This window comes from Haemaphysalis longicornis, unplaced genomic scaffold (genome assembly GCF_048455015.1).
Source record: "Haemaphysalis longicornis isolate Haplotype H1 unplaced genomic scaffold, Haemaphysalis longicornis Haplotype H1 scaffold_14, whole genome shotgun sequence".
Classification (NCBI taxonomy): domain Eukaryota; kingdom Metazoa; phylum Arthropoda; class Arachnida; order Ixodida; family Ixodidae; genus Haemaphysalis; species Haemaphysalis longicornis.
The window spans coordinates 52,974,079-53,046,167 of NW_027526245.1; the positions used below are offsets into that span (position 1 = coordinate 52,974,079).

The following is a 72,089-nucleotide window of genomic DNA, read 5'->3' on the forward strand; positions in this document are numbered from 1 at the left end:
TCCGTTGCAGCCAGTGGAATGGCCTGAAGGGCCTTGGCAAAAGTTGGGAATGGACATCGTCGGTCCGTTAGATGTGTCGTACCCCCGATTTCTTGTTACACTAGTCGATTACTACTCTAAGTGGCCTGAGGTTCTGGGCACAAATTCCATTTCAACTGAGGATGTCATTAAGTTGTTGGACTGGTCTTTCAGTCGGGAAGGGCTCCCTGAGGTTTTAGTGACGGATAATGGACCCCAGTTTGTCTCCAAACAAATGCAAGAGTATCTAAAGGAAAAAGGTATCCGCCACGTGTTCTCGTCGAATTATTACCCTCAGGCTAACGGCCAGATTGAACGGTTTAACAGAGTTCTCAAAGAACATTTACAGGTAGCCAGACTTGAAGGCAAGGATGCTTCGAAGAGCATTACACAATTTCTTGGGTCGTATCGGGTCACACTACATTCAGTGACAGGTCTTTCTCCAGCTTGTTTGCTGCATGGACGTCAGCCTCGTTCCAAAGTGGATATTAGCAACTTCAGGATACGTAAAAGAGCAGCAGAATCGGACAATTTCCTGCCTCATGTTCGGAATCAGGTCTTCACGAAGCAGCATAAAGCTAAACAGTACTTTGACAGAAGGAAAGGTGCGCAGCAGACCCGCATAAAGGTGGGAGATGTCGTGAAAGTAAAATTCCGTAAGCAAGGATTTCTGAAGTATGGTAAGCCGTTGACAGTGCAAGCTCAGGTTGCACCTTTCACCTTTAAGCTCAGTGATGGAAAGATCTGGAACGCTTCAAAACTCACAGTCGTTCCGAAGGGAATCGAGGTTGGCTCAGCACCGTATTCCTTTGACAATGTTGAACTCTCGTCGAGGCATAAAGAGTTTTTGTACTCTTTGTCTAACTTGGACATTTGTGACAGTCAGTCCCCTAGTCTACAGTTGTCAGAAGGGACAAGCCCCAGTGTTCAGACAGACCCTGATCTGTCGGAGGTCTCTACCAGTGCAAGGTCTGAATCCATTGTCCCTCGGGAACCATTAGAATGTCAGGAAGGAAATAGTGAACAAACAGATCCAAATAGCCATGTAGACAACACAAGGGAAAATGAGGGGGTTTCTGGATCGTCAAATAATGCAAGTTCAACGTCTACGCGTCCGCGCCGTAAGACTAAGCAGCCTCAGTGGCTTCGCGAATATGTGCAGTAAGGGGTATACGTACGGTTCATGCTTTGCGTCATGTTGAACGTGTCATGTCTGTGTTGAATCGTATATCATCATTGAAAGTGTTTTGGACGGGTTTTTTTTGGGGACTTATAGAACTGTCGTGAGCGACTGATAGCCTGTTGTGTGAGTCAAGTGAAAGGAAGATGCACACATTCTTCAAAGCACGGGAGAATGATGTGGAGTGTGCATTTAAGATGATGTATGTATTTCGCAGAGTGTGCGAACTTCTTTTGCACGGGAAGATGATGTGGTGTAGTGGCGCCCTCTAGTGGAGCGCCCGCTCACTGTGTGCGCTTGGTTGTATTAATTGTAACTAGATGTCGTTGCTGTGGACGCACGTGACGGGTCACGTGCGTATGCGTCTCGGTGTCGTCTTGTCGAACAATAAACGTTCTCTTTGGGTTTGGTCTTGGTACGAGCAGGCCGCACTCTTTCTTCTTGGGCTTGTGCGTGGGCCCGGCGCGCTGAGCCTTCGCTCCCGTCGCCGCCGAGGCCGCTCGCCGTCGCCCACGACACAACAGTCCACACCGGTGGCAAAGGCACGCAAGTACTGTTGTGTTACGGTGAGTAGGCGGTGGCTCTCGAGGCGCCGAAACTCGTCCATCATGTTCTTGTCGATGTTGTCTCTGTGGTAGAATCGGTAGTCTCCGTCAGCGTTGGTGAGGTAAAGGTTGTTGACATTGGTGCACCGGCTGAGAGCAATGTACACGCCCTCATCTTCGCGGCTTTGTCTTCTCCTTCTTCTTCTTCGGCGGTTCCTCTACGGGAAGATGACGACGGTGGTTGAACGCGAACCTATCTTGTGATGGATTCTTTGGTTGGCCAATCCCTGGGGGCATCCTGCCACAATCAGCATCAGAGGCGCTGCGGACGGGGCTGGTTGAGCTGCAAGGCGCGTGGCGCTTCCCCGCCACAGCTTTCCTACGGAAATTAAACATCGTCCTCTAAAGTTTTCAGTTCGTCGTTTCCGTTGACGTTCAGCTTCGCGTGCCTTCGTTGTATCAGTAGCTTCTTGACGTAGTTTGAATGTTGACGTAGTTTGAATGAGTCAAGGACATAAGGCGCGTTCGTAGCACTTGCTCCTGTCTCGTATTTGTAGCGTGTGGAAAGAGCACCGCGTACCTCTCGTTGCGGCCAGAGAGTCGTGGCATCGAAACCGGGCGCCGCTATTTCTTTTTTATATAGTGTAGTACCGCGCAGCTGTGAGTGTAAGGAGGAGATTTGCGCATGCGCACTGTGAATGCAGACGCCGAGGCGGGACATTGCCAGACCGTAAGACGCTTTCGCATCTAAAATGAACGCGAAGACCAACGGCTGTATTTTAGTCCCTATTTTAGTCTCTTTTGTCAAAGAGTGTAGATGAGACGTTCTATCACGAACCACTGGGAAACGATTGCCCCGGTGTTTTAATACCGTGAACACATGATAATACGACGACGACGACATGAGACGCATGACACGCCTACAACCCGAGTACCTAAGGTGCTTCATTCCTAACATGAAGGAGGACTGGCCGTTACCAACGGGTGCCATACCACAACGGGGGGTAGTTGCCTGAATACCTTAGCGCTCTGTGTAAAGCCTTGAACAGTCGGATGTACTTTTGATGTTATAAGCCGGTCGGATTTATCCCCCGGACATGCAGTATTTTAATGTACACGCTTGCTCATGTAAAAATGTACCCTACACTTTATCCAGGCGAACACACTTTTTTTGTTTTTTTTGCACGTGTACAACTCCTTTGTGATTTATTCCATGTCCTCGTAAATTTACATAGTGAGCTCGGGTCAAAGAGATCACAGAATATATTTTCCTCAATAGTATTTCCATGTACCTAGGTGAACGAGCATACGGTGGCATATGGTCCGTGAAATGCCCTTTCAAAGTCTTGCCCGTAATGCAGATTGGTCGGCAAGTGGCACGTGCGAATTGAAAATTAGTATATTTTATTCAATTTTTCATAGTTGTTGCGCGCGCGTGCATTCCGGAGGGCAGCAGCAGCGAAGTGACTCTCGTCACTGAGGCCCTGCATGAAAGGCTTGCCCTTTATTTCATTTTCTTATGGGATATTCTTTACACGTGCCAGGAAAACCGCGAATAAATAATTCCGTTCTCAAAAACCCCGTTTCAAACGACAAGAACACTGTTGGGACGAGTGCATGGAAGGTCAGGGTCGACACAGTCAAATAAAAGCCGCCTAGCACATACCTCGGCATCATCGCCTCCGAACTGCGGCAACAACGATGGCATCACTTGAATTTCAACTTGTAGCCATTGCTGCCGTTGTTTTTCCCTCAGCGCTTCTGGGGCATGCTGCACTTCTCGGCAACAACCCCGCCCTTGGCGCGTTCCAGAATGAAGGGAATGTAAGTTTTACGTTGACGGGATCCGGCTGGGGGGGTTTCTTATTGGCTATGACAAGCAGTATTGTCTTTGACTACAGATCCGCAGTATTTAATGTCGATGTTTAAAATCCCAACTTCTACTTATTCGGCCGCAGGTAAGAACGCACTGATATTTTTGCCAATTTATTTTAGGATAGTAATCAAGACCTTAGCTAAGATATCGTATTTCAGTGTGTTAGTGGTACAAAGTGTCAAGTTTCTTGAAATTTTTTGCACGCTTTGAATTGACATAAAGTATGGTTTCCCACGGAGATACTGAACGGAGACTGCGTTACCGGTACATCATATTTGCGTCTGCTTCCTTCCCTTTCCTCCTCTAGTTATTTGCTTCAATCTTTGCCCTTCATGCTTCGGCGTTATTGGTGCATTTTAAGGTCGACATCACTTAGCCGTTACAGAAATTACGCGTTCGTCAGACGCAGTAGCCCTTTCTCACCAACCCATCTGCTATTACAATTACGAGCTGGCGGGCGGCATCTCTTGTCAGTGCTGCTTTAGAATCAGCTGTCGCCATGAAGGGGATGCACTTGTCTGTCTCACCTACGTCCAGTGTACCGCTTTTTCACTGTATGTGCCGTCACAGTATCAATAATGCACGCATAAATCCCCCCTGTAGCTCAGCCGTAATGGCGTCGGTATGATGTGAGTGCCCGCATTGCCACTGGGAAGTCTGTGTTCCATTCCCACCGTCAGAAAAACGTACAAAACTTTCTCCGTAGCCGTTAATTTTTGGTTGCAGGAAGCACTATGAAAATTTGGACATCCATTAGAGCATTTATGACGTGGTTCCCGTATGTGCAGTCTGCCTTTTTTACAGCTCGCTGTAGTCGTCGAAAAAAAACGCAATTCTTTACTGTGGGTATTTTGTGCCTTTGAAGTGAGAGATGGTTAAAATCAGGCACGATTCGAGACCGTAAATTCTCTTTGGCGTTTGCAGTAAATATTTTTTGAAAAGTGAATTCACTTGCCTAACCCTCGCAACGTTTTATTATGAGGTACTAGTACCGCCGAAGAGTGTGTGGCCAGTGACTGTCAAACTGGGTATAGGAGTTCACCGATGTGGTGTCAATATCATGTAAAACCACGTAGCCATACCTTCTTTGACTCTAATTCAGGAGCTTTCGTGACTGTTTTTCATATCCTAAGCAAGTCAGGATACGTATGCCGGACCACAATCAGCAAGCGTTCTTTTTTGAAATGTTGAAGCCATTGCGATAAAAGCAGGCTGTTACAGTATTAACCATACGGGTTATCTTAGAAAATTTTACATAAGTCGTCTTAGTCATATGTCTCCCTCAAAACACCACAACAACCGAAAAATTGTCCGATCGAACAAAAAATGTCGGTCAACGTAAAGCGAAGCTTTACAATTGTGCTTGTAGGGTCGTAATGTGACGCGCATCAACCATCACTTTGACCTTCGTGGTTTGCTCGGAGAACGTGCTCTCGATGTCCGGTACGTTGGTAGACGCCACCAGCTCCAAGCGCAGATAACGTTAGACATGCATGGACGAGAGATTTCACGCCATCAGTCGCGTTCTAAGCCCTCATCCGCGCTGCGCGACGGGCAGTGTTATCTGTTGTAAAATAAAAGCCAGTGCCGCCACCTGTGAGAAAGCAGCAGCACCACCATCAGTCGCAGCCAGCAGCCACGCGAAAAACTAAGAGGACCTAGAAAAAAGGTTTGCTTTAAAAATATTGACGTCGGTGATGATTGCTCAGAAGAGTCTAACGAGAAACTGAAGCTACTTCCTGAGGCGACAAGGCAGCTACTCTGTGTCTCGCAAGAAGGCAGGCACACAGTTGAGAGGCAGGCAACCCCACAACCACCCCTTTCTCCACAGCTGACATCTCTGCCGCCTGGTCGTAGCGGGCATTACTATCGGCTTGCGAAGCTTTCTCCGTGATAGATGATGGCTGGCAGACAACAGACAAGGTTGACGTTTTTACCATGGCTAGGTTGGCCAATATTCAGGGTGATCTAAGTTTTGTCGCACAGGCTTTTTTTTTTTAATAAGGCGCTTAGATTTACGTACAGACCACCTCAACGGTCAGGTTATGCGCGCAGGGAGGCACATAATTAGGAGGTATTGATTTCGGGTGGCTTAATTAACTAAAATTGCTAATTCAACTTTTTAGTGGCTACATTAACCAGGCATGTTTATATTGTAGTTAGACGCAATCGCGTTTCTACGCCGTTTCATTTTGCAGACTTGTCCTAGCGCATGCGTACTCTGAGATATCAAACAGCGAAGTTTAATTTCCCTTGGCATGATTAAGCATGCAAGATGATGATGATGATGGTTGGAGTTTTTTGGCGCAAGGCCACCTGGGGCAAAGAGCGCCAAACAAAAGTATCTAAAATAAAATAGTGGCTACTAAAGCCAAAACAACAAGAAAATCAATTAACGGCAATGGTGATGGCTGGTGTATAGGGCCAGAGTTGATTATGCGTGATAGGAAATGAGGTTTAAAAAATTCACATCTGACAAGTACTCAAACACACGTTTAACGGAAAACATGGCATCGTCAACCAGAAACAGAGATGGATGTAGGGGGATATGTTGTCTGTAGAGTTCTCTGAAGTGTTTGTGTCGTGTTGTGTGAAGTGCCTTGCATATTATTAGTATGTGTACTACGTATAGGGCCTCTCCGCACCTGCTGCACTGGGGCCTAGGAGATCCCGTCAGCAGATACGAGTGAGTTGCATGCGTGTGCCCTATCCGTAGCCTACCCAAAGCAACTTCCGTGTGTCTGTTGTGTGAGTCAGATGTGTACCGTCCCAAGTGTGGCTTTATTACATGTAGTTTGTTGTCTGTCTGTTCGTCCCAGTGTGTTTGCCATGTTCTGCGCAGGTGTTGTCTTATGTGTGGTTTGAGGTCTGTGTAGGGTATCGTTGTAATGTCTACAGTGCTCCTGAGTGCAGCAGCAGTGGCCCTCTCGTCTGCCAACTCATTCCCAGCGATCCCTGCGTGTCCTGGGACCCAGCAGAGGACCAGCTCATGCTTTTGTGCATACACGGACATGCTAGTGTTGAATAGAAGATTAACTATGTGGTTTTTGGGGGGCTTGTGCGATGACAGTGCGCGAACAACACTCAAAGAATCTGTATAAATGATGAAAATAGGAATTTGAGTTTCAAGAATGTGTCGTACAATCAGTAAAATTCCATACGCTTCTGCTGAAAAAATTGTTGTGTGCACGCTCATGGTTCTGGCTGCATTGAAATTTGAACCATGAGCAGCGCACGATACCATAGTGGAGGTTTTAGAAGCGTCACTATAAAATTCTGCACATGTGTATTTAAACTGCAAAGACAGAAAGTGCTGCAGTATTGCAGCTCGTGGTACATGATTTTTGTCAAGGCTCATAAAAGAAAGGTCGCACGACACAGGGCGAACTTGCCAAGGCGGTAACTGTTAGCAAAGGATGACCTGTACACATCTGAAAACGAAGCGCTCAGATCCGAGGCTCGCTGTCTCACTCTAAATGAAAAGGGCAGAGGAACGGATGGGCGATTTACAAAAAGCACAGATGTGGATGTGTAGTTAAAGACAGGATAAAAAGGATGATTATTGAGTGATGAAATTTTAAAAGCATAAAGGAAGTCCATATACGTTCGTTGGTTCTCAAGGCTCCACTTATCACACTCGACATACAGACTCTCCACAGGGCTAGTGCGAAAAGCACCCGAGGCGAGACGAAGCCCCAAGTGTAGCACTGGGTCAAGCATCCGTAACGCCGTTTTGCTCGCCGACCCATACACCACACTGCCATATTCCAAACGCGACCCAACCAAAGCAGTATACAAGCGCAGCAGGAGTTCTTTATCGGAACCATAGGATTGGTGGGAGAGAACCTTAAGGATATTCATTGTTTTAAGACATTTTTGTTTTAGTTGTTTCATATGAGGGATAAAGGAAAGTTTTTCATCAAGAATTATACCGAGGAACTTGTGTTCTTTTTTGACCGGAATCGAGACACCATTCAGTTTGATGTCTGGATCTGGCCTGATCCCACGCCTTTTGGAAAACACAACACAAGTGCTCTTGACTGGGTTCAGCTTAAAACCGTTCTGATCTGCCCAGCCTGCTAGATTGTTTACACCAAGCTGGACTTGGCGTTCGCAGATTGACATATTGCATGATTTAAAAGATATTTGCACATCATCTACATATATTGTACAGAAAATGGTTCGTGGCAACGCCTTTCGAAGTGAGTTCATCTTGACAATGAACAATGTGCAGGTCAAAACGCCGCCTTGAGGCACGCCGTTTTCCTGCAGGAAAACATTTGAAAGGGCAGTGCCAACTCTCACACGAAAGGTTCGCTCCGCCAGGTAGCTATGAAGTGTATTAAACATATTTCCGGAGACACCGAAGGCTTTTAGGTGGCAAAGTATCCCGTATCGCCAAGCGGTATCGTAGGCTTTCTCAAGATCAAAAAACACCGTAGCACAAAACTGCTTATGGACAAACGCATCCTTGATATACGACTCAAGGGCGACGAGTTGGTCGTTTGTGGATCGCCCCACCCTGAAGCCGGCCTGGCAGCTCTCGAGAAGACCATTGAACTCTAAGAAGTACACAAGTCTCCTGTTGATCATCTTCTCGAGAAGCTTGCCCAGGCAGCTTGTGAGGGCGATGGGTCGATAACTGGCGGGAGAAGAAGGGTCCTTACCCTCCTTCAGGAACGCCACTACAATAGCCTCCCTCCAAGATTTTGGGATGTGCCCCGAAAGCCATATGTTGTTGTATAGGTGTAGGAGTGTTTCAGAGTGTCCGGGTGTAGGTTTTGTATCATGGTGTATGTAATCTTATCTGCGCCGGGAGCTGAAGGTTTACACGTGCTCAGTGCAGCCCTCAACTCATTGAGTGTAAATTCAGAATTGTAACCACATTTTGACCTGTTATTGCAATGTAGGGACTTCTTTTCACAGGTATTTTTATTTTTCAGGAAAGTGTTTGTGTAGTGTGCAGAGCTGGAAACGTGTTGGAAGTGTTGTGCAAGAGTGTTAGCCTGGTCTTCGAGTGTGTCCCCTGTTGTACTGACCAGGGGCAGGCTATGTGTATGTTGTCCTTTAAGTTTGCGTATTCTTGTCCATACCTTATGTGCATCTGTGTATGAGTTAATGGATGTAAGGAAGGTGCGCCAACTCTCTCGTTTTGCCTCACGGCGCACAGGTTTTCCGAACGCCTTGGCCCGTTTGAACAAAATGAGGTTACCCGACGTGGAGTACCGACGAAGGATACCCCACGCCTTGTTCTGGGCCTCTCGCGCCCGCCTACAGTCCTCATTCCACCACGGCCTCCGCTGGTTGCGCGGGGCTCCAGAGGCGTGGGGAATGGACTTTTCGGCGGCGTCGAGGATGTGCGCCGTGAGGAGTTGGGTAGCTTCTTCAACGTGTAGGTGTCCTATGGATGAGTGGTGTAGTTTGGATGTCTGTGTAAATGTATTCCAGTTAGCTCGTGCTTCATTGAACCTATTATGGGAAGATGGACTGCTTGGGCCTTTACCTATGTATGTGAGTGAGGTGGGGAAGTGGTCACTGCCATATGGGTCAGTTCCCACTCCCCACTCGACAACAGGAAAGAGAACTGCGGAGCCAATAGCCAAGTCAAGACATGAGTATGTGTTGTGACCTATGTTATGGTATGTAGGCTGTTTATTGTTGAAAAGGCATGCTCCAGAAGATGTAAGGAATTTTTCTATCAGGCGACCTCGGGCATCCGTTCTGGAAGAGCCCCAAAGAGAGTTGTGAGCATTAAGGTCGCCTGTAAGGATGTATGGTTCGGGCAGCTGGTCAACCAGCGCCTCGAAGTCGGAGCTCGTAAGTGAAACATCAGGAGGAATGTATATGGAGCATACCGTTATCAACCTATTAAATATTATTAAGCGTATTGCTACAGCCTCAAGGATAGTGTTCAAGGTGACAGGGTGGCATGCTAAGGATTTCCGGACGATTATGGCCACACCGCCAGAAGAGTGTGTGCAGCCATCCCTGTCTTTCCTGTATACCCGGTAACTATTCAAGAAATTTTTGTGTTTAGAATTAAAATGTGTTTCCTGAACACACATTACACTTGGCTGATTGGTATGCAGAATCTCATACACGTCGTCAAGATTATTCAGAAGGCCTCTGTAGTTCCATTGAACAATATTTTCTCTTCCCTTAATTTAGTGTGAGAGCTACTGGAGTGTGTATGTTTATGTGTCGTCTTTCGGGGGTGTGACTCTTGGATTGGGCTTTTTGGGCGGCTATCTGAAGGCTTGGCCGTCGGAGGCCGCTCCTTGCGCTGCGTTGCAGGCAAGAACGGCACGACGTCCATCTCGTCGTCCGATGTCCTGGGTGTGCCCATCGAACCGGGCCCCCCGGACTTGGCCCCCCTTCGGGGGCCCTTCGTTTGAGCCGCCACCGCCGGTGGTGTCGGAGGCACCAGAAGTGGCACGGGCAGTGCGGTGGCGGTGGGAGCCGGTGCGGGGCTCGTGGTGTCCATGGCACACTCCAACGCACTGGACGATGGGGAGGCACGGACGGCAGCGGCACCGGTCCCGACGGAAGAGGTTCCCACCACAACCGCTGCTGCCTCAGCAAGCGGCGTGGTGGCGGGTTGGGCGGCCAGAGGCAACCCAGGGGGGGGGCGGGGGCGGGACCAAGTCCGACTCGCGGTACTGGGTCCCCGCCGAAACCAGACGCCGCTCCGCCCCCCGGCGAGCCGCGTCGGCGTACCTCCCCAGGGGGAAAGAGGCGAACCTCTTCCGCGCCTCTGGGAAGGTGATGTTTTCTGTCACTTTTAGATGGATTATTTTCTTTTCCACTTGGAATTTCTCACACTTCCTGGAGTAGGCCGCATGAGGGCCCCTGCAGTTTGCACATGTGAGGTTGTCAGAATTGCAATTGTCAGTGGGGTGGTCCTGCTCTGCACATTTCGCACAGGTTGTTTTGCCGCGGCAAGAGGTTGTGCTGTGCCCGAACCGCTGGCACTTAAAGCAGCGGCGCGGGTTCGGTATGTACGGTCGAATAGAGCATCGGATGTAGCCTGCATTTATATATTGCGGAAGTGTCGAACGGTCGAACGTCAGGATAATGTGTTTGGTTGGAATTATCTTATTGTCCCTGCGCATCGTGATGCGCCGCACAGCTGTGACGCCCTGGTCCTTTAAACCTTCAAGAAGGTCGGAATCTGTTTCTGTAAGCAGATCCGACTCTGAAATCACAACCTGGGAGCTGTTCAGGCTCCGGTGGGGCGTGATCTTGATGTCCAGATCATGGATGCGAGTTTGGGCAAGAAGTGTGCGGGATTGTTTTTCATTGTTGAGTTCGACAAGGATTTCTCCTGTCCTGAGCGTTTTGGCTTCATACTTTTCACCTAATGTGCTTTGCAGAAATTTCGAGACAAGGAATACCGACAGTGAAGCGACGGGTCTTGTTGGGTCAGCTGACTCGATCACAAGAAAACGAGAATAGTTATTCATGTTTGTTGAAAGGACAGTTGTTGACAGAGGTGGGAATGAAACTTCGGTGCGGCCCCTTTTCGGGGGCCGATCACATCTGGGGGGGGTTTAGAAAATGCCATATATCATAGTATAGAAGCAGGGAGACAGGGGTACTTTCTTCCACAACCTTACCCTGATAGCTGAGGAGGTCCCGGAGCTCCCTGCCTGGTAAACAGACAGGGAGCCCATCCGCCGGAGCTTGACCTGGGCTCCGACGGCCACCGTTAGAGGTTTCTACCCTTCACCTTAAAAACACATCACCACGGTTGGATCCAGCTTATGTTTGGGGGCTCGGGGTCCGCGGTATCGCCAGTACCGTCACCAAGATTGCTCAAGGTGCCCCGTGCGGGGAAGCATGCAAGACAGTGACGACTGGCGCAAAGCGTCTCCCTTCTGTGACGTGCCTACTTTGCAAGGTGATTAGTTCGACAACGGGGTGGAGGCATAGGCAAAAGTTATAAATGGCACCCATTCAGTCTTGGCTGGCGTTATCGCAATCTGCAGTACTCGGAACCGTCATCAAAACACAGAATAAAAGCAAGGAGCTATGGGCCGGTCCTGACAAATAGCATGCGTAAACATGCGAACGACAATTAAACTCCGCAGCTCGATATCTCGGAGTACGGACGGGCAAGAAATTTTCTGCCATATGAAACGCCGTAGAAACACGATTGCATCTACCTTTTCAAACAAAACATGCCTGGTTACTGTAGCCACTAAAAAGTTAATTACTTATGTTAGTTAATCAAGCCACCTACATCAATATTTACCTCCTAATTATGTGTATCCCCTGGGCGAACAAGCTCATTGTAGAGGTGGTCTTCACGAATATCTAAGCGTCTAATTTTAAAAAAACCTGTCAACTTGACTTTGATCACTCTATATAATGTTACTTATTCGCAGAACACCTCAAAAACCTTAAGTGTTCGGCAGGAGCAACTGGGGATACATCAGAAGTCTTTCCACTTTGCTCGTGGTGTTTCGCTTGTCTAATTTTCAACAAGACAGAGTTTCTGGAGGAGCTCCCCTAGGACACTTCCTGTGATAGCGAGCAAGCGAGATACTGTTATCTTTCTAACTTTGCTTTTTGACCTGACACTTTGTAAGACTTTCGGCTCAAAATTCAGAACCAACAGGTCAATTCTACAGAAAAGACTGGCTGTTGGCGAGGCGGTTGCCTCGCCGCTCATTAGCTGAAAGATTATAAATAAAGTTGCTGCTCTGAGAGAGCAACAGCCATGGGCTGCTATTTAGCCAAATTCATTGAACGTCTTCATAAACTATGTTTGTCTCTTTGTGCAATCTTTCTGCACTGCATTTTTTATAGGATTTTGTGCTTTAGAAGTAAAATGCCCGAATCGGAAGTTTTTGTGTTATTGCGATTCGGACTGCGCTTTCCATATTGATTTGCGCTGCTTTTGGAGGCCATACCCACACCCGTTGCCTTAGTAGAATGTAGATTATGAAGCTTAAACCAGACCCCTGCCAACATGGTCTAATGGCTCCCTTTTTCGCAGTGCTTTCCACTAAAGGAAACCTGGTACGTTACCCAGAGGAACTACCTTTTTGATCCATACTTCGGTGGCCTGCCCGCATGCATCACCATTAGTGCCGCAGGGCCTTTTGCCAACAACACCGGGAAGTTTAAGGTGCAAGCGGGAATTCTCCCTGTGTGAGTATTATTTCAAGGGGCTGGGTGACCCTATCCTACTCGAATCACGTCATGGACCCAAATAGAAATTTGTGGGGATAGATGGGGCACTCGTATTCCTTTCTCGTATATTTATATTAGTTACGGAAACCTAATGCGTGACTGTTCAAGATAAATTATTTAGGTAGTATAGAAGTACACAAAGTTTCACAGCAGCACTTTAAAAGACTTAACGACAAGTAAGCAATGCTAGTATTTACCCTACCGCGTTCTAGCGCTATTCCTCCAAACAGGAGAAATGAGATGCAATCCCCAGCACAAGAAACGTACCACGCAACGCTGCCGCCTAACATTTCGACAAGTCTTAACGAACACTGACACAAAAATTTTGCATCTTGTTTTTTTGTTGCGATAATTAGCGATTGACCTACTTATCACATGTGGAACCCTCATGTGCTTCTGCGTTTCCACGGTTGTTTAATTAGAGACGTTTTCAATGCGGCCAGTCACAGTTTCGGTTTCAGCGGGTGCAGCGAAACGTGAGTTTTGTGTAAACAAAGCTGCCCACGTGAATGTCAGACGGATATCACACAGCAGAGCTGCCGTAGCAGTCTCGAATCCGCGTCGCCGGCGGTTTCAGCAAATGCCCCCAGATACTGATGTCGTGAGGCGCTTAATTAAAAAGTGACAGTGGACGTGAGGCAAGCTCTGTGAGTGCAAATTGCTGCCGCGGCTAGAGAACGATGCGCGACGATCGAGACATTGGTTGGGGAGACGCGCGCTGAGAGCAGCCGACCGGTCTGCCTACACGTCCGCCTACACATGTGTTCGGTTCAACACTGCGGCGGATAGTCGATTGGAGCTCTCGTAAGCAGTGCGGATGACAATTTTTAATGCAACCCACCATTGCATCATTAACTCCTTTCTCATATGAGCTACCATGTTTGGGACTTTGGCCCAAATTCGTGCAGTGGCAAGAACGTTTCACTGGAGCTACCTGCGCGGGCCTTCGCCAATTCGCGGCCGTGGCTGCCCCCTGCGCAGCGACCGTGCGGCTCGCTGAGTGCGCTTTTCTTGTCCCCAGCGTGTTTTCGCCCCCGCGTAATAAAAACCAATAAAAATAAACTACCTTTCATCGCTCTAGAAGTCAGGTCGCGGCCAGCTGCCCGATAAGCCAACGAAACACCGGCGCCTCCGCCGCCAGTGATTGAATCGTTCGTTGCTGGAGAGCAGAAGCTCCGACCTTCGATTGAAGCGACGAGCCGGCGAAAAACGCCAGCAGTGCGGACCGGCCAACACAAACTCCTGACGTATTTGGATGCTGTTTTCCGGATGCGGATTCCCGGGATTTACTCCAAATCCCGGGAATCCAGATAGCGTGAGGTCCTCTGCTGGCTGCTTGGTTGCGTTTCGCACACTTTAAAATCGATTTTCAATATACTCTAGGCTCTATTTGCCACAGATATTTTGCAGATGATGTATGTGTGTTCATACTAATCAATCTCCCAAGTTATCTCGCCTTGAAAATTTTGTATCAGTACCTCTTTAGCATATCGAGCTTTACCAATGCCGAACGCCACTTGCCTTGCTCAATGTCGCTAATGGGTGTTAAGACCTACAAGGAACAAAACGTCACAGTTGGAAACTGACGAATCTGCAATCGTTTTGGGATTCCAAAGTATGTTTTCTGTAGCTTTGCCCACACAACAAAACTCTTATTTAAATTTTTGTTTTGCCGCCTGCGTTTTCAATGGTCGGGGTTGCTGCAAGGCACTAAATTTAAGGTCATGGTGTGGTCATGGTTCTGTAGGCTTAAGCGTTCATGCGACTCTATTTTTTGCTGTTTCTCAACAATCTATCAAAATACTCATTCAGATGACATGTTGGGAAACAAAAAGTTTACATCACACTACTTGCTGAAAATAATCTTCTTCCTCAGGTCTTCATGCAGTTAATCTGTTACGCTACTTCCAGATACGTCACAGCAACTCTCACGTCATCCCCTGGGTACACCGTGAAGAACGTGATTAATGTGAGGCCTGATCTCCGTAAGTCCCACACTGCGTTGAGTGCACCTTGCCCTGATGCTTGCTACACTAGAATCCCGTAAATACCAACTCTTTAAGAGCAATGATTTATAAATCAGAGTGAACTGCAATAATCCTAGTCTTTTCTACAAGCAAGCATATTCGATAGTTTCCCTCCACCGTTTTGAAGTTGTCTTACACGACACTGGCTGATTGGAGTACGCGACGTTGTATTGCGTGACCATGTGTGTCGAGCCTACTCCATGTTTCACAAAACGAATACTTTCTACCGTACCAAAAACAAGCCAGGTGCAGATACGTTCAAAAACAACGCAACGGTGGACAGCTGCTGTTGGATACGTATAGTAGCGCCATCTGGAAGGGCTGACGGCAAGCAAGGCGGCAAGGCCGAATGATGCACTGAAAGTTCCTTTGAATACCTGTACTTTTACTTCATTGCTGACGTTACGAAAACATACGATCTGGCAGGAAAATGGAAATTTTAACCTACATTTGTTATTTTTTAGTGAACACGGCATCATTTGCGGTCGGGCAAGCGCTGGGGACACTATAAAGTACGAAATCTTTCGAATAAAACAAGCTTCTATTTTATCTGCATGGCCCCTTTAAAGTCCGCCAATGAAGTTCCCGCCTTACTCCCCCCCTGTTCTGTGCCACAACCTTCCCACAAGCGTGTTATTAACTATAATACACTGGAGATCTCTCCAAGTGATACAGCTGTTTAATGGGCGCGATTGGCTCTTGGCACCTCCGCACAAAAACGCATGAATGACTTTCGGAGCGCACACTAATGCGAACAATACCGACGCTCGCAAGTATTATTACTTACTATTTCTGAAACGTTCAGGGAATAGCGGCATTAAGCGTTTCACGTCTTATTGTTGCAATGCAACTGTGTGAGAAAAAAACCCCTAAATTTGAGATATCTTTATTTTCTGCCGTCAAATTCTTTACTCGAACGCCAGTGTTTCAACTCAACCTTATTATACTTCTGTGAGATCCGTGAGCAATGCGCCCAATACTGAATATTTTGTCCACTCGCGATTGCACGCATGTTGGACTGAGATGGCTTTTGTGGCTTCAAAACAAACCCACAGTAAATGGCACTTTCATTTTGGCACCAATACATTTTAAAGGGACACTGCAACGCTTTTACTAGGCGCTTTCACTCTTTCCATCGCGTCTGGAACCACTGTGAAAGCTATACTTACCGGCAGCACGGAGCGGCACTGCGTGATTTGCTCGTCGTACCAGATACGCCTTCCATTTATGCTTTGTTTTTGTGGCTTTTGTAAACTTTCTGTCGACAAAGCGTTCATTGCTGCAACTGAAGGAAATGAGGCCAATAGCAGCTTAATGGCCTTAGTGACGTAATTCGAGCCGTCGAAGAACGTCAACACAGGAAAAAAGAGAAAAATCGCTGAACCCAGTTTACAGGTTATCTGATGGGAATAGAGCAGCAATTTTTGGCTAAGGTACTTTGGGACCCCCTAATCTAAGTACTTGGTGTGTTGGGTGACTGTGTTCTGCAATCATTTAAGATTTGAAAAAATCTTAAAAAAGCGCTGCAGGGTTTCTTTAATGCCCTGTTTAACCCTTCTCCTGAGTGTGATTTCCATCAATGTACATCATGATAGAAAAATAGGCTTCCGTCTTGTGTAGTAGTATTTTATTACAATGACAGTTTCGAGCACGGCGTTTCTACGTCTCTACAATGACCAGACTAACAAATTCATTCTTGCCTGCAGTTCCACTAGTCAACTTAAACGTGACCAGCGTCTACGCGGACTGCAGCGCATGCAAAGTGATGCGCCACAGTTACATCAACCAAGGTGACGTATATGTTCGCTTTTGATACAGGTTCATGTGCGTGATCACTACAGAAATTGCTTTTCCCCTGTTGTAGATTCGGGGTTCCTGGCTCAATAAATCCAAAGAATATCATATAAAATGAAAGAACTGCCTGCTTGGGCCCTTCGCTGAAGCTGCAGCTTGCTGTAAACAATAAAATACAGCCCCCATATCAGCAGGACGATTGTTAACGCGGGTAGCTTTATCCGATGCAACCTGTCTCAAAGTGAGCGTTAAGAATCAAACTGCTTCGACAACGTCAGAATGACCCAATCGGATAGACGTCGGCTTCATAACGAAGCCTGGATTGACTGAGTCTGTTGAGTCTGTTTGGTGCAAACCTTATATCAACTGGAGTTCTGTTGTCGTAGGCGCTTCCTTTCTGTAAGAGCTCTCGCATTGCTGTGTTTATTACCTTGACGTGTTTGTGAAAGAGAATATATATCTAACTGCAAGAACTCGGTATTTTTATTTGATTTTATTACTCTTGAACCGCACTTGTTCTTTTTGGCTGATTTCGGCTGAGACGAACTAAGTACAGTATATTTGTTTGTTGGTCCCGGTAGTGACTCTCAAGACATCACTAGTTTCTCTTAGAGATTTCATACGTACAAGCTCAAATCCACGTGACAAGTGTTTCCAGTGTAGTTTCCAGTGTAAAACGATTGGCGGAATTCCTGACCGTAAGGTAGTGCTACTTTCTCTCTAATTTTCAGTCACTAAACCTCGTTTGGCTATGTCGGCTTTCCCCTATTTTAATCGAGCGGAATATGGGTTAGTTACCAACACAGAAGCTGGCGCCTGCGAATCCATGTCAGACCTTAATGCCATTGTTACTACAATGACTAATGCGTTTAAAAACACGAGAAAACTTTGCATATGACTTTTTGTTTCCACAAAAAGAAAAAGAAACACCTAGTCGCGTATGCAGTCGAAAGACGGTAGTCGTCTGCCTCATCTGCCACGTACAACCTTCTTCGCCCTCTGCTTCCACCCCTCACTCTCCGCCCCTCACTTCTCATTCCGCGTACGAAAAATTGAACAAAGCTTTTTTTCCAATGCAATTCAATTCTCTAGATTTTCGCACTGCTCGCGCGCCACCTCTTAGGACAGCGAGCATCTTTTTTTGGTTCAACCTAGAATAACTCCAGCGGAAGCTCTGTTCTTTTTGTGCTTTGTTTTCTCTGGCAAGTGCTGTAGCTTTCCGGCGTTATTTCTAACACGTTATCTCCTTCACTTACTTTACAAACCACCGACTTGTGTACTCTAAAGTAAAAGAAGCCGAGCACTACTTGTTAGCTGCTAATATATTGTTACGGTGCAAAGGGTTTAATTAAAGCCGTGAATAGGAATAAGAGCGTTGAAGGAGGCGGCCACCGATCCTGCGGTCAGTACGAGTGCGGTTCGTCCTCTACTTCCTCTTCTGCTCCACCCCTTGACGCATACCCCGCTTGGGGATTGGTCGCGACTAGTCTAGCGCTGTACAGTTTCGAGCGTGACATTTCCCCCTTCGCAGACGAAGCCCGTCGGGCGAGGCACGAGGAAGTCACAGGCGAGGGTGGAATGTCTTCAACCGGGCGACGTGGGCGAGTTCAGTCTTGCAGCTTCTCCGTCCAGGTGTCGTTACGCGCGAGATAACGTAGGTGACATCACTCAACCGACCGACGACAACGTATGGTCCCGTGTAATGCGACAAGAACTTGCTGTACAGTCCCCGTTTGCGTACAGGCGTCAACAACAATACCATGTCGCCTTTAGCGTACGAAACCGCACGGTGCCGACTGTCGTAAAGGCGTTTTGAGCGGCCCTGGGAGGCCAGGGTACGTAAACGAGCGAGGCGACGAGCTTCTTCAGCGAGACAGAGGGTGCGCGAAACGGATGGGTCGTGACCTAAAGAGAAGGGCAATATTGTATCCAGGGTGTTAGGAGGTGTACGGGCGTAGAGCAAATAGAACGGGCTGTAGCCAGTGGTCTCATGTTGGGCCGTGTTATAAGCGTATGTGATGAATGGCAAAATCTCATCCCAGTTTTTGTGGCGAGAGTCAACATACATCGCAATCATGTTGGTGAGAGTCCTGTTGGTACGCTCGGTCAAGCCGTTTGTCTGGGGGTGATAGGGTGTCGAGTGACGAAAGTGAGTTGAACAAAGACGCAGCAAGTCTTCCACAACATCAGCGACGAACTGGCGTCCACGGTCGCTGATAATCACGCGGGGAGCACCATGCCTAAGGATGACGAACCGGAGCAGGAATGTCGAAACGATGTCTGCCTTCGCGGCTGCGACAGCCGCAGTTTCTGCGTAACGCGTCAGGTGGTCGACGCAGACAATGATGTAGCGATTACCAGTCGAAGAGCGTGGAAACGGTCCGATTAAATCAATGCCGACTTGGTCAAAGGGGAAACAAGAAGGTGTTATAGGTTGGAGTAGCCCAGATGGAATGCTCGTAGGGCGCTTGTAGTGCTGACATCGGAGGCAACTCGAGACATATTGTTGAACTTCACGGCGCATTTTCGGCCAGAAGAATCTTTCTTGGGTACGGTGTAATGTTCTTACGTAACCCATGTGACCGGCTGTAACATCGTCATGCATGGTGCGTAGAACTATAGCACGCAAAGGTTTTGGCACGACAAGAAGAAAACGCGCTCCCGTAGGCATGTAGTTAATCTTGTAGAGTAGCCCATCATGCAATGAGTAGCGCCGGGGAGTCGTAGGATCAGCAGCAGCAGCGAAGAGGTGCTGGATGCTTGGGTCTTTCTGCTGTTCTGAACGGAATGTAGCAACATCGGGGAATTATGTGTCTACAGCTGCCAAACAGTCGTCGAAATGGTCTTCTTCCCGATCAGTGCACGCATTTGGCAGCCGGGAAAGACAATCAGCGTCTGCGTGCCGACGACCACTCTTGTAGGCAATAACAAAGTCGTACTCTTGGAGCTTTAAGGCCCACCTTGCTAGTCGGCCGTTAGGGTCACGGAGGCCGGTCAACCAGCACAGCGCGTGGTGGTCGGTGATGACTGTAAAGGGACGGCCGTACACGTACGAACGAAATTTGCTGATCGCGAAGATCACAGCCAGGCATTCTTGCTCGGTGACTGTGTAATTGCGCTCAGCTTTGCTGAGGCAACGACTGGCGTAAGCGATCACATGCTCAGCACTGTTATGCCGCTGGATGAGCACTGCACCAAGTCCAACACCACTAGCGTCCGCATGTATTTCGGTGGGAGCGCCAGGGTCAAAGTGGCGAAGGATAGGGCCCGACGTGAGGAGATATTTAAGCTGGGAGAACGAAGCTTCACACTCGGCGGTCCAGGTAAAGGCAGTATCTTTGTGCAAGAGGCTAGTGAGGGGAGACGCCAAATCTGCAAAGCGGGGCACAAAACGACGGAAGTATGAACAAAGCCCCAAGAAGCTACGGAGCTCTCGCACTGATTGGAGTGGTTTAAATCTCTCAACAGCGGCGATCTTTTGAGGGTCCGGTCTCACGCCATCCTTATCAACAAGGTGTCCTAAAACCAGGGTTTGACGCTCACCAAAATGACATTTCTTGGAGTTCAACACCAATCCGGCGCCTTTTAAGCAGCTGAGGACTGTCTCGAGTCGTGCGTTGTGCTCGTGAAAAGTTCGTCCGAAGACTACTATGTCGTCGAGGTAGCACAAACATATGTCCCATTTCAGGCCGCGCAGAATTGTGTCCATGAACCGTTCAAATGTCGCTGGCGCATTGCAGAGACCGAATGGCATCACGTTAAATTCAAAAAGACCGTCCGGAGTGACGAAGGCTGTTTTTTCTCGGTGGTCTGGGTCCATGGGGATCTGCCAATAGCCGGATTTTAAATCTATTGACGAAAAATAAGATGCAGAGTGCAGGCAATCTATGACATCATCAATTCTGGGCAGCGGATAGACGTCTTTTTTGGTGATGGCATTCAAACGTCGGTAGTCCACACAAAACCTCCAGGTACCATCTTTCTTTTGTACGAGGATCACAGGCGCTGCCCAGGGGCTGGCCGACTCACGTATGACACCTTTTTGTAACATCTCTGTGACTTGCTCAGAGATTACCTTTCGTTCAGATGGTGCCACCCTGTAAGGTTTCTGTCGAACGGGGTGCGCCGACCCGGTATCTATAGTGTGACGAGTGCGGGAGGCTGGAAGTGCCGCCTGAGAGACATCCGCAGCGAAGTCGAAGACAGAGGCATGTCGAGAAAGGATGTCGACCAACGCGTTTCGCTCATCCGAGGAGAGCGACTTATTAACCATGCTGAGAAGCTTCGAGTTCGGGAAAATAATGTCAGCAGGAGCAGCCTCATCACCAGCACACAAAGCGGCGACTGAAATGTGGTCGTTTGTCTCGTACTCGGCCAGTTTCATATCCTGCGGTAAAACCACGCTCTGCGAAGAACAGTTGAGAGCGCACACATAGCTACGTCCCCGTTCAACAGATACAACACAACGGGGCACCAGAAGGTCTTTCTTTGCACAGTTCGGGGAGAGTGGCTCCACTACAGCGTCAAATATGCCGGCGTCACTTATAGCACTCACTGGTACGATCGCCAGGGACCACGCAGGTATAACTGTGTCCTCAGAAACACGCAGAGTATCAGTATTTTCATTGATATGCGGGTCATCGAGTGCAGAGAACCATAAGCTGCTAACAGAAAGTTCGCCCGTCGCGCAATCGACAGTGGCACCGATCCCTCAAAAAGTCGATGCCCAAAATTACGTCATGGGTTGACTTGGAAAGAATTGCGAATTCCGCTTTGAACGTCCGTCCTCCGATACAAACATCGACTGTACACACACCAAGAGGGTGCAGCGGCTCCCCACCGACTCCACGAAACGAGGTTCCCTTGTCCCACTTGAACATCACTTTACGTCCCAGGCGATCTTTAAACGCATTACTCATAATTGAAACCGTTGCACCAGTGTCAACTAAAGCCACTGTAGAAACACCGTCCACGAGCACTTGAACTTTGTTTGTCATCATAAATACTGGCAGAGGTTGTTTATCTATCGAAGGCTGTCCGGCGACCTCACCTCCATCGGTCGCGCCGGCTAGTTTCCCGGCGAAGGGGATGCAGCGCGGCGACCAGGCGATGGGGATCGGCGCTGTCGTCCAGCGGGTGGTGTTATGCTGCGATCGGAGGTGGCCGGAGAAGCATTGCGCTGCGAACTGGTCCGAAAATTGTTAGCGGAAAACGGGAACTGAGACCAGTGACTTTCGACAGTGTGGTTAGGTCTTGAAGCAGCATACCGGGAATGCTGTGCTTGCTCTTCGCGACGACGACGGCAAAACCTTGCAATGTGGCCCGGAATCCCACACCAGTAGCAGGCAGGCTGCGGGCGTCGAATCCTGTCGGGCTGCATGAACGTAGTGGGCTGTGTGTGAGGTCTGTAGGCCCGTCGACCTTCACCGTAATATTCGTCATCACGGCGTGAGTACACACCGCGTGGTGAGGACCAGGTATTCGTTTCAGCTGCTTCAAATGAGTAACGATGGCTGTCGCAGTTATCAGAGTTCCGGGAAGGGTGGACACGGTGATCGTCAAAGCTAGCAGTGTTCACGGACGGATGAAATTCTGTAGGGGCCCATGAACGTCGGGGAGCGTCATTTCGCGGAGCGTAGTAGCCGACCGGTACACGTCGCATCAGGGCATCGCATGGCGGATGGCAGTCGCAAGTAGTGTTGATGCGATGCACCGATTCGTCATGTCGGCGCAGTTCTTCCCGAACTATTTGCCTTATCGTCGATGACAAGTTTATGGACTGGGTGTCGTCTACGCTGGCTATAGTGGTGACGTTTGGCAAGCGACCAAACTTTGGTGCTATGCGACGGGTCTTCAGGGCTGCGAATGCCTGACAATGTCGTATGACGTTGTCTACTGTGTCCAGGCTCTCCTTACTGATGAGGAAAGCATACACGTCTTCAGCGATACCCTTAAGAATGTGGCCAACTCGGTCTTCCTCAGACATTGCGGGATTCACAATCCGGCACAATTTCAATACTTCTTCGATGTAGGTCATGCAAGACTCCCCAGCCACTTGTGCTCGCTGATGTAGCGTCTGCTCTGCTAGCTTCTTTTTTGCCGACGAATCCCCAAAGCGCTTCTTCATATCCTCCACTAGCCGGTCCCAAGTGGTTAGCTTCGCCTCGTGGTTTTCAAACCACGTCAGCGCGGTGCCCGTCAAGAATACCTCGATGTTTGCCCGCTTGGCGGCCGCATCCCAGTGGTTAATCTTGCTCACCCGGTCGTAGTGCACGAGCCATTCGTCGACGTCGTCCCCTTCGTTCCCAGAGAACGAACGTGGCTCCCTGTACGGCTGCCAGTTGGCCATTGACTGTTTTTGCAGCCCCAGTCAGAGGTACACGCAGCGGGGAGAGACCGGCGACTCGGCGGCTTCGGCGAAGTTCCAGTGGCTCCGTCTTCCTTCCACGGTTACCCCGCACCTCCACCACAAACTGTTACGGTGCAAAGGGTTTAATTAAAGCCGTGAATAGGAATAAGAGCGTTGAAGGAGGCGGCCACCGATCCTGCGGTCAGTACGAGTGCGGTTCGTCCTCTACTTCCTCTTCTGCTCCACCCCTTGACGCAAACCCCGCTTGGGGATTGGTCGCGACTAGTCTAGCGCTGTACAGTTTCGAGCGTGACAATATTGCCTTAAATGTGCTAATACTTTTTTTGTGCGATATAATAGGCACGTGTTCGACTAACGCCTTTAGTCTTAGTACCTAGCAACGATTTTGCTTAGAGAAACTTTTTTGACGAATTTTCCGAACGTTTGCTAGAAGGGTGAATCTAGCGACAGACAGACATACACACGCTACATTTTCCATTCACAATTCCCAAGAAAGACAATAACCTTTAAACAGTAATGTCTCGGCAACGAATCGTAACATTTTTCATTTATCAGTCCGCGTGCGTAGGTTAAGGCCTTCCGAGTCCACAAGTAGCCCACCGTGCATAGACGAATTTGAACAGGCCAGGAAAAAGCTGCGAAATAAAATAAACACTGCTTAAGACTTTTCGTAGCATAGGTGGGTCACTTACTAACTAGTACTCCTCTAAAATCCTAATATTGTTGCCCAAAGCCACAGTACTTACCTCACTGTAAAATTCACAAAATACTAACGGTGGGAGTAAAACTTAAAGCCCGTTAAAGTACGTTCTTTCCATCTGGTTTTAGCCTCGACAATGACCGTTATCCTCAGTCTTTGAGTCCTGCCATTCTCTTGACCGGGATGGTGGGACGGTCAAGAAAAAAGTGTCCTTAGTGTCCTAAAGACCATAGCATGAAGAAATGCCACAGACCCGAAAAATTATTGAACATGTTTCTAGTGTGATACTCTTCATGAATGTGCCACTCCATGGATGGCGATTATTTTCCTTTGAAAATGTAAAGTTATTTTACAGGGCGGACTCATTTACATGAAACTAGATATTTGAAGTAACGTATTAGGAAATCGTTTACGCTCAGTAACAATAAAATATGAATAAGCAGTTACCATAGTAGATAACGGATAGCAGACTGGATATTGATAAATCGGCACTCAATAATATTGACAAACAAGACTGGTTAACTAAACATTAAAAATCTAATTAAGGACTTTTGATTGGTTTTTTGTGGGGTTTATTTACGGTTAAATAATGAGAAAGTACTGTATGAAAGCTTTCGCAAGATAAACACGTAAAGCGTAAAATTGGTTATTAATATTAACACTAATGTAAGTAATTTGAAGATTCGGGTAATTGGATTATTGTGCTTAAAGATTTATTCACTGTTTGTGAAGCTATAGTCAGGAAGGAGTTATTTCTGCACACGGTAATATACGTTTGCAGAAAGTATGCTCCAGCATAATACGCGAGCAAGGTTAAGCGATAGGGTCGGTAGTTAACAACTGGTTGCTTGTCACCAGAGTTGTATAATGCGAACACTTTAGCGATTCTTTACGAGCGAGGGGCTATACCTGTTTCAAGTATGCTGGTGAAGAACCTACACCATATTGCGATACTAAGGTGTTGGAGCTGTGCCAATAAAAACGTCCGAAATACCAGTCCCAAAGGAAACCGCAACTTTGCCTAAACGTCAGCCTTTTCATACTTGAAACTAAACGCACTTTCCGCGCACCGACAATTGAATGCATACTTTATTTCATGGCGTCACTCAGTCCGCCATTACCTGTTACCTGCCGAGACAAATTTGGTAAACACTCATGAAAATGCCGCAGTAATCTCCTCAACAATTCACTTTATCGTCACGCAGTTTTTTCCCGCGCATACAAAAGTTATCAAGTTCTCTGCCAGGCTATGTGGGCACCCTCTCGCGAGATAAACTTTGCCAGCATGCCACGAAAACCGAGCAATACCTATTCATTTACCCTGATATGCTATCTGTAACGGCTTTTTATGTACGGCATACGTGTATTCTTCCACATGCCCACGTGTGAGAGAAAATTTTGTTATTGGTGTAAACTTTCATGCATACCTAATCAGCCCTAATCTGTTTACCACTATGAGACAGCCTCGTTCTTTTTTTGTTTTGTACCCTTTGTTTTGCAGGCCTCCTAAATCGTTTGCTTAATATTATCTGCTTTTCGTTTTGCGTAAATAACATTATACCGATGCCTGATTTAAACCTCATGCTTGAACTATTTCCCAAATCCAGCTCTAGCCCCACAAGGGATGCACTATGTGTAAACAAATACAATAAAAAAGAGTGCTATACCTCGATCGGCAACCATGAGGCTATTTTGAAGCCTGCACTGGAGTGATCAAATTTTCCACAGCTACGGCTGCTCGTCCGATATGAGGCTGCCGCATTTTTGTATATATTCAGTAGCAGCTCTTTTCCACACTAAAAAAACTAAGGAGGCTACACTAACGCGTAAAACTTGAAGGTAGCAAAGCTGTACGCAACCTTCACGACCATCCCGAGGTTTAGGTCCACGATTGAAGCCGATTTGCTTCTTCTTCAGTGCCGCTACAACCTACACTCCATCGTTGTTGCTATAAGTGGGAGCTTCGTTAATTTTTTTGAAGTGAATATTATTGGACATCACTTTGTAGGGGTGTAAGCTATGACGTGTCTTTCTCGTTCCGAGCAAGTGTTCCGACGATTACGGCGAAGGCTGCAGGTTTTTTTTGCGAATCTTGGTTATTCGCTATAAGTGTGTATGCTTGGCTTGCAAACGACACTAGCTCTCGGCATTTTCTTGTTTTTGGTAATTGCCGGGATGTCGCCGCGAGGCCCGTCCTCGCGTACGCGTGCTCGACATTTTATTCATATTTTAACTGCAGACACGAACATTTACGCTTTGCTAAGCAGCTTCGCTTGTAACAAGGATTGTTTATATGACCGTTCACTACCGCTGTCATTGTTTGCACTCAAGTAATTGTTGAAGCACCGCATCGCGCATCGTCGGCATATCAATTCAAAATATATTTCAGGCGCTAATAAGAATCACAGCGGAAAATAATCACCTCTACCGAAGTAGTGGTGTAGAATTCTAGAATTTGCATTCATTTGCCCGAAGCGGTGACTCAATGACTAAGGCGTTGTGCCGCTGAGTTCAAGGACCCGGGTTCGACCTAGGCCACGGTGGCTGCTTTCCTGATGGAGGGGAGAAGCGAAAACGCCTGTGTGTAGAGATCCAGAAGGCGATAATTAGTCCACAGCCCTCCACTGCTCCGTGCCTCATAGCCCGGTATAGCTTCGGTGGCTTCGTTGCGTTAATCCCGACAATCAACCATAAATCAATATATGTTCATTTGCTGGCATCAGGAATTGCCATTTCAAATAACAGAAATATTCTGAAAATTCTGGACCGTACAGCGCCCTAACCACTGCTAAGTGAACTGGGAAAAGAGACGATGCCCACACCTGATGCTTATGAGAGAGATGTATGTAAATTGATACGTAAAGTGAGCTGCGTATAGCTACGCTCCCCTTTAATAAGCAACGAGCTCACCCTCAGATCTTCCTATACTTTTTTGATTACCAAGTTACCAGACAGGGTAAAAAAGGTAGAAACAATATAATTCGTAACAGCGCTGCGTTTTCATATTATTGGTGTTCTTAACACTGCTGTCCTACTGTTTATTTCCCATCGCTTGCACTTTCAGGGAAAGGATGCTGCATGTGGCGTCCAGAGAGTGCATTGGACAGAAAGGATCAGTGCTGCGACTTTGCGTATGATTTACTGTGTGGGCCATCACCGAAGTACCAACTGTACGATAAGTGCTGAAAGCTATCATCAGCCAGTTGCCCTGCGGCTTCAAGAAGCGTTTACTGCTTGATTCATTAAAGAATCTTTGTGGGCCTCTCATTTTCTTTTTGCTTTTTCCTCCAGTGATGGCAATTTTCAGACAAGTGCTTCCTAAAAAATAAACACTTTCAAGTATGATAACAACACTAAAGCCACACTTTTACCGTACATTTAGGCTTGAACAACTCCGCCGGCGTTAAAGTTTACTAATGAAGACTGTATTGTTCAGTTCGCCTTAAAAATGCGTTGATGAGATAGCTTTAAGTTGCCTTTGTAGAGACTGTAACCCCAACACGCGTTGAAACATGCCCAGTCAAGGGTTTGAATCGACTGTAACGGCGAAAAAGCAGACCTTGTAAATCTGCTGCGTTGATGCTACTCACTATGCATTTGTCGGTGCAGACAAGATGGGAGGGTATTTGATAAAAGATAAACCGATAAAAAACCCATCAACTCTACTACGTAAAATCGTTATTTAGCTACCGTATCTCGGTAGTGATGTGTAGGCGTTGCGTTCTCTCGGCGCATGAAAGCGTGACTTATAGCACACACTTGAAAACACGACCCCTCCACTACTTGCTGAAATACTTTTTAGAAGCTGCGAACAAAGCCCATCGCCGCAGACGTACCAGACTCGTTCGGGCATTGATACAGAGGTCACATCGTCCGAAGAGCAGCAGAAGCGGAAAATGGCGGCCTGTATATGACTAGACGCCGGCAAGACCACTGCGATTTCTAAAGCTAGGCTTCTACGATAACGAAATAGGACCGGCTTCGAGCTGCCTCCTGATGTCACACTCTCAACCATTGTTACCAGTATTTAACACGCTAGGTCCTCCTGTGTAGAACCGATATGGACGACTATAGAAATAGAAACATAGGACGTGCCCATGGCACAACTGCTTCGTACTGCCGAACGCCTGACGGAGCGACTCCGAAGAGATGGACGGCAATACCGGCACTTGATCAACCTCAAAAACCATTACAAGGAGATCAATGAGTACCAACGCATACTGCAAAACGAAAAATGGCACGACCTATGTGAGCGTCTAGGGAAGCAGAAAGGCTTCTCAAAACTATGGGGCATTTTCCGCAGTCTTGTTCGGAAGTCAAAAATCATGATTCCCATTATGGAGGAATTAATTTTGCAAGCGGAGCCCCTCATAATGGAGGACAAAGTCATCCGTACCTTCTTCCCCCACGCAACTAGCACACCGGTCCACTTGCCTCCCTTAACTCACCTCACAATCCCCAACCCACAACAAAATCTGGAACAACCCTTCACTATGGGCGAACTTGTCTTAGCCCTGGGGCAAGGGAACCCGTGCTCTGCCCCTGGCCATGACGGTATTACGTGGAAAGATTTCCGTAAGCTGCCTACAGCCGCTAAAGAAGCTCTCCTTTGTACAATCAATCAATCCTGGGAGCAAGGAACGGTGAATGAACACCTGAAGCTAACCATGATTTCTCCCATTCCTAAGGCTGGAAAAGACTCTCGTCAACCTGAAAACCTCCGACGAATTGCCCTCACACCTACTATTTGGAAGCTCAGCGAGAGACTCATCGACAACGGGCTGCAATACCGTCTCGAGAAAACGGTCTGGTTACATACATCCCAAACCGGCTTCCATTCCTCCCTGAGCACCTACGACTACATCTCGCTACTTCAACGAGTAATTAACAGAAAATCTCGAAAACACTTACCTGATTACCTTCTGGCCGTCGATATGTGCAAGGCATTTGACAACGTCAGCCAGAATGTAATTCTTCAAGAACTTGCAGCTGTGTTCCCCAGTCAGCGAGCTCTGAGCTGGATATGCAGCTTCCTGGAGCACCGACCGATTCCATTCGACAGCAAGAGCTTCCAGTAGACACCTCAAACTTTCTTTCATGATAGGGGAGTTTCCCAAGGATCAATACTCGGCCCACTTCTCTTCAACTTGGCCATAAACAGAGTTGCTCGCGCACTAGAGCGAAACACCTCAGCCCGATTTGATATTTACGCATATGACATTGCGGACATCAGCGTATGATTACAATTGCAAAGAGCGTATGCAAACTGAACTACAGGCGGCAGTATTCAGCATTGAAAATTCCCTCGCCGAGCTTGGTTTGGAGCTTTCCCCCCAGCAAAACAGAATTCGTGAGTATAGATGAACGGCGACTAACAAACCCGGCCGAACAACTGACACTTCAAATGTGCACCGAACCTTTAACCTCAAAAAACGGCACTATGCGACGACTGGGCGTCCAGGTTAGTAGCTGCAACAGTCCCAACGCGTGGATGCGTACCCTACGCACAACCTGGCGACAGAAAATGCGCCTAATTTCCCGCATATCAATCAAATTCGGCGGATCGAGCCAACGGGCCTGTCTTACGCTTGAGCGAGCGGTGGCGGTCGGCAGAATCACTTATGGAATACCAGCATACACTCTGTCACAAAAACAGATACGGACCTGAATGTCCTGTACCGTGCAACAATCCGGACAATCACTGGGCTCCCTAAGCATACCCCCAGTGATATCCTCGAACAGGCCGCTCAACTGCCACCACTCACCAGCATAGTGGAGGAAACGCAGCTTACTCACCAGCAACGCCTTGACCTCACACCGCAAGGTCAATCACTCAGACGATGCGATCTGTAAAACAGCGAAGTTGACCCGACGGTAATACCCCCTTCAATCCCACCCTGAGATCGTCGAACAACCAGTATCGTGCGCCGGAAACCAATCCCAAGACGAAACACGGCTCTACGGGAACGATACATACGCCAACTTAAGCAAGACAAAGGTCATAATGAATGGAACATCTTCACAGATGCCTCACTTGACGGTGCGCAAGCGGCCATTGCCTGGGTATGCCCTGAACACCCTGCCTTCAATGGCCGCCACCGAATTGCGCACACCTACGGCCTCGCCAAAGAAGCTGAACTCCTTGGAATACTCGGGGCGCTTCAACAACTGCAACGCTCTGCACCAACTAACGTCACCAAGTTCAGACTAATTATAGACTCTCATACAGCGTTACACGAGCTCCACAAGGCCTACACTCACAATACAACTGCCAATCACACCATAGCACTAATACAGACCATCCTCCAACAAGGCACGATTGTTCCACTGGCGTGAACACCTGGTCACACGGTTGGAGCAGGTGGAAATCAGCAAGGCCACGACGCTGTAAGAGAGTGCCTCCTCACCTGCCCTCCCATTATTTCCAACCCTCCGCCGGCGCCTACTCCAGTAACATGGTATCTGCAGCGCCAACACTTGCAGAAAGAAAGCCGTAAGCGGCTCCAAGACATTAATCCCCTGGGCTTCCTGCCTGCTGGAATCCTTCTCAGACGGCAAGAATAAATCTTTATTAACAAGGCCTACCTAAACGCGGCGTATACCACCGACGTAAAACGAAAATAGTATAACGGCGCCACTTCCCTCACATCGGCACCCGTGTGGGCAGGCTACAAATACTAGCCTGTAATATTTAATCTGGCACTGTACGACATTCTACAAGGGCAGAGCCGCCTGCTTGATAAATGGCCTCTGCCATCTGACGCTCCCGCGCACTTACAGCTACTCCGGAGTAACGCATCTTTACTCGGAGCAATTGGCCGATACGCACTAGAGAGTAATCTCTACATAGTAGTATAGAGCGGGCCTGACCATGTGTTTTTTAAGCGGCACACAAGAACGAAGACGCCCACGAAAGGACCTGTGATCCCACAATGAACTTTAGTGGTATCCCCCTTCATCCCCTCCCTTCTTACCTCCCCCCCCCCCCCAAAGGGGCTTCGTGCCCTTTTTAAATAAAGCATATTAATTCATTCAATATTTTTGCCGATGTACCAGGACACCTTCGAGATTTCATGCTGTGCCACATGTGCCATGCTGTACCATGCTGTGCTGACGTTCCATGTAGTGCCACGCTGACCTGGAGGAGAAGAGGAATCCTTTGGCCATGCTACCCTGTTTGGTGGCGCTGATGGTGGTGGGTTTTCTGGGGGGTCTGCGCGGCAGGAAAAGATTGTGCTTCGTACGAAGTCAGTACCGGCACGTGCTGTGTAATAAGGGAAGCTTCTAAATGTCTTGCTCTTTTAAACAGCAAAGTTGGTTCTAGCCTATATTAAAGTTACAAGAGTGATGAAGTTGAGGAATAATGACCGGACAAGTTGTAGACAAAGCTGAAAATAGAAGTGTAACTCACGGTCTCGGCGCTCTGATGAAACGTACTTGGCGAGCATGCTCGTGCGACTGTGGTGGAGGCTTTTCGCTGGACCATCGATTTGCGGATAATAAGCGCTAGAGAACTGTGTATTGGCACATGAAACATTAATCGACAACGCTAGCCAGAACGTATTGATCGTTATCTGTGAAAAGATGGCTACTTGAAGAAACAAATAAACCCATTTCCATCATGCGTTAAATCTGCGGAAACAAAGGAGACGCGGACCTCTTATGCGGCGATTTCCCGAGAATGGCAGAGTTGTCGCTCCACAATGTCTATGGCTCGAACAAAGGAATAGTTAGCTAAACATCACCGGCATGAGACTCCCTTGTCCGCACCATCCCATATTGAGAGGACTTGTAACCCGCCTTTACAAGACGACTGCGCCTTCTATCGGTGAGTCTGGGAACCGGCTGCTACGATGCTGCCGGCGGATAGACCACTGCACACTCTACAGCTGTTTCTGTAAACCACTTTGCACGAGGCCGCCGAGGATAATGAGTGATAATTGATAGTGCTATTTTTTTGTAGCGGGTTGATGACGCATCATCTTACAAAAAAAACCAAAAACTAACTAATATACTTCTGTTTTAGACTCTGTTCAATGCTAGCGCTGCTCTCAGCGAAGGCGCAAAAAACTTTTTAGGCACAACATTTTTTTTTTCTGTTACAGGTGGTAGCTTTCCTAGGCAGTAATCCCCACTCTGCTTTTCGTCCACCAGCACTCTAATCTTCTTTTTGTCGCCGCGACAGCCTTCAAATTAACTGCCTCTCCGCTACCCTTAAATCCTAGGGCTTCTGGAACCCGAAAATTTCCCTCTAGATTTGGAGGGATACCCTCGTATTCTAACACTATGTGCCGTATAGTTTCTGTTTCTTTTCCGCAGACATGCCTACCCCATCATTTTCTGTATACTTCCCCACAACGCTCTTGGTTCGCAAGCAACGTGCTGTAGCCTCAAAAAAGCAAAGCGCTGCCTTAGCAATTATCGTAGAAATTTTCCTTTCTGATGGTTAATTTCGCAGCCCTGTACATCTCTAACGACGTTTTAACTTCCATTTTTTTCATTAAGTGTTTCTCTCTGCGTTGCCTCTTTTTTGATTACCTTGGTCGTCTTGGATTCTCCACTCTTACCGTATTTCATCATTAGCCTTTTAGTCTTCATTACCAACTGCGTGTCCACGCTTTCGTGTATAGGTACCCAAAAACTTTAGCTGTCCACCTGCGTTGATCTAGTGCTCTCAACCTCCTCTCAAAACATATTTTACTCTGCGCTTCTGGAACTTAATACGACGCCCAGCCCATACCTACCTGCACTGCTTCGCTAGTTGTTTTTCCATGCGCTCCTAAGGCCAAACGGCCTACCGTTCTCTGATTCACTTCAACGCCTGCTACAGCGTCTGATTTTAGACAGAATAATGAATTCGCAAATCCGGGAACCGTAACCATTACTCCTTTTCACATTCCTCTCACTACTTTATATTTGTTATACCCCAACAGAGATCTATGCTTCATTATAGCTGCGTTTCGCATTCCCTTACCCTAAAATTGTTCCTCGTGAGTTCTTAAGTTGTTGTCCCCTTCGTTTATCCAAGCTCCCAAATATTTATATTCCTTGACTCAGGGTAGTTCGATAAGCTGGATTGACACTGCGTCAGTGCTAATGTTACTGAAAAGCATGATTCCCGATTTTTCTGTGCTAAACTTTAACCCGAGGTAGGTGGCTTTCTGACCCCTTATATTCATGAACTGTTGCATAGGTCTGGTTATCAGATAAAAGATCAATGTCGTGTGCGTACAACATTCCCTGAATACGCTATTGTACCACTTCGCCTTGCAACATATGCGTTAGGCTGAACCCTAATTGTCTTTCTTGTACTTTCTTTTCTACGCCTCCCATGTAAAGCATAACGCGTATTGGGCTCAAAGGGCATCCTTGTTTCAGTCCCAGCTCAATGTTGACCAGCTATGCGCATTTCTGTCCTTCCAATCTCAGCTACACTGTGTTATCGTTATAGATCGATATAAGGAACTGTATTAACTCGTCACCTAATCCCTGGGTTTCAGCATTCTCCACAGCATTTGTCTGCTTACGTTGTCACATGCCCCTTTAACCCTGTAATGCTTGAACAATGAAAACAACAGATAGAAATTATAATGCTTTATTACATTATAATCTTTGACTGAAACAATACAGAAAAGCAAATAATTTTTTTTCTCGTCTCAAAACAGGTCTCTATAAAGTAGTATGATGGCGGATCGTTCACCCACTCTCTAGATGGCCCCCAAAAAACACCCTTTGTGGCTCCTGAACGGCTCCAGTTGCACACCCCGATCATGGTCGTATTAGAGTGCCCTCGCCACAACTTCAAATGTGCATACCGTGCTAAGTGAACCCTCACAGTGCAGTGAAGACTTTATATGAGCCATCTTACCCTACCCTTTTTCCCATGTCCCCCAACAGGGCCTATTGGCCTCCTCCTATATTAAAGTCATCCGTTCGATTCCATTCCTCGAGGCTCTAAAATTACATAATGCATTATAAACGCATAAAAGTAAACATATTGTAGCGGCAAACCACAGTGCCAGCGGCAGCAGCGTGACTCAGGCCCACGAGCGCATCAGCGAGCTTCGCGGCCGCAACGTCGTCCACGCTGCAGTGCTGCAATACCGCCCGGCAAAGCGCCATGTTGCAGCGCAGCGCATTGGCCAGTCCCGTGGCATACGTGGCCGACGTGGTGCAGCTGGCCAGGTCCAGGTGCCTCAGGGTGGTGTTGGCCTCCAGGGCCGCGAAGAGAGGCCCCAGGGTCGCCTCGCACGACTGCAGCTTGAGCTCCTCCAGCGACGTGTTGTCCTTCAGGGCCGCCGCGATGTGACCGAACTGGCCCTCGTCTTCCAGGCTGTAGCGGAGGGAGAGCTTCTTCAGGAACTTCGCCGCCCGCACCACCCGGGCCATCGTCTTCACGTTCGGCTTGGCCAGGTTGTTGTGGTCGAACGAGAGCTCGGTCGGCGCCTTGCACTCGATGAGGGCGGACAGGAGGGTGGCCGTGCTGCGTTGCGACAAAGCGTTGCGCTTGAAGCCGACCTTCGCTAGGTGAGCCATATTGCGGCGCAGGAGGGCAGCGATGCTCGACGCCAGCATGTGGGTAACGTCCAGCTTGAGGAACTCGAAGCTCTCGAGCGCCGTCAGTGACTCCAGTCCTTCGGAGAGCTCCTGCTCGTTGAACAGCGTCGAGTAGGCGCCCTTGAGCTTGAGGTGAGTTTGCGCTCGAGCCCAGGGTAAGCTTCAGCGAGTACGCTGGTTTCTGGTAGAGGACGTTGTCGTGCAGACAAATCGTCTGCACGCATCGGTGCAGCTTGGGCAGCCACGTGAAGACGTAGGCGCCGTCATAAAGGGCGTTAACGTCGCTCAGATTTCTGCTGTCGACATTGATATAGCAAAGGGAGAGCTTTCCGTGTCCCGACTCGGAAAGCTCTCCGCTGCCACTGTGGCTTGCCGCTACAATATATATATTGTGAGCACAGTCTCAGTCTTATCGGATATCGTGTCCTGCAGTGGTCAATCTCACCACAACCTGCACCATCCAGGAACACTCCCATTACCATCATCATCTTGCCGACGGGCGCGTTCGTTTTGGGCTCCATCTTGGCTGGTCTCTCACCAAAGCCGGTTGCACCATTGCCTTGCAATAAACGCTTCACCAGGACCCCTGGTCGACGTCTCTCAAGTGGTTGCGGTTGCCAACATCGATCTCTCGTACCTCGACCCCTTCCGGCACTTTCCTGGAGCTCCGTTCGGGTCGGCGACTTGCCACAATGACTACGGCTAATGCGACGACGGCTAGCACTCCAACCTCTTGCTGTACTGTCACATGCCGGCAGCGTGACCCCCCGTTTTTCACTGGACTCCCCGGAAACGACGTAGAAGACTGGTTTTGACAGCTTCAACCGTGTGAGCGCCTTCAATCGATGGGACGACTCTTTCAAGCTCCAGAACGTGTCGTGGTCTCTGACCCAGGTGGCAGAAACTTGGTTTTACAACAACAAAGGAGATTTGACGGACTGGGATCGCTTTACATCTGAACTGCGTCGTATTTTCGGGACTGCCTCCAGACGTTCAGAAGCGGCCAAAAAGAAATTGCAAGACCGCATTCAACAACCAGGCGAGTCATATACGTCATACATTGAGGACGTTTTGGCCCTCTGTCGACGCGCCAACACAGACATGGCGGAGGAAGACCTTGTTCGCCACATCCTCAAAGGAATTAACGCATTTGCGTTCAACGCGCTCGCCGTGCAAAAACCCTCCAGTGTTCGTCAGATCATCATAACCTGTCAGCGCCTTGACGATCTACAGTCGCTGCGCTTGCAACAGACCAAGTTGGACACTACCTCCCACCATGACTCCGACCTACGGGCGCTTATACGGTCCATCATCCGTGAGGAACTTTACGGACAGCCGTCATGAGTATGCGGGTGTTCACCCTCAGTCATCCGTTCCTGGGTTGCGTGGGGTAATTCGCGAAGAGCTCGCCTCTGTCACGTGCGGCCTTCCCCCAAAGCGAGACATTGCCACAGCCCCGCCGCCTGCCGCCGTCCTTCCGCCGCCGCCCAGTGCTCCTGCGGTTCCTCTTGCTCCATCCCTCCCGCAACCTTACCATCCACACGTGGCTCCATTGTCTACAGCTCCTCCACAGTCCCTCTACTTCTCGGCCTGGCGTCAGCCTCGTCCCTCGTGTTATTACTGTGGCATTCGAGGCCATATATCTCGCTTTTGTCGGAGACGCCAGCAGGATGAACGCCGCGCCTACCTTGATTTTTCTCGCAACGACCGACGCCAATTTTACGACCCTTACCAGCAGTCTTTCCCGTATGCTCCGCGTCGCTCCTTTTCCCCACCGCCGGACTCGTTGGACCAACAGCGCAACTCGACCTCCTTCAGACGCCGTTCGCCTTCTCCTCACCGTCGACCTGCATCGCCCCTTCGCCCGGCTTCGCGACTCCATGAAAACAACCCGGAAAACTAGAAGGAGCAGTTTTTGGAGGGGAAACTGCGTCACTTAGAAAAATTACAAATCCTCCTGCTCAACCATCGAACACGTTGACTGTATTTGTTGAAGGCATTCGAGTAGACGCCCTTGTAGATACTGGTGCCAGCATTTCGATTATCAACGCAGATTTGTGTTCTCGTCTCCGAAAAGTGCGCACTTCTTATGTCGGTCCACTCCTACGTGGTGCTAAGGAAGCCATGTTAAGCCTTCTGGACATTGCACGGCACGTTTTCTCATCAGTGGAGTTCTTCATCACATTCAGTTCGCAGTGTTGTCGCCTTGTGCTCATCAAATCATTTTGGGGTGGGACTTTCTCTCACCATCGTCTGCAGTGATTCCCTGCCGTCAACCCTTTATTCACCTTTCCGACACCGACCTTGCCACTTTATCAGACGTCCCAGCCCCGCGGTTGGTCGCAACCGCCGATTGTGTTCTCTCTCCCGGACAAGAAACTGTCTTTTCTGTTACTTGTGCCAGTAATCCCGACGGAGATGTGATTGCTGTACCCGCTGGTACCTTCGCTTGCAAAGGCGTCATAATACCTCCATGTGTAATTCGCTTTTCAGGTGGATCAGCTCTCATTGCCGCCAGGAACACTAGTTCTCAGTCAATTCTGCTTCCTCGAGGCGCTACTGTTGCGTCTGTTTCCCAAGACGAAGTTGGTCCATTTCCCCTTTGCTCTGTTGCGCCTGTTCAGCGCACCTGTGTTCCAGAACTTACGTCCTCGTGCCTCACGTCCACTATCAGCCCTGAACTCTCTGTTGAAAAGAAGGAACAACTCTTGGGCCTACTTAATAAGCACAAGACTTTATTCGACTCGCATTCCACTCAGCTTGGACGCACATCAGCGGCATCCCACCGCATAGACACTGATGGTTCGTGCATATTCCGCCGCCGCCCATATCGGGTTTCATCGTCGGAGCGCAAAATCATCGAAGAGAACGTTGACGACATGCTTCGGCGTGACATCGTTCGTCCTTCAGAAAGCTCTTGGTCATCGCCGGTTGTTTTGGTCCGCAAGAAAGACGGTTCAGTGATCTTCTGCGTTGACTATCGGGCTCTTAACAAAATAACAATGAAAGATGTCTACCCTATGCCCCGAATCGATGACGCCCTCGACACGTTACATGGCGCAAAGTACTTTTCGAGTCTTGACCTTCGGTCGGGATATTGGCAGATACCCATGAACGAAGCCGATAAAGAAAAAACAGCTTTTGCCACACCGGACGGACTCTACGAGTTTAACGTGATGCCGTTCGGTTTATGCAACGCTCCAGCTACCTTTGAGCGCATGATTGATAGCGTCCTTCGTGGCTTGAAATGGAAGACCTGTCTTTGTTATCTTGATGACATTGTTATTTTTTCTGTGTTATTTTTTCTGCCACTTTCACTGAACATCTTCAACGTTTGGACGAAGTGCTGACCTGTCTAGCCCAAGCCAATCTCCAGCTCAACACAAAAAAAGTCACTTCGCCAGTACTTCCATCAAAGTCTTGGGCCATGTTGTGAGCAAGGACGGAATCCGTCCCGACCCTGATAAGATCAATGCAGTTCTTAATTTTTCACGGCCTCTTAGTCAAAACGAACTCCGCAGTTTTCTCGGATTGGCTTCCTACTTTCGACTATTCATTCGTAATTTTGCAACAATAGCTTCTCCACTTAGCAAGCTGCTCTCATCCGGGACCTCATTTCTCTGGACTGAAGACTGTGAAACAGCTTTCAAAACCCTAAAAGCAGCACTCACCTCTGGACCTGTACTATGTCATTTTGACGAGGCCGCCCCCACCATTCTTCATACCGACGCCAGTGGGCATTGTCGTGGTGCTGTCCTTCTCCAACGTACGGATGCTTCCTCGGAACGTGTTGTCGCCTACGCGAGCCGCACTTTGTCTCCTGCTGAAAAGAACTATACCATAACAGAAAAAGAGTGCCTTGCCGTTGTCTGGGCTGTGCAAAAATTTCGACCCTACTTGTATGGGCGGCATTTCTCGGTCGTAACAGACCATCACGCCCTTTGCTGGTTATCGTCGCTTAAAAATGTATCGGGACGTCTTGGTCGCTGGATTCTGCGTTTGCAGGAGTACGACTTCTCTGTCACTTACAAGTCCGGCAGAACCCACAAGGATGCTGACGCTCTGTCCCGTTGTCCACAGTCATCCCCACCAGATACCTTAGCCTCTTCCGATTCCGCAACAGCATTGCCAAAGGCACCTCTGCACATCACCGGAAAAACTCTCCCTTCTAACCTTGTATCTTTACAACGCGACGACACGTTCTGCCGACCACTCATCGACCAACTGGAAGGTTCAGAATCACCAACCAACGGACGTTCTCGCCGACGACTAAACAAATTTTGTCTTCTGAATGATGGAGCTCTTTACCGCCTCAACTATCACCCCACCGGCGACAGATGGGTTCCAGTAATCCCTCGCTGCCTTCGGAACCAGATCTTAGAAGTTTTCCATGACGACCCCACAGCTGGACATCTTGCTTTCCACAAGACTTACGACCGAATCAAAAGCCGGTTCTTTTGGCCGCGTCTTTCGGCCAGCGTCGCTAAATATGTTGCGTCATGCCCTTCGTGCCAGTTTCGTAAACGCCCAACCTCGGCCTCTGCAGGGATGCTACAACCTCTTCCTTGCCCTCCTGCTCCATTTGACAGTGTTGGCATCGACTTGTATGGACCTCTTCCTCTGACGCCGACTGGTCATCGGATATCGTGTCCTGCAGTGGTCAATCTCACCACAACCTGCACCATCCAGGAACACTCCCATTACCATCCTCATCTTGCCGACGGGCGCGTTCGTTTTGGGCTCCATCTTGGCTGGTCTCACCAAAGCCGGTTGCACCATTGCCTTGCAATAAACGCTTCACCAGGACCCCTGGTCGACGGCTCTCAATATACAGTAATCCCTCGTTGTACCGAAGTCAGCGGCACGGCGAAGAATTTTGTTATAAGCGGTATTTTGATATAAGCGAACACTCAAAAAAAGCTAAAGTAGTTGAGCGTCAATTGCCCCCCCCCCCCACTGCCAGGAATCAAAACACAATGTATTCATTGAAGAAGAGCTATATTCAAGTGCAACAAAGGTAGCGGCGCATGATCTCTGGAAAATTTTTTCCGAGGTGTGCAGTAGTGAAGTTTGTAACATAAGAGTTTTTCGTAGCCCCAATGTCGACCACACTGCTAATTCTGCGGGTCGAGGGTGGGTGTTCGCGCAGCGTCATGTCCACGTCATTGCCCAATGTCTAGGGACAAAATTCAATGACCCTACCACGCATTCGGACCGTTGGTGTAAAGTCGGATGGCGCGAATCGAGCATGACCGGCTCGAGGAAATCGTAGGGAAAGACCAGCTTGCGTTCGCGCCCCATGTTGGAAGCATGACTCGCCGCTGGGTCGCCGTCGCTCGGCCATGCCTCCGCTCGCCAATTCGCTCTAAGGGGGTCAAACTCTTCGTGTGCGTCGAGTAATGCGGCCTAAAATGCATGCATTTGGGTTGGGACCAGAACAAATTTCGAATAATGCGATATTTCGAGTAAAGCGATTTCGTTTTAACGAGGGATTACTGTACGTACATATACAATGTAGGTATATAGTGTATCATATACCCATTTATCTGTAGGTATATGTTTACCTACATAAAAAGTAGGTATATAATGTATCGTATCCCAAAAAAGTGTATCATATCCCCTTTGAACGTAGGTGTAGACCCGCCGGGCGTGGTTAGGATGGGCGAATCCGTCTTTGAAACTGTATATGGGACTCCCTTCCGAAAGTTATTGAACTATATTTTTTAGATGCGACGCATCTCTTGCTCTGAGGCATGTCCCTCCTACGTCGGCGTCGGCAGCGTCCGCACGCCACCTGCGCATGCGCGACTCTCCTCCGCTCTTCCCTCCGAGAGCTGTGCGCAACACTCTCACTCCGTCTCATTATCATAAACAACAGCTGCGTGCGCACGCTTCGCTCGCTTCGCTCCGCTCCCGTCGCGCAAATTCGCGCATGCGCGACTCTCCTTCGCTGTCTCCTCTCCTTCAGGCGCTCTGCGGCGGTTCAGTCAGCGCTGGCTCTCGTTCGACTTCGCGTCACGTTGCTTGACGACTGCGTGCTTGACTTGATTCTTCCGATGAAGACGTGATGGAAGCGACAGTCCCTTCAGCGAGTGGACTGCGCAATCCAATACCAGCGTCAGTCCAAACGCTCCCCCCTGATGCGTCGCATCACATCAAGGTTCCCTCGCGGGAAGATGGGAGTAATTTTTAAAAACACCTAGGAGGTATCAGAAATGATACAGTGGGCATTTCTCAGCGGTCGAAAGGGGCAGCTGTGAGTAAAAAAAAACGAAAGATGGCGTATCTTATGATACGTTGGGCATTACAGGGTTAAAGGCCAACTGCAACGAAATTTTCGGTTGCTTAAATGCACTATTTTCCGGTAGTATTACCCTAAAAGTTTCTTCCTGCAATATTTGGAGGCCCAAATATGCGTCCTTGCATCGTAAACGAAGATCAAAAACGCTCTTTTCCAACCAAAACGGGAAAAAAATGGCGGCCTTTACGGGCGGCCGGAAGTGACGTTACACTCAGGAATCGAGTGGGCGGAGCCGGTGGAATTTCCCAAGGCTCCCTGTGAGAATACGGCGCGCATTTGATGTGTTTCGAATCGAACGTTTCTTCAAACATTGAAAACATGAGCGAAAGGGGGTTGAGAAGATGGTGCAACCATTATTGCTTCCTTGTCAGCTGCTGAGACGCGCCTGTAGTCGTCCGTTCAAACGAAAACACAGGCATCGCGAGGCGTCGTGGTGAAGGTGGGAGCTAAGAAATGGTAACACAAAAAGCAGCGCGGAGCGCTAGATGGGCGCCGGCCCAGTCAAAATGCCTGGTGCCGATCGAATCATCCTGTGTTTGTGAGGGAAAAGAAGACAAAAAGCTACCGCGGGAGGAAAGCTTCGAAACATGCGGGCTCGCGTGTAAGAATTCGGTTTCAGCGCATGTTATCAAAGTTAAAATCCACAATTTTATAATTTTTTTTACACAGGCAGTTTCGTTCCTTTTAGCAGGGTGCCCGCTCCAAATCTTTAGATAATGATGCCATGCAGCGACGAAAGCACTGCACTGTCTTCGCTGCCGTCGTGAAACAGTGACCTTTCCCGAGGCTCAATGCTGCCAAATGTGCCCCCCTTTTTAAAGCAAAGCATTTTACCTCTACCCCCCAAGGGTTCTTTCGCGACCGTTGGTGTCACCAGAAAACTCCAGCGAACAAATAAAAAAATTCACTGGCACTGCCGGGAATCGAACCTGGAACTAATAGACTAACAAAGCGACAGCCCGTTGTCTTACTGATTTAGCTACGAGCCTTTTTTTTGACTGATTTAGCTACGAGCCAACGCGAAGACAGGGAAGACAGGTGGTGCACTCACCAAGCACATCTACGGGTTTACCCCCTGCGTTCTCGCTGAATGCCACGTGAAAGCGTCACGTGACCACTCACGCCCGTCTAGCGGCCCGGTGCGCACCTTGCTCATGTGCTAAGAGTCACAAAAATTAAAGGAAGCTCATACCAATGCATGAAATCTCACTTCTCGTACGCTAATGTGCTAAAGCCTGTGGCCTCCAGTGTTCACGTAAAAAAATCACAGCTCCTTGCCGTCCGCCCTCACGCCAAATTAAGGAGTACATTCAAATACTTCTTGATGGCCAGGCCATCACTACAAGCCCCAGCATCAAGATCCTGGGCCTACATCTCGAGGCTAACACCAAGAGTGACGTCTCCTTGCAGCGCCTCAAAAACAGCATTAATCAAATCATACACATGATCAGACGAGTTGCCACCAAGAAGCGACGCCTAAAGGAATCCGGTACCTTTCGATTAATTGAAGCTTTTGTGATCTCGAGAGTCACTTACGTCAACCCCCTGTCTTCTTCTCGACAAGGAAGTCGTAGAGATGCTTTATATAATGATTAGACAGGCGGTCGAGCAGGCCATTGGTCTTCTCATGAGTGCGTCCACACAGAGGCTGCTTAGCACGGTGCTCCACAACAGGGTGGAAGAGCTGATAGAAGGCCATCTTTCTAACCAGAAGGTGCGACTCAGAACTGCGGTGGGTAACCGCATGCTTCACCAGATTGGCTGGGCAGCCCAGAATGCCACTCCGCTTGACATACTCCCACACTCTTGGCGAGTAAAACTAAAGGTGCTCCCTTTGCTTAGAAATATGAACCCCTCACATGACGAGCTCAAGCGCTAAAGCACGGGCTCAAGCGCTAAACACCACCTTCGGTGGGGATCATGCAGTTATCTACACAAACGCCTCCAAACATCGAGGGCAGCAACACGCCATCATCGTGGCTACCTCCAGAACCAACCTCCTTGCGTGTACCTCGCTTAGGACCCAATAAATGACGGCAGCAAAAGAGGCAGCCATTACCTTGGCTCTCACTCAACCAGGGGTTCGGAGGGTAGTCACCGATTCCAGGCAAGCCTACTGGAATTACCAGTCGTTCTGGGTGTCCTGACCTGCACTGCGCGTGCTAAAAAACCGCTGCCCAAACGGTTCCATTCAGCTCATCTGGAAACCCCCTCACGCTTCAATGGATGGCAACAAATACGGCCACCCAACAAGCCTGCGCTTTTACCTCCCGTGCTATGGAGCTGCATGAGGACAGTCACCCGCTTGTCACGTTCAGGGCGATAACCCAGCATTATCGCCTTCTGGGATAGACCGTACCTTCGCCTTACCCTGACCTTTCCAGAGAACAACAAACTACCCTACGGCTCATACAATCCGGGCTCCTTTCCACAGCCTACGCGTATTCACTTAATGCATCCGAATCGCTACGACGCTGAATGTAAATTTTGCTCAGAAGTAGGAACACTCCGCCCCGTAATCGGGGTGTGCGACTTTAGCCCTGAGCACCCTCCTCTCTTTCCGTCAACTACCCAACAAGAGCAATAGGAGATGCTGCTGTCCAGGCCCTCTCTGCCTACCCAGCTTCAGCGGGTGGACAGAACACAGGCCGCGCGGTCTGCATATGGGCCCCACAGAAGAAGGAATCACTCTCCAGCGCTACACTCTGGGCCGTTCAGAAATCTGAACACAAGTATTTCTTCCTCCTCCTCATCCTCCTCTGCCGCAAATCTCGTCGCCTCCGTCGGCGGCGCAGAGGCGGTGAAGTCAGATCGTCTAACACCGGATTGGAGCTTACTTTAATTTTATAAAAAAAGTTTCCACTCTTGTGCTACACCAATACAACTCAACCAAACACCGTTCATGCATTGATTTAACCTTACCAAGAATATCTCTTTAAAGTAATAAATGGTGTGGTTAGGTGCATTTCACTTCTCTCTGCTTTTACTATTTGTAGAGCGATGTGAGTGAATTTAAGTGATGTCGCATGGGTAATCGTTATGGGTGCCGTTTACAGCTTTGCGTTCCAACCACATTCACGGGGTGGATTGGCGCTAATATTTTTTTTTTCTAACTGGTGAGAGAAATGTTGCAAACAGCGGCTAGTATTTACTTGTTTTTTTACGAACTTGTTTGAACTGAACGTGCGCCTCGTTCTGTACTTGTTTCCGCGCCGACCGGCGCGATAACAATGAGAACAACGTATCGCCTCGCGTCGGCAGTACTCACGTCACTCGCGCTCCCGAGAGTCGACCGGCCGCGACCGCGCAGTGGGCCGCACAGCTGTCTGCCGTATTCGTTGACGTCCCGACCGGCCGCGACAACTGCGTCATCGTCTCGCGTCGGCCGTTCTGCGTATTGCACACTCGTACAGACGCCCTACCGCGAGCTCAGAGTGCGCCACACAGGTTCCGCACCCATTTGTGTCCGACCAGCCGCGGCGACAGCGTATAGTCCCGCGTCGGCCTTTCGTGGAGCCGCCCGGCCGCGATCTTGCAGTGCGCCGCACAACTGCCGTACTCGTTCGCCCGCCGACGCACCGAGTAGCCGCGCCAACAGCGTATCGCCTCGCGTAGGCCGTACACGCGACTCACGTGCTCGTCGAGTCGACCGAGAGCCTGCTGCCACAGTCAAGAGGACAAAATCGGCCGCTGTGCAACTGCCGTACTCGCTCGCCGAAGGTGTATTGCCTCGCGTAGACCGGCCCCGGCACTCTTCGAATTCGCTCTTTCCGTCTCGGCAACCCATAGCTTCTTCAGCTTCCCACATTACAGAAACGCGTGAAAGCAATTATTCATGCAAGAGGCACGAATTACACTGCTCACTCGCGTGAGGCCGCACGTAAAAGGGCTACTGAGGAGAGGCGACGAGGCGACGGCCGCACGGGAGTCCTGACTGGCACGTCACATCCGGAAGCTCACCACAGTGGCGACAAGTTGTAGCGACACTCCGATAGGTGCTGCGCTGGCTGAAATGGTGTGTTTTCAACGGTTTTAATAAAAAAAACTGCGCGTTTATGGAGTTTAAAATTACATCACAAGAGGCTTTAGTGGTGCATACCACACGTTGAAGCAGGATTTGGGGAAGGTAAATTTTCGTTGCAGTTGGCCTTTTATGTCCAAGAAGGTAATCCACAATGGTCTATTCTGCGCTTTGGCAATTACAATGCACTGTGTTATCACGAACAAATTATCATCCAGTCGGCTGTCTTCTTTAAATTTATTCTGCAGTTCCCCAAGGATTTCATTCTCTTCCATCCATGCTTGAATTTCTGATTTTATTTCCTGCATTACGAAATCTGTACACCACTTACGTGACTGTGAGTGGTCTGTATTGATCAATGCTGGCTTTGTAAGTCCAAGCAAGCTTATCAGCTGCGCTGGTATTCCATCCGGGCCACGAGTATTTCATCCATCCGTATTCCATCCGGGCCACGAGTCTGCACCGGCATAGCTACGCTATGCCGATGCAGACTCGTGGCCCCTACTTCGTGGCACCTAGGTCTGCATCCGCCTAGCGTAGCTAGCCGATGCAGACGTAGGGGCCACAAGTATGGCAACAACTGAGGCAAGCAGTTGTGTCACGTAAGCAGGCATCGCGACACCACTCTCAAACTTGTTCAAAATTGAAGACAGGCATTCTAGTGCAGTTTTAGACGGGCGGAAGTGCCCACGAGAACGAGCACACAACAAATAATGTTCGTTTAAAAGAAGGACGGAGCACCCACGCCTTCCTGTCCGGTATCGTTGCAAAGAAAAGAAGAGAAAGGCGCCGTTATCCCTTGATATACAAAATGCTAAAATGCTACCTGCCCGATTGCTCAATAGTATCCTACGATATCATTTGGCCTCAATTCAGCAAGGTACTATCATATATACAGATGCTTCTCAACGAGATGAAAAATCCGGAATAGGTATAGTTTCCCCTTCCCTAAATTGGTACTTTTCGGTTAGTCTGGTGGATTATATCCCTATATTCTATGCGGAATTCTTGGCAATTGTCTTGGCACTACGTAAGCTTGACATATCGGTGTCGTCTCCACTTATAATTACAGATTCCCTATCCGTAGGCCTAGCCCTTTCTTCTCCTAAAGACTCACCCCTTCTACGGACATTTCGACCCCTTCTGCCACCTCATATTACTGAAGTTGACCTTCTTTGGGTCCCTGGGAATGCGGGAATCACCTTTAATGAGACCGCAGATTCACTGGCAAGGGTAGCACTCTCCGGGCCTGTTGTCGATGACATTGAGACAACGCCTTTATTAGCCGCCGTAAGATTCCGCAGATTGTTGAAGCTGCAAGGGCAGCACGAATCGGTCTTATTGTCATTGCAAGATTTCTCTCATCTAAAATTCTCCTGGAATCCGAATTGGTGCCCCTCACGCGACCTGGAGGCGATTGTAACGAGCCTTCGATGTCGTGTGCCCCAGTTGAATATATACCTCCACAGGTCTCGTCTGGCGCAGTCTGCCATGTGCAGTTACTGTAATGAAGAATAGTCTGTCGACCATTTCCTTTTGTCATGTGGACGATTTTTAAGCCTCAGACGTCAGCTCCTTGAAGTGCCGCTTCATCGCCTGGGGTTGGCATTATCAGTGCCGGCTCTCTTATTATTTGGGGCTTCAGAAACTGGATATTGCCGCCGCGATGTTTGTTCTGCTCTTCTGCGCTTCATAGAAAATTCCAAAAGATTTACAACCTAATTCGCATCTTATTCTGGCACCTCACCTGAGCCCTCCAAAAACATCCATTTCTGTTTTTTTTAATTATTATTATTCTCCTCCTCCTATCCCTTTCTTTTTCTTCTTCTTCTTCTTCTCCTTGTTCTTCTTATTTTTCTTTATTTAGTTATTTATTTATTTATTTCCTTTTTTTTGTTTCAATATTGACCAAATTCTAAACTCAATTACTCCAACACAAGAAAAAAAAAGCTTCCAAATATTTCTAATTTTCTTTGAATTATCCACCTAGGCAGTAATCTCATTCGAATTACCGACTGATGTTTGGCCGATCCCCTGATTGGGTATGCGCCAATAATATCAAGGAACAACAACAACAATATACGCCTCACTCCGTAGCTCGCTGATTTACTACGACTGAGATAAACATAACCACACTATTTCCTGTTGCGTCTGATTTCTCTCTCATTTGGATTTTTCGTGCATGCTTATCGGGTGACGAAAAAGAGTTTTCTGCTGGCACAGAGCCGTTTTTGTTCAGCCATAGAAAGCGTCGCGTTAAACAAAAACCTCACGAACTTCCCACCCCATGTGGAGGTGCCACACTAAACATGTAGACAATTCGCCTACCTTCCTGAGAGCCTCTAAATTGCCATCAGCTTCAGACAGCACACTTTGAGGCCTGATTATGCGGGATGTGCCCATGAAGTTACAAGTACGTAGCCTCATTACCTGTATTGCGAACTCGTACTAGTTGAAGTGCCCCCAAGCGTTAAGGCATATTTTGGGCATTGTATCTAGAATGAAATACCGCGTTGTGTTTGAACTTGAGGATGTAGGGAACGTCTCAAGATTGATATCGGGAGGTGTCCCGGCCGATACTTTTTGAAAGCTGGCAGAGAGAGTGTTGAGTTGTTCTTTAGGGTACTTCTTTAGGGTCAAGCTACTCCCCCCGGCATCAAAAAGGGAAAGGAAGTCGATGTATGTGTCTCGTTTGTATTTTTACGAGGCAGCAGAACACAGGAAAGGAACCGTGGAAGATACAAGCGATGCAACCTATGTACACCATGTACACCATGTCAGCCATGAGGGAGCCCGCACAGACGGCTCTTCTCGTTGTCCGGAGGTTGGGCCCACGGCTATCCTCTTCTTGTTCCGTGAAAGTATGCTCCATGCTCTCTTGTGGGATGCAGAAGGGCTTCTAAAAATGTTTTCACCGTATTTTGGTAACTTTTCCGTCCGCATTAGCCGACATGATTATCCTTATTTCTAGTCCGATTGTTAAAACTTCTAATGTGTGAAATTTCAAAGTGATGTTTCTTTACCCATGAAACGAGAGCAATTAACCTGCACTGCGCGCTTTTCTCTACCGCAAGAAAAGTTTTCTCACAGGTGACAACGTTAGGTCGCAACATCGCCAGTGTAGATCAATGGGAGACCGTATTGCTCAGCTCCAACCCAGCGGATCAAGTCTGGGCCATTCAGCTGGCCGAAGACTCTGCTAGAGCCCAGGCGCTCTCGGCCGACGTCTATAGGATTACTGGTTGTTACGCAATAGTTGTTCTCTCTCTCTCCTTCAGCATTACAAAACAGTGTTCGAGTAATGTTTCCGATTTTTAGTAGCTTTTCCATCAACGGCCGTGACTTTCAGGGCGAAAACCCTTTCACCTCACTAGGGTCTAGGCAGCTGTTCCTAGTTCCGCTATGTGAATTTGAGGTTCCACTGAAGATCGTGCATTGACGACGCTCTTTGGCGCAAGAGAATCCAAAATTTTACAACAGCCAAGTGTACCCCTTCTGTTCCCCTTTCGTATCCGTACCTTCTCGCTGGTCATAAACTGAATCACGATTCAAGGCTTGAGACGCTAGTAGAGCGGGATCAGCGGCTACAGCGTTTTGTCAGCCAGGCACCAATGAAGCAAGCATATTTTAAGCCAGTATGCGGCATTTATTAAAGCACCTTGTGCCCACGACTTTATTCAAAGGCAACCGAGATGTAAATAGCTAGAAGCAAATGTCACGCGTATCAATTCGATGTTTTTCTTTAGCCTATTGATATCAGTATTCGTTGTAAAAGTGTGAACATCAACACTGAGTCATTACCAAAAAAATTTCAGAAAAGGAACGAATATGTTAAGGCAATTTATTTCGCTTTTTATGAGCAGCTTTAGCGCTGAATAATTTAGGCGACGTCAATCATACTTCTCCGCACCGTTGAAGATTGATAAATTCAGCGTGTTCAAACCCGCACGGCTAATGCTCATCGTTTCAGAAATGTTCTCATCAACCATGAAACTCTCCGCCCCCGTAGCGTTGACATTGGCTAAGTCGTTCTCGTGGCTCTTGAACCCAGCACCTACGAAGACCAGGTCGCTACGAAGATGGTGTCGCGAAGCCGGCAGGATGAGAATGCAGCCGAAGATGACGATCATCCCGATGAAGACGACGAACCGTTCCGTCGGAGTCGACTGCGACCACCTCGGCGGACCATTGAGTTCCGTCCCAAAAGCGGCATCTTTTGCTCGGTCCGCACAGCTGTGGCTGCAGAAGTAAAAAAAAAACTTCGTTCATTTTCGTGCTTTTCAAAAAGATTGCATAAATGCACAGATCCACAGTATTTTGATTTCTGCTTAGGCGTACAAAATATTCAGTTTTTTATTTGTGCCGCCACACTTGTCGCAGCACACTGGACAATAGTTTGTGCTTTTAGGTATGTCATAGAACGTGATTTTTATTTGTCCTGAAGTAAACAACAAAAATAGCAATAGATGCCACACAAGTGCAACTTGGTGAACTGTAACGTAATCTTAGGTATCCTAGACAATATCCGTCAGAACCAACTATTCATGTTCGGTCCGCTAACTAACCTGACAACGTTTGCTATTCGTTCAATGCGCGTTTCAAGTGTAAATCAAGAATTATCAGCCGCTAGTCTTCAGCACGCAGAATCAATTAGTAGTTCTATTATTTTACTTAAATTCCTAGAAACCTATAGTTGCCATCGCATCAAGCCCTGCACACCAATTGCAGGGCAAAATAACGTCACCAAAAATGTTGTGACCGAGGCTAATACGGTTATCACATCCTCTTTGTGGGACTATTGCCATAGCAGTCATCAATGCCATTGTGCGTAACAGCACGAAATCCATCGAAAAGACTTGGTCTGCTTTTGCAACTATGCAACTAGGCAAAATTTTCCGAACTCCTTTAATGTGCCAGACAAAATGTGTGAGGTAAGGTAGCCTAAACCGAACATGATGTAGGAGCCAAAGCTGAATTTGCGCTGTTTAACTAGGGTACTTCCCAAACGTACCCTCAATACTTCACACCACAGCCCCTCTCTAACGCTTCCCTTTATTACTCAGGGTGCTACTGCGATTAATTTGGATGTAAAATTGTCTAGATTTCCTAGAACAACTCGTAGAAAAATTATGAATAATGTTCAGTGCACTTTTGGAACCCAGTATTCGTAAAAGAACACACCCACATGCAACTGCTACTGGTTTCGCTAGACGTTTTAGGTACCAAATAATTTACATATTTCAGCAACTAGGAAGATAATCGCAGGTTTATAGTGTCAATGCACAGCGCCTTTAAAACTTAATTTTCGGAGGACGTCATCTGGGGCTGAGACAACCTGTATAGCTATAGGCTGTGGCTCTACGGTTGTAGTGTTCCCACAGCGAAGAAAAAACGCGACCAGAAAATTCGTAAATCTCAAAATGTGTGAGCACTCGATCAGCTGACCTTGCAGCACTGCCGTACTCGGGCTGCTTTCCGGACTGCAGCGGGAAGGCAACGACGTCGACGACGTCATCGATGGGAACTTGCCCTTCCCCGGATGGCGTGTATACGACAAGTGGTTCGCTTGTTGAGTCACTGTCAATACTTCTGGCTGATTGAGCGGATAGAAGGCGTGTGGCCTCCATACTTGCGCTTCTTGTTTTCCTTTTCTTCTGGCACTCACTAACGCTGCGGGATTGAGCATGGCCGGTTATGGTTTATGTTTAAGGTCTCCGATATACGCTCACAGAGTTACTGATACGCTCATGCATGGTTTTAAGAAATAGTTTCCAAGTGAATGCGAAAAATATTTTTGATGGCAACAAAGTCGTTAGGGCTATCTAGCAAAACAGAAAACTTAAGTGCCATCTTCTACGGCACTTTTCAGCGTATTTTCCGCCATCACCCTTGTCAACTTCGCCAACCATTATGAATATCTTAATATACTAGGTTAAGACAACACTAGACCCATTTCTTAGGCACTTTTTCTAGTGTCATACTCCTCACATACGTGCTTTAAGACTTTGTACGACATGTTTTGCAACCATTAACTAGTTTTGGCCCTCTTGGGACTTACATTGTGGATGTTGATCCTCGGTTAACGGCGCATACCCAACGAGGGGACCGGCCAACCATCAGCGGTTTGCGAGGAAAAAGAAAGATTCCTATCTAGTTACGGTATTCAAAGAAAATTATTTGAAGCGATTTGAAGGCTGTTTTATGTCTTGTTTGAGGAAGCGAGAAAAAAAATGATATTGGTAAAATAAAATAAAAGAAACAAGGTGAAAAATGTATCCATTTAAAAAAATTTCCAGGCTGCAACACAGAGCCGGATGTAACAGAAGTGCAGACTCCCCTATTTCAGCCGTTTTCTTTATGTTCCCTACTGGTGGAACGCAGTTTAGACGGCGCTGAGAACGGGCACTATTACCCAGCATCCCCCGGGCAGCAGCACTTCTCATCGCCTGCCGCGCGGTGGGCGCATTCCGGCTGAATTCATCGTCTGCTTCAGCGACAGTTGTTTTGGGTCTGTTTTGTTGCATCTTCGCGTCCATTTCACACCTACTAGACACGGCTTCATGGTATTGTTCGACAGCACCTCATGAGCAATCGGTACCTCACGAAATAAAGTTGTCCTACGGCAAGTATAACTCAATGCTTGGTTTGCAGGGCGAGAAAACAAAATGTAAAGACCATATATCGACATGTTGCCGCTACAGAAATGCTAGCTTCCGCACTGGCTGCTATAAATGACAATCATGTACACGAATTGGTGAATCCGCATTCGGTTGTGCTTTAACTTGTGTTATAAAATCTGAAATAGTGTTATAGTTCGGACAAATAACGATTTTAAAGACGCGCTAAATTTTCTCGCCATTTTTAAACTAAAATTACGGGATCAAGATCAGTATGAATGCAAGCGACTCCATTCACGTGCCGAGCTGTTTCGGTATCTGTGCTCATATCGCTTGGTGGTGCATCCCCGAGCAAAAATCTCACGATGGCTAGCTTCCACCATCTCGTTTTGAGTTGCCGCATCACTTCTTTTCGTCTTTTTTGGAACTGAATACGACAGTACACGTTGAGTTATGCCTACTACACGCCACACTAATGTATTGTGCACTGCGCTCCTGAGAACTACACACAAATAGTGGGAGGCAGCGTGCTCCTTGCTGTGGAACGCAAGTAAACCCGCACTGCAGTTTGAAAAATCGTGATTGGTGCTCGGTGGGTTTGAAGGCAGCTGTAACTTTCAAATCACCTTCATTATCTTCATTGCGTGAAGATCTGTTTCTTCAGGTGTTGCTCCTCATTTAAACAGAGTATTCTGCGTTCATCAATTCAGACTTTTTGTGATTACTGCCAGAACAATCGCGATAGGAACACGATGGTGGGCGCATCGAGATATCTTTCCGTATCCCGGCTCCGCGTAGTACCAACATGTCTCACACTTTTCCGACACATCACTTGCCACCTCCACGTCCCTCTCCAGCATCTGAACACTTGCGGGCCCTCAACTCGGTGTCTAGCTTTTAATTACGACTGCAGATACGACATGCGGGTGGCAGACTTCCATTTTTTATTAGAATGTGTGGCCTACTTGGCACTAAGGTCCCGTTTCTTTTTCTTTTTGAAAATATTGAACGCCTATATCAACGGCCGGTGACACTGAAGACTATCCTAGGACCATACACTTGCCCCTCAAAGCAGCGTCAGGCTCTAAAAAGTTTGCTTTCTTATTTGGAGGACATTGGTCACGTTTTGAAATTGTGAATTTTGCCCATTTCCATAGGGGCGCTTTTCCCTGCAATCCGTGTGAACTTACCAGGCGTTGTAATCCCACACAAGGGCCGAGCGCCAGGCCGGGGAGTCACTTGTAACTATTTTACCGGTTGGTGCCCGGCGCCACCAAGGCACACGAAGGCACGTGTGAGAGTATGCAAACCAGCCTGAAACTTCGCCAGCGGGAGTTCTGTTCTTTTTGTGCTTGCTTTAATATGCTGGAGCTGTTTCGCGTCATTTCGAACACGTAATTTTTTCTTGCGCGGCTGGACCCTTTTTTTACCATTCCGAATGCGTCATTTTTTTTCTTGCGCGGCTGAAGACCTTCTGAGGCATTTCGAACGCGCCATTTCTTTCTTGCGCGGCTGGAGCCTTTCTGCGTCGTTTGGAGTGCGCCATTTTTTCGTTGCGCGGCCGCTTTTTTCGCTTACTATCACAAAAACCAACCCAGCGAACGTTGCTAACTAATTTAACGCGGGGTCTGTCGGTTATATACACAGATTTTGCCAGAAATGTACCTGGAGTTGTTTTTTTTTTCTGTTCGGGGGGGACGGAGGGCGGTTAAACATCGGGGAGATGTATGACAAGCGCCACCGGTTCACGAGGTTCGAACGGCTATGACTATTGAGATCGCTTGGTTTTCGAAGCCTCCGCGTGAATCCCTGACAACGGAACACCATGCGTCTCGCTGCGCCGTCTGATTCCGGCAGTCGATTGACATCGACCGATAGCAAGCTACGACAACAAGGCGAGCCCATAAAGTGCTCTGTACCTAAAACACCGGGGCACTCGTTTACGACTCGCTCTGGAACGCCTCGTGCTTAAAAACACGAGACTTTTACAGCAAAGATGTACACTTCTACGCCCCAACGGTTTCATCTCCGTTTGCAAAAACACTAATCCGCCAAGAATGCGCTTATACACTGCATGCTTCGCCACTTCCCAGGGCTCACATTAGTGGAGATGGCCCCAGATTTTTTTGTAAAGGCCGCCTCGACTCTCTTTTTCCGTTTTTTTTTGCTCGTTTAGAAAGGTTACCTTGCCTATAATGGTCACCTAGGTGCCCGCCCATGTTTTTGCCGACTGCCAACCGGCGCTCTCTCACACGTTCATTGAAGCATTGTCGTGTTGGCCCAATATACACCATATCGCACTTCAACGGTATAATGTATATGACATTGCTGACACACTCAGAGTGGCGGGTTGCGTGTTCCTTTGAGTATGTTTCCGGTGGCTTCTTAGTCATCCTGGGACAATCCTTGCCCAATTTGCACGGCGCGAACACACAATACGCATATTGTTCCTGGCTGTAACCTTCAAGTGAGGAACTTTGTAGCGTGCAGCACTTCCAACGTGGAGAAAAGCATAAAAATCGGAGTATTAGCCCCGCAACGATTCATTTGGGCGTCAAAATGTGTTTACAATACTTTTGTGACAACGGGTCGATACCACAATCGCTAGCAGACTATTGTGGATGAGGTTATTAATAACAGTAATCGTACTTTTTCAACAGTAAAAAAGTAATAGAAATGAGCAATACGGGGTTTGGAAAAAAAAATCCGCAGAAAATGCTCTATGAGATCTCAAAGAAAAAATAATTAGAAATATTGAAAGCCAGTAGTATACCTTAGGTATTATTTCACATTCAAAAAAGCCTTCGGTTCTGTTAAGCCTAATATCGCTTTTAATGAACTTGAGTTGTACTGCAGTCCTCGTATTGCGCTCGATCTTATAAAATGCTGACCGCAAAATTGTCGTCAGATCATAATGATCAATGACCTGAAATCTACAGTGGAAATCATAGTAATATGTGCCACCGGGTTAGTTTTTGTCCTTGTGTACATGAATGAAATTGTTCAAGGGTCTAAAAAGCCAAACATTTTATTAATACGCTGATAATACGAATGTGACTTTTTGCGGTTAAACAAGGTAATTAGTGGCTGCATAAACGTACCGCGTGGTTCTTCAAAATGCGATCTCCCTGAATACAAATAAAAATAACATATCGCATTTAGAGCTTGTAACACGCCAATGGCTCGCTATGGTGAGTTGTCCATGAAAAGATTGAAAAGGTTTATTTGCCTAAACTGTTGGATGTCAATTTCAACTAATATTTGTACAAGGCATACCCAACTTTATGCGCAAGCTTGTTGGTAATTATTGGATTGTAAATAGATTCAGAAGTTTTCTTCTGAACTGCTGTAAGAGTCAGTTATATTATACATTATATTTCTCACCCCTCTGTTATTGTAGTCGTATATAGGACCTACTACAAACGGCAACATGAGCCGAAGTTGCTTCCTATAATAAAACTGTGTTATATTCATAGAAAACGAAAAGTAGGGCGACCATAGAGCTCTGATTTTTACAAAAACACATTGATGACCAATGCTGAGCTAGACAGATATTTCACAATGGAAAATCATGTACGGTCGTCTATCTAAATCTTTTTAAGAGAAAAATGTCGTTTATAAACCAAGGCATCAACCATTCCTCGCAAAACAAGTTCACACATATTGCGATAAGAAAGCGTTTGGCTTTGAGATTCCACACTTTCAAAAGAACTATACTGAAATACCAGAAGTTTGGGGGAGTGTATTTTTCCCGTATGCCTAATCAGAAAAAAAAATGAAATATTTCTTTTCTCATAACATTTGATGTTGCGCCTGACCAGCTTATATGCTGCATTTTATGCCGTTAGGACAAGGAGTCGTTGTGTCGTATTTCCGTTAAGAATACGCTATGTACCCGCCATTGGTCTCAACAAAACGCGCATTGGCTTTTACAGTGTTCTGTTAACATTTTTGTATTTGCTTAGATTGTTTTCAAAAATAGAAATGTTTATGGTCATGTACACGTACCCTGCCTTTAAAAAGGTAAGCAGACAGACAAACAAACGTTAGTCGGGCTACAAATAAGTGCTTGAAATATTTTTTTTGTGCAAAGTACTCGCCTCGAAGTTGCGCTCCTTCTGATGTCGGGTGTCGGCACATCGCTAAAGATGTGCTTTGGTGCCACTGTTGTGCTTTCCTTTAAGTTGTTCGTGGTCCAACTGAGTCGTTCCTTTTCAGCGACGCTAAGTACTCCCCGCTTGTGCCTCTCGCCCCTGTCTTCGTCCAAGTAAGGTCTTTGTTTCCAATCAGGAAGAGTGGTTGCTGTGGATTGCGGTGTCTCCAAAAGCTTCGCTGTGTGGCTACTTTGGTTGCATGAAGGCTGCGCAAGGAACACTCGTATTGGAACCATGCCCACAAGCGGGCATTTATGAGTGATGAAGTAACGCTGTGCCTTTCTTTATCTCTCTTTAATGCCATTTCGTTCACGTGTTCAGGAAAATTGATAACGAAACAATTCGTGACCCGTTCATCAAAAAAAAAATATGACGGTGAATGATATTTTTATACCTTTACAGCTCTTCCGACCGGTGCCACTCGCACTAGACCTCCTGCAAGTAAATACGTGCGCGTACACAGAAGCAGTTGTGCCCACACTATGCACACTCCAGCGCTGACCCCATGGGCCCCAGCTGCTGAAGCCTTCTTCGACGCTGCCACGTGCGGCGTGACAAAAAGCTAGGCACGCGTTGCACAAGTTATATGTTTTGGTTTGCATCTGTTGAGATGGCATTAGGACAGCTCTGCAATATCAAGTTATCGAGTTTAAAAATGTTACCGCACTGTGACGGCTATACATCGAAGTAGCCTACAGCGTCCCACTGCAGCCTGACTAAGCGGTTCAAACTCGCATGGGTCGGGGCTGAAAGTCGCATGGCTTAGGAACGAGACGATGTTGGAAGAATTGGAACTTCGTCTGCAGATGCCATGACAACCTACGCCTTGGAAAACGACTTCAAGGAGCAACCGGCTCGCCACAGTTAACTGATTTGGAATATGAATAATTCATGTCTCGGATAACAAGGCACCATCAATCGACGAATGATGAACTTGTGGGCTGGAGAAATAAAAACGTCACCATTTTCTTTTTTTTTGTTTGTTTGGTTCTTTTCTGAAACGCTATTTTTAAGTTACTGCCGACCCTTTTTTCACCTGCGAAGCGCGTCTTCGGCGTGGCGACGGACGCCTTTTCAACTTTCTTGCACCAACCTCGCAACTCAGTTGCTGCTTCGATGTACTAAAAGAACTAAAAAAAACTAGAATGGCCACGCACGGCTCATTCCCTTTCTTCAACCCTTTCCCGTACCCAGTATTTCAATAAACATTTTTCATCAGCGTTAATAATTAATTCGTGCAAGGTGTTTAATTTGAAGCGCCAAAACAAAATAGTAAGGAAGAAGCATTTTCATTAAATTGCAAAAGCAATTGTAATTGTAACGTAATTACTCTCGTATATCAGCAATATCGAAACGGTTACTTTGAGTAAGTAATCTTGCCCTCTACGATATTGAGGAGCAATGCGCCCCCAAAAAGCGTTTCTTGATATCGCTTCTAAATATGCGTTTCATTCAGTAGCTTTGAGCTACGTCTATTTATTTTGTACATAATCATCACCACCGTGAGTGGTTAGTTGTTAATGGTTCTTTCGCTGGACTAAACAGCCGCCGGAAAACGCGGTAGAAAACATCACAATTATTCTAACGTTTTAACCCCCCAAGAATGCATATTGTTAGGTTGCCAGTTGAAATTTACATTTCTCCGTGCGTGCTTGTTTTTGTGTGCATGTGCTTGTGCGTGTATGTATACGTGCCGTGTTTGCGTGTGCATGTGCGCGTGTGTGCCTGTGTGCGCGTGTATGTGCGTTGCGCGCGTATCTGCATGTGTGTGCATGCGTGTGCGTATGCATGTCCGTATGGATGTGTGCGTGAGAGGGAGATTGAGTATGCCCGCGTGTTCACGTGTGCGTTGCGTATGTGTTCGTGCGCAGGCGTGTGTACGTGTGTGCGTGTTAATGTGCGTGTACATGTATGCGTGTGCCTCTGTGTGCGCGCCTGCGTTTGTGCGCATGTGTGTGCGCGCTTATGTGCGTGTGGTTGGGTGCGTGTGTCTACGTGTGTACGTGTACATGTGTGAGCGCGTGCGAGTGTGCGTTCCTGTGTGTGCACGTATGCGTGTGTGTGCGTGCGCGTGTGTGCGCGTGCTTGAGCGTGGGTGGGTGAGCATATGGGTGCGAGTATGTGCGCATGCGTGCCTGTTCGCGTGTAAGCGTGTGAGTGTATTTGCACGTACGTGTGCCCGCATGTGCATGCGCGTGTGTGTGTGGGCCCGTGTTCGTAGTTGGGTGCGTATACGAGTGTGTGCATGTGTGCGTATGCACCTGCGTGCAGCTCGTATGCGTGCGCATGTGGTCCTGTCTGCTTCTGCGCGGGTGCATGTATACGTGTGTGCGCTCGTGCTTATGCATGCGTGCGCGTTAGTGTGCCTACGCGTGCGTGCGTGTGGGTATGAGTGTGCGTGTTTATGCGCGTGCGTGTGTGAGCATTTGCGCCTGTGCGCGTGCGCGTGAGTGAATGCCTATAACCTGTGTCTATGCGTATGCACCTGGGTGCATACGTGTGCGTGTGTGCATGCATGCGAATGCGCGTGCGTCTGTCTGCGTGTGTGTGCGTGTGCATGTGTGCGCATGTGAACGTGAGTTTGCATATGTGTTCGTGTGTTTGCGTGTGCACGTGTCCGTGCGTGTGCATATGTGCGTGTCCATGCGCGTGCATGTGTGTGCGCGTGTTTTCATGTAAGTGTGCGTGCGTGTGAGTGTATGTGCGCGCGCCTACGAGTGCGCAGGAGCATGTGTGTCCGCGCGTGCATGTACCTGCGTGCATGTACGTGAGTGTGCACGCGTATGCCTGTGTGTATTCGCATGTGCGTGTTGCGCGCGAGCGTATTTGTGTCGGTGGGTACCGTGATAGACAGAAGAAATTGATGGAGAGAGGTTATTTATAATATTATTTATTCAATTGTCGTCATATGTACTAAAATACAAGTTGGAATGCAGCAACAGAAATATTGCAATCAGGTAACGTGACCTTACAGATCGTGTAAATTAAGGCCACTAACAAATAACATTGGTGGCAGCAGCTTTAAATATAACAGCATCACGTATGTCAACAAAGTCATGAGGAAGACGATTCACAATTACAGACGTAGTTGGCACAAATGAGTCCTGCAAACACTTGATATGGGCGGGTGGAATCCCTCCTTTTATGGTTGTGCATTTTACTTTATATTGTTTCTTTCGTTGTAAGGTACGTATTCGTATTTACTTACCTGTACCCACCCTGCAAAAGTCTAGAGCGATACTGCAGTATTTACAAATCAATAAAATTAAAAACATACTATGTGGCTGTGATCAATGCGGGTAGAAAAGAAAGCTGGTGGGGATATTTGTTTTTAAGTGTCGCGTTGCATGAGTAAATTCCATAAAATTGACGCAGGCGAAACGCTTTCCTGGGGAGAGAAAGAATGGGTATAGGGACCGTAACCTGGAGTTTGGCGCGCGACACTAGCGCCATTGTTTTGCCGTAGCGGCGGAAAACGGAAGTTGCGGACGGAGAGTTAGCCATCTCGCCCACAGCTGACGGCACGTTTTTTTTTTTTTTTGAGCCAGCACGCTCTTCGCTCGCCGGGAGTTCTTTCCGCGGCAGGGGCACAATGGCAGCAGTTCAGAGGTCCCGACGAGGCGGTATATATTGTTGTGGGGTTGGCTGCCTTGGGCACCAAGGGCCGTGATCCGCATGTCAAGTTTTATTGCTCTCCGGGCAAGTGGTACGAGAAGGAACGGCGACAGGTACGGACAACCGCTGTGCGGCGAGTGAAGTGAGTAAAACTTCGATTCATCGCATCTGTTCCTTTACACTTCGCTGTTTTTACGCCGGACGCTGTGTTCCGACAAGAATGAGGTTATTTGATTTTGGGGTATGTCAGTGTGTGTGCCTGGGGGCTTGGTTATAATAGGTTGCGTTCAGTTACAGCGAATTTGTGTGCGACCAATAACATAACTTGCGTCTCGCTTCATCTCAATCAGATTTTTCTTTTCTCTTGGCCCATCCCCTTCAGGGTCTTATGACCTCTTCTAATAAGCAGCCAATCAATCAATCAATCAATCTCTTCGCGTACGAAGTTTCGTAGACTTTTCCGCATTACCGACATTCTTTTCAAACCGGTATGCGGCTACCGATCAGGTTGCTTGAATCTCTGTGGCGCAAGTAGACGGCAAATAGTTTTTAAATATATGAGTGTTCAGGGGATGTCAGGCAAGTGTTCCGTCTGCGTAAAGTCTTTTTGTGGGTTTTTATTCATGCGATACTGCCTTTAGTAAATGACTTGTAAATTACGGCACGTATGGGTCTTTTTTTTTATTCCTGAAGCGCATATTCCGCACGAAGCTTGAATTTCGGGCCGAAAGGGAATATTGTCTTTAATTAAAGGCGTTACAGCGCACGGAGACAATGACGAATAAACCAAGAAAATGCCAGAACACAGTGCTGTATATTTCATTTTAGTAGTACGCAAGCACTTTCTTAGCTGCAATGTTGCATGGCGATAAGCTATCTGCTTAAGTGTACAAAAAACGGTGAAAATAAAAATAGCGAGGCACGGGGGGCATTCGGGCGCAACGGTAATTATGCTTTTCGGCGTGAGCCGTTATTCTTTTGTGGCTTTTTTCACTTCAGTTAAGGAGTTCGGAATGCTTTCTTTAATAACTTTGATGACTCGCTTTCTTTGATAACTTTTCTATGCACTCGGTAACCATGAATTTATGTGAGAGCACCCCCCAAGCAGCCTTGGTCGAGTGCCAACCATTGGCAACACCGTGGGTGCTGGTCGGTGGCCAATTGAATCGGCCTGCCGGTCCAGGTCAAAATGTTGGGCTGTGGTCTGTGGCCAACCAATTGGGCTTTAGCTTGGCCGACGACGCTTGGTCAAGGCCATTGTTCTTCCACGGCGCGTCACGTTAGGAGCGAAAAGTTAACCGTACCTCGGGGCACTCGCAGATTTAGTCGCCGGCACGCTGATTTCCTCGCTTCCAGCAGGAAGCGAGGAAATGTTGCTTCATTTGGATGCTGTTGCTTCATTTAGATGTTGCTTTATTTGCTTCATTTAGATGGCTTTATTCAGGTTGGAGTTAGGCGAACAGAATATTTGCTGTTGTATTTACTAAGTGTAAAGCCAAAGCCAAATATTCTGCCTTTTTTGTTGAGTTTATATTTTCTGCCCTGCCCCTGGAAATGTTCAGCAGCGATATACCAGCTTGCTCAAAAATCGATTTTTTTGCCGGAGGAACGTAGTTTCTGATTACGTCAAACTTCGTGCTAAACTTAAGGTGCATAAAATATTTTGTGCCTGCCAGACACTACAGAAATAAATTAAACCATCTCCCCTGGGGAACCCTGATGAGGATGCGAAGTATCGTGGCGGTTCCGTGTGGTTCCATTGTGTTGCCGTTATGTTGAGTGATCTGGTTTTTACTAGCGCCAGAGGGAATTCGGCGTGCGGGTCCACACCGGTGGCAAAGGCACGCAAGTGCTGTTGTGTTATGGTGAGTAGGCGGTGGTTCTCGAGGCGCCGAAACTCGTCCATTATGTTCTCGTCGATGTTGTCTCTGTGGTATAATCGGTAGTCTCCGTCAGCGTTGGTGAGGTAAAGGTTGTTGACATTGGTGCACCGCCTGAGAGAAATGTACACGCCCTCCTCTTCGCATCTTTGTCTTCTCCTTCTTCTTCGGCGGTTCCGCTACGGGAAGATGACGACGGTGGTTGAACGCGAACCTATCTCGTGATGGATTCTTTGGTTGGCCAATCCCTAGGGGCATCCTGCCACAATCAGCATCAGAGGCGCTGCGGACGGGGCTGGTTGAGCTGCAAGGCGCGTGGCGCTTTCAGCCACAGCATTCCCACGGGAAATTCAACATCCTCCTCTAAAGTTTTCAGTTCCTCGTTTCTGTTGACGTTCAGCTTTGCGTGCCTTCGTTGTATCAGTAGCTTCTTGACGTAGTTTGAATGAGTCAAGGACATAAGGCGCGTTTGTAGCACTTCTTCCTGTCCCGGATTTGTAGCGTAGTGGGAAGAGCACCGCGTACCTACCGTTGCGGCCAGAGAGTCGTGGGATTGAAACCGGGCGCCGCTAACCATTTGCTTTTTTACATAGTGTAGTATCGCGCTACTGTGGGTGTAAGGAGGAGAGTTGCGCATGCGCAGTGTGAGTGCGGACGCCGACGCGGGCTATGCCGAGACCATAAGATGCTTTCGCATCTAAAATGCTTGCTGTGAAATGTCTTGAATCTGCAGATTGCTTGAGGGCCAACCACCGCGACGTGTCTCACCATGCAACCAACGTTGTGATCAAGCGATGGCTCATTGGGGCTCAAGACCGGGTTGGAAGTCGCAGCCAGTGGCGCCATCAAAAGGTGTAAGAACAAGACAGATCTGCTACGCCTTCGTGAAGTCCTGGCTTGGCGGGCGTGGGCCCATTTATTTCAAAGTTGCACAAATACACATGATAAACGGAAAGTTTTGTTCATCATTTACATTGGTCCACTGCATGATTGCATTCGCCAGCTACCAGTTCGGCCTTGGTAAAAAAAGAATTTATAATTGTTAGTGTATTATACTAGCCAGCAAAAAGAAGTTCCATGGTGGTGCCGATCAAGAACCGACGGCAAACCGCCATCTGAACAAATGCGGCCGTGCTGTGGCCCGAGGTTGGCTGGGTTGGCAAATGAGGTAGGCCCAACATTTGTGGCCATAGGTTGGCCTGCCGGAAGCCAATGTCAATCCCCATTGTTGGCCCAACCTATTTTGCCGGTCCCGGGCCAACGTCTGCCAGGTTGGCCAACGCCTGATGGCCCACGGTTGGGCCAAGCAAATTTGGTTGCTTGGGCCGCCGTTTGTCCTTTATTATTTGTCCTGACAGGTGGCAAAAATAACTGTTAGCGTTTTAATTGGATGCGCAAAACTGCCCTTTTTCGTGCACGATGTTGGATAATCCGGCTTCGTAGCTAAATATTTGGCCTTAGGCAAATGGTTTTATTAAACTGGTACCATATTGTGTATGAATAATTGGTAACGTAAATTAGTCACGTAAGCTTTTCTTCATAACAGACGTGAGTACAAGTATCATACAAGTAAGGTACCTGCCACGCAATATGGAATATGGATTGTCATGTTCATGCTCTTTACTCTTTAATGTTGTACCCGTGTGCTACATGCCTAGTTTGTGTGCAGGCTGCGTGGCGTGTCTGTTCCTAAATCATTTTGATACTACTGTAAAAATTACTGCGCTCTTTTCAACAGTGTGCTTGCGTGACGGGTGACAACATTGCGCCAGTCTACTCTGATTCCATCATTCATATTACTAATGCCTGATATGAAACGCCATTGTCTTGAGTGAGGGGTAAAAACATGACACCACACTGCATTTATTCCTCATGCTTGTGGAAAGCGAGTTAAGTGCTGCTGTTCATGATAAGGAGAGGAATATACCATAGTCCAATTTGTGCCAGTTTTTACTAAGAAGTAATTGAGGTGCCACCATTTTTTCGGCTTTCCACTTCTCACTGGAATAAGGACGACAGGAACAACCACTGTGAAATATTTTCAACAATGCGCAGACATGTGCTTTGTACGTTTCATTTCTGACGCTGGCCTCTAATTAATGTCACCCATACTTCTTTGTTTGGCTTATTCTTCTGTGATGTCTGGTTTTGCGCGTTCGTAATTGTGCTGTTTCAACACCACAGGCAAAACAAAAAAAATGCATGAGGTAATGCTGTTGCACTTTCACGCGACTGCACAATCATTCCTGAATATTACGTCATAGCACACCTTTTTGTAAACATTATTTAAAGTTGACATTATTCGTCTTCCAAACCATGGCGTGTATTTATATGACTCAGAGGCAATAGGAGTTCATAGATGGTCTGCCTTCTCAGAAAGTAATTTTACTCCTTGAGATATGAGAATTGTTATTGTTTTTTTGCAGCCCAGACGGCAGCGCATGGATGTCAACAGCAGCTACTCAAATCTGCAGTGCGCATTTTGTGGGAAACTGCACGAGCAATGTCAGTTCTCATGCATCGTATAATCCACCCATCTTCCCTAGTGCATACAGGAAGAAGGCTGCAGATGAAGCCAGGTCACAAAGGTAACTTAAACAAAGGTAACCTTGGTAAACTTGACACATATTGCTGCACCAGGTCCAGTTATTGTTGACCAGAACAGAGCACCCGAAGAGCGGCGGTTGGCTCAGGTAACGTGCGTAAAAGAAGCACCTGTTCTCAAAGGAATAGGTACAGAATAGGCGGAATATTTTCAATTTCTAGGGGGGCAGGGGCTGGCTACTTTTGATACACACACACACAACACAACGTGTATATATATATATATATATATATATATATATATATATATATATATATATATATATATATATATATGTATATAACACAGAAATAAGGGTTGGCAGTCGAGAAAACCTCGGAAAGCAAAGGGGAGGATGTGGGAGATCATTGAAACAGATTAAGAATTTGGAAAGAAAGAAAGAAAGTGAAGAAAAAATGCCCGCCAGGTGGGATCCGAACCCACGACCTCCAGAATACCGGTCTGGTGCGATAACCACTACGCTACCGGCGGGGCGATTTTCCCATTCACTTTCTGGGGTATTTATGTTAGGTAGATTTGTTTCCTGTGCTTGGGGGTGGTAGCCAGCGCCATTCGGACTAATCGGGGTGAAGGGGACCTTCTTTTTAACCCCCGGGTCGTGACTCGAGTGTCTACGACATGTCCAGAGTGGTCGACCAGCTTTGAACCCTCTTAAGCTCCCTTTGGCAACAAGACTGCCAGAACAGAGGCCCTCGCTATGCATGTAGCGAATCAGAATAGGAAATGAGGGGCTCGTTGAAAATAACACAGAAATAAGGGTTGGCAGTCGAGAAAACCTCGGAAAGCAAAGGGGAGGATGTGGGAGATCATTGAAACAGATTAAGAATTTGGAAAGAAAGAAAGAAAGTGAAGAAAAAATGCCCGCCAGGTGGGATCCGAACCCACGACCTCCAGAATACCGGTCTGGTGCGATAACCACTACGCTACCGGCGGGGCGATTTTCCCATTCACTTTCTGGGGTATTTATGTTAGGTAGATTTGTTTCCTGTGCTTGGGGGTGGTAGCCAGCGCCATTCGGACTAATCGGGGTGAAGGGGACCTTCTTTGTAACCCCCGGGTCGTGACTCGAGTGTCTACGACATGTCCAGAGTGGTCGACCAGCTTTGAACCCTCTTAAGCTCCCTTTGGCAACAAGACTGCCAGAACAGAGGCCCTCGCTATGCATGTAGCGAATCAGAATAGGAAATGAGGGGCTCGTTGAAAATAACACAGAAATAAGGGTTGGCAGTCGAGAAAACCTCGGAAAGCAAAGGGGAGGATGTGGGAGATCATTGAAACAGATTAAGAATTTGGAAAGAAAGAAAGAAAGTGAAGAAAAAATGCCCGCCAGGTGGGATCCGAACCCACGACCTCCAGAATACCGGTCTGGTGCGATAACCACTACGCTACCGGCGGGGCGATTTTCCCATTCACTTTCTGGGGTATTTATGTTAGGTAGATTTGTTTCCTGTGCTTGGGGGTGGTAGCCAGCGCCATTCGGACTAATCGGGGTGAAGGGGACCTTCTTTTTAACCCCCGGGTCGTGACTCGAGTGTCTACGACATGTCCAGAGTGGTCGACCAGCTTTGAACCCTCTTAAGCTCCCTTTGGCAACAAGACTGCCAGAACAGAGGCCCTCGCTATGCATGTAGCGAATCAGAATAGGAAATGAGGGGCTCGTTGAAAATAACACAGAAATAAGGGTTGGCAGTCGAGAAAACCTCGGAAAGCAAAGGGGAGGATGTGGGAGATCATTGAAACAGATTAAGAATTTGGAAAGAAAGAAAGAAAGTGAAGAAAAAATGCCCGCCAGGTGGGATCCGAACCCACGACCTCCAGAATACCGGTATTCTGGAGGTCGTGGGTTCGGATCCCACCTGGCGGGCATTTTTTCTTCACTTTCTTTCTTTCTTTCCAAATTCTTAATCTGTTTCAATGATCTCCCACATCCTCCCCTTTGCTTTCCGAGGTTTTCTCGACTGCCAACCCTTATTTCTGTGTTATTTTCAACGAGCCCCTCATTTCCTATTCTGATTCGCTACATGCATAGCGAGGGCCTCTGTTCTGGCAGTCTTGTTGCCAAAGGGAGCTTAAGAGGGTTCAAAGCTGGTCGACCACTCTGGACATGTCGTAGACACTCGAGTCACGACCCGGGGGTTAAAAAGAAGGTCCCCTTCACCCCGATTAGTCCGAATGGCGCTGGCTACCACCCCCAAGCACAGGAAACAAATCTACCTAACATAAATACCCCAGAAAGTGAATGGGAAAATCGCCCCGCCGGTAGCGTAGTGGTTATCGCACCAGACCGGTATTCTGGAGGTCGTGGGTTCGGATCCCACCTGGCGGGCATTTTTTCTTCACTTTCTTTCTTTCTTTCCAAATTCTTAATCTGTTTCAATGATCTCCCACATCCTCCCCTTTGCTTTCCGAGGTTTTCTCGACTGCCAACCCTTATTTCTGTGTTATTTTCAACGAGCCCCTCATTTCCTATTCTGATTCGCTACATGCATAGCGAGGGCCTCTGTTCTGGCAGTCTTGTTGCCAAAGGGAGCTTAAGAGGGTTCAAAGCTGGTCGACCACTCTGGACATGTCGTAGACACTCGAGTCACGACCCGGGGGTTAAAAAGAAGGTCCCCTTCACCCCGATTAGTCCGAATGGCGCTGGCTACCACCCCCAAGCACAGGAAACAAATCTACCTAACATAAATACCCCAGAAAGTGAATGGGAAAATCGCCCCGCCGGTAGCGTAGTGGTTATCGCACCAGACCGGTATTCTGGAGGTCGTGGGTTCGGATCCCACCTGGCGGGCATTTTTTCTTCACTTTCTTTCTTTCTTTCCAAATTCTTAATCTGTTTCAATGATCTCCCACATCCTCCCCTTTGCTTTCCGAGGTTTTCTCGACTGCCAACCCTTATTTCTGTGTTATTTTCAACGAGCCCCTCATTTCCTATTCTGATTCGCTACATGCATAGCGAGGGCCTCTGTTCTGGCAGTCTTGTTGCCAAAGGGAGCTTAAGAGGGTTCAAAGCTGGTCGACCACTCTGGACATGTCGTAGACACTCGAGTCACGACCCGGGGGTTAAAAAGAAGGTCCCCTTCACCCCGATTAGTCCGAATGGCGCTGGCTACCACCCCCAAGCACAGGAAACAAATCTACCTAACATAAATTCCCCAGAAAGTGAATGGGAAAATCGCCCCGCCGGTAGCGTAGTGGTTATCGCACCAGACCGGTATTCTGGAGGTCGTGGGTTCGGATCCCACCTGGCGGGCATTTTTTCTTCACTTTCTTTCTTTCTTTCCAAATTCTTAATCTGTTTCAATGATCTCCCACATCCTCCCCTTTGCTTTCCGAGGTTTTCTCGACTGCCAACCCTTATTTCTGTGTCATTTTCAACGAGCCCCTCATTTCCTATTCTGATTCGCTACATGCATAGCGAGGGCCTCTGTTCTGGCAGTCTTGTTGCCAAAGGGAGCTTAAGAGGGTTCAAAGCTGGTCGACCACTCTGGACATGTCGTAGACACTCGAGTCACGACCCGGGGGTTAAAAAGAAGGTCCCCTTCACCCCGATTAGTCCGAATGGCGCTGGCTACCACCCCCAAGCACAGGAAACAAATCTACCTAACATAAATACCCCAGAAAGTGAATGGGAAAATCGCCCCGCCGGTAGCGTAGTGGTTATCGCACCAGACCGGTATTCTGGAGGTCGTGGGTTCGGATCCCACCTGGCGGGCATTTTTTCTTCACTTTCTTTCTTTCTTTCCAAATTCTTAATCTGTTTCAATGATCTCCCACATCCTCCCCTTTGCTTTCCGAGGTTTTCTCGACTGCCAACCCTTATTTCTGTGTTATTTTCAACGAGCCCCTCATTTCCTATTCTGATTCGCTACATGCATAGCGAGGGCCTCTGTTCTGGCAGTCTTGTTGCCAAAGGGAGCTTAAGAGGGTTCAAAGCTGGTCGACCACTCTGGACATGTCGTAGACACTCGAGTCACGACCCGGGGGTTAAAAAGAAGGTCCTCTTCACCCCGATTAGTCCGAATGGCGCTGGCTACCACCCCCAAGCACAGGAAACAAATCTACCTAACATAAATACCCCAGAAAGTGAATGGGAAAATCGCCCCGCCGGTAGCGTAGTGGTTATCGCACCAGACCGGTATTCTGGAGGTCGTGGGTTCGGATCCCACCTGGCGGGCATTTTTTCTTCACTTTCTTTCTTTCTTTCCAAATTCTTAATCTGTTTCAATGATCTCCCACATCCTCCCCTTTGCTTTCCGAGGTTTTCTCGACTGCCAACCCTTATTTCTGTGTTATTTTCAACGAGCCCCTCATTTCCTATTCTGATTCGCTACATGCATAGCGAGGGCCTCTGTTCTGGCAGTCTTGTTGCCAAAGGGAGCTTAAGAGGGTTCAAAGCTGGTCGACCACTCTGGACATGTCGTAGACACTCGAGTCACGACCCGGGGGTTAAAAAGAAGGTCCCCTTCACCCCGATTAGTCCGAATGGCGCTGGCTACCACCCCCAAGCACAGGAAACAAATCTACCTAACATAAATACCCCAGAAAGTGAATGGGAAAATCGCCCCGCCGGTAGCGTAGTGGTTATCGCACCAGACCGGTATTCTGGAGGTCGTGGGTTCGGATCCCACCTGGCGGGCATTTTTTCTTCACTTTCTTTCTTTCTTTCCAAATTCTTAATCTGTTTCAATGATCTCCCACATCCTCCCCTTTGCTTTCCGAGGTTTTCTCGACTGCCAACCCTTATTTCTGTGTTATTTTCAACGAGCCCCTCATTTCCTATTCTGATTCGCTATATATATATATATGTATATATATATATATATATATATATATATATATATATATATATATATATATATATATATAGTGTAAGTAAAGAGTCGGACACACCGCAAGAACAATAACAAACAAGGTTTACTTACGTAGCGGCAACGGGACTTGCCTTCATCAGAGTAAAGTTACATGATTTTGCCTACGCAAACATTTCGAACACATTTCTTATATAGGTGTCCAGAAAACTGTGAGAAGGAGCGGAAAATGTTTCGGAAATGGAGAGTGTGCATACAGTCGAGCTACGCCTATGTTACAACAACAAAACACACACACACACACACACACACACACACACACACACACACACACACACACACACACACACACACACACACACACACACACACACACACACACACACACACACACACACACAAAAAGGGGGGGGGGGGGAGCGCGAGAGAGAAAAAGCGGTCGTGTTAACAATGCAGCGTTCAAGGTTGCACCATGACGGGTCAACGTATGCCGCTCGGGCTGCAAGTTCAGACTTTGGGGGAAACTGTACAACCGCGGTTTGAAAAGAAAGGGAAGAGTATTCAGTAAGATATTCAGTGGCTGGGGAGACTGGTTGGGGCGGAAGCGAAGATGAGTGTGCCCCCCGCGGATGAAGAGAATAGATAGGGGGCACAAAAGAGCATTTCACAGAAGCTAGCAACTGAACAGGAAATAGGTAGGGTCACAAAAGGTTAAACATGAATGGATCACAAAGAGTTCACCACTTAATGGATCACCACTTAAGAATGTTTAACTGTAATTGAGTGCTCTTCTGTCAGCGTGCAGGAGTAATGCGAAGGATGTATCATAGGTATAATATAGCAGGCTTATTTTTAAAATGCAGGTGGCTCACTCGTTTCATGAGGAAAGCCTCATCTGGCCGTCGTGACGCAGATTCTACTGTGGCTCATGGAATCGCGGCAGCTGTATGAGAGCATTTGCCTGGCAGCAATGGAGATCTGGAACTGGCTGGGCAGCACTGTATGTGAGACGACGTTTTACGTGTTGACACAGACCCAGGACACTATCCCTTCTTTGATGTTGCAGCGCAGGCTTCTGAGAAAGGAACTGCTGAAGAAGTATGTATGCGCCCACGTCAACATTTATGTACACAATGAAGACTTCAGGGTCTCTCTATGGCCAAATGTTTTTCCCTTCAGGGTGGTGCTTTGGACTGTTTCACTTTTGCTGTGAAAGGAGTGCTGTAAATGTGGGCGGGAGCGATTGTTCAGAGTTACACTCATATGCATTGAACAGTAGTTTGACTATTCAGAAAGAGTCCGACTGTGCTCCAACTGGGAAAATGTTGGAAAGGTAAAAATGATTCTGAAAAAACACATTTACATTTGGCAAAGCCTAAATCGTGCTACCAACATAAAAACTTCTATTTATTGCTGGCTAGCAGTGGTTACTCTTTGAGCCACATACACCCCATACAGTGAATTCTTTTGTTATGTTCACGCGTGTAATGCACTTTCACTACTAAACAGCAAAGGGGACAATGTATTTGACACATCCTCATTTGCACAGTACTGCCATGTTAGGGATTCCACACCATCAGCGGTGTGGACCTTACGAGAAAAAATGCTAACATACATTTATACATAAAGAGAACAACAAGGTCAATGAGTTCTCCGATCGTTATAAAAATGAGCAGTATAAAAGCAAATAAGAGGAAATCTGAAATATAGTAGCTATTACTGCATGCGGATCCTTAGTTTTGGTAATCTGCACCACTAAATGGCTGTGTTCACTTTTCTTTTACGCCCAAATTGGCAGCCACATGTGCATGCCATGAGTGTTTAAATACTAGGAGTTCAACGCCCCTCTCTGTCTTCCGTATGGCACTGCACCTGGTCCTATATTAAAGTCACAACCTATCTTGGTTCATTAATAGAGGCCCACATACCCCAAAAAGCTTCCGAAAGAGTTCATTATGTTGAATTAGGCCCCCCATAAAAGTTAGTAGCCCGATTTCTGGCAGACCTTGGAACAGCAAAAGGTGTATGTGCCTTATGGGTGCAGTTTTTCCTTGATTCATTTATGGTTCACGTACTGTGATGTTCTCTGTATGCACACTGTTGCAGATGTGCAGGAAAGGCAGGTAGACAAAAGTGGTTGTAATAGGGTCATCATCATCATCATCACCAGCCTATCTACGCCCACTGCAGGGCAAAGGCCTCTCCCATTATTCTCCAATTGCCTCGGTCCTGTGCCAACTGTGACCAATTTATCCCCGCAAACTTCTTTATCTCATCTGCCCATCTAACTTTCTGCCGCCCCCTGCAACGCTTGCCTTCTCTAGGGATCCACTCTGTTACCCTTAATGACCAGCGGTTATCTTGCCTTCGCATTACATGTCCTGCCCACGTCCATTTCTTCTTCTTAATTTCTACTAATATGTCTTTAACACCAGTTTGCTCCCTGACCCACTCCGCTCTCTTCCTGTCCCTTAATGTTACACCTATCATTTTCCGCTCCATTGCCCGCTGAGTTGTTCTCAATTTAAGTTGAACCCTCTTAGTGAGCCTCCAAGTTTCTGCCCCGTAGGTGAGTACCGGTAAGATGCAGCTGTCATACACTTTCTTCTTCAGCGACAATGGTAGGCTGCTATTCATTATCTGAGAATGTCTGCCATATGCACCCCACCCCATTCTGATCCTTCTAATTATCTCTGCCTCATGGTTTGGATCTGGGGTCACAACTTGGCCTAAGTAGATATATTCGCTTACCACTTCCACTGCCTCGCCACCTATGTCAAACCGCTGTGCTGTCCCGAGGTTATTGATCATTACTTTAGTTTTCTGCATATTAATTTTCAGTCCCACGCTTCTACTCTGTTCACCCAGTGCGGAAAGCATGCTTTGCAATTCGTCCCCCGAGTTACTTAGCAAGGCAACGTCATCAGCAAATCTGAGGTTACTGAGGTATTCTCCATTAACCCTTACACCCACCTGTTCCCAATCCAACGTTCTGAATACTTCTTGTAAACATGCTGTGAATAGCATTGGAGAGATTGTGTCTCCTTGTCTGACACCCTTTCTTATAGGTATTTTACTGCTCTCCCTATGGAGGATGATCGTAGCTGTAGACCCATTGTAGATATCCTCTAGTATTGTTACATAATGCTCATCTACCCCCTGGTTCCGTAATGCCTGAATGACTGCTAGGGTTTCGACCGAGTCAAATGCTTTCTCATAATCTATGAAGGCTATATATAGGGGTTCAGTATACTCAGCGCACTTCTCTATCACCTGATTGATCGTGTGCATATGGTCCATTGTTGAATAACCTTTACGGAACCCTGCTTGTTCTTTAGGTTGACTGAAATCTAGGGTTGCAGAAATTCGGTTAGCGATTACCTTGGTAAATACCTTGTAGACGACTGACAGTAAGCTGATCGGCCGGTAATTTTTCAAGTCCTTCATGTCGCCTTTCTTATGAATTAGGATGATGTTCGCGTTCTTCCAAGATTCCGGTACCATTGCGGTCATTAGGCATTGCGTATACAGGTTTGCCAGTTTTTCAAGGACAATTTCTCCGCCATCCTTCAAGAGGTCTGCTGTTATCTGATCCTCACCAGGTGCTTTGCCCCCTTTCATTTCTTTCAAAGCCTTCCTTACTTCTTCGGTCGTTACTGGTGGGATGTCTATCTCCTGTGAACTACTGTCTCGTTCGGCATTATCCTGTATGTCCTGGCTACTGTACAGATCCCTATAGAACTCCTCGGCCACTGTGACTATTTTATCCCTATTTGTGATGACATTGCCTTGCTTATCCTTAAGTGCATACATCTGATTTTTC

At 47.6% G+C, this 72,089-nt stretch overlaps 1 long non-coding RNA gene across 1 annotated transcript; it reads left to right on the forward strand.

Moving 5' to 3' along the window:
• The first annotated feature begins 14,498 nt into the window (after positions 1-14,498).
• Positions 14,499-27,017, forward strand: LOC144165102 (uncharacterized). Its single transcript, XR_013321359.1, has 3 exons — positions 14,499-14,802; positions 16,551-16,634; positions 26,773-27,017. It is a non-coding gene; the product is annotated as an uncharacterized LOC144165102 (long non-coding RNA).
• Positions 27,018-72,089: the final 45,072 nt, after the last annotated feature.